At 57.5% G+C, this 58,401-nt stretch overlaps 3 protein-coding genes across 6 annotated transcripts; 2 read left to right on the forward strand and 1 right to left on the reverse strand.

The window, feature by feature from the left end:
• The first annotated feature begins 17,259 nt into the window (after window positions 1–17,259).
• On the forward strand, window positions 17,260–22,683 carry LOC118256556 (basic salivary proline-rich protein 1-like). 2 transcript variants are annotated; one of them, XM_050709448.1, is made up of 5 exons: window positions 17,260–17,358; window positions 17,571–17,637; window positions 18,584–18,635; window positions 20,085–20,557; window positions 22,539–22,683. In XM_050709448.1, exons 1-4 carry the CDS (start codon window positions 17,273–17,275, stop codon window positions 20,543–20,545), a joined length of 666 nt encoding a protein of 221 aa, XP_050565405.1. In that variant the 5' UTR covers window positions 17,260–17,272; the 3' UTR covers window positions 20,546–20,557; window positions 22,539–22,683. The 2 variants fall into 2 exon arrangements, with proteins under 2 accessions (XP_050565405.1, XP_035419529.1); XM_035563636.2 differs by lacking the exon at window positions 22,539–22,683 and having other exon boundaries at window positions 20,085–20,878.
• A 12,254-nt stretch (window positions 22,684–34,937) lies between these two features.
• On the forward strand, window positions 34,938–49,301 carry ZNF395 (zinc finger protein 395). Of its 3 annotated transcripts, none has more exons than XM_035563700.2 (10): window positions 34,938–35,040; window positions 39,855–40,095; window positions 41,904–42,091; window positions 42,422–42,534; window positions 43,145–43,380; window positions 43,470–43,570; window positions 44,368–44,632; window positions 45,398–45,490; window positions 45,580–45,683; window positions 45,965–49,301. In XM_035563700.2, the coding sequence occupies exons 2-10, from the start codon at window positions 39,865–39,867 to the stop codon at window positions 46,074–46,076; spliced, it is 1,443 nt and encodes a 480-aa protein (XP_035419593.1). In that variant the 5' UTR covers window positions 34,938–35,040; window positions 39,855–39,864; the 3' UTR covers window positions 46,077–49,301. The 3 variants fall into 3 exon arrangements, with proteins under 3 accessions (XP_035419593.1, XP_050565890.1, XP_035419594.1); XM_050709933.1 differs by lacking the exon at window positions 34,938–35,040 and adding an exon at window positions 36,022–36,084 and having other exon boundaries at window positions 45,965–49,294; XM_035563701.2 differs by lacking the exons at window positions 34,938–35,040; window positions 39,855–40,095 and adding an exon at window positions 40,957–41,512 and having other exon boundaries at window positions 45,965–49,294.
• A 2,619-nt stretch (window positions 49,302–51,920) lies between these two features.
• Window positions 51,921–57,000, reverse strand: PNOC (prepronociceptin). The gene is made up of 3 exons (XM_035563714.2): window positions 56,881–57,000; window positions 53,007–53,424; window positions 51,921–51,970 (listed from the first exon to the last, which is right to left on the reverse strand). Exons 1-3 carry the CDS (start codon window positions 56,998–57,000, stop codon window positions 51,921–51,923), a joined length of 588 nt encoding a protein of 195 aa, XP_035419607.2.
• Between the last annotated feature and the right edge of the window lie 1,401 nt (window positions 57,001–58,401).

A 58,401-nucleotide genomic window follows, 5' to 3' on the forward strand; every position in this document is an offset into this window, starting at 1 on the left:
CTTCCACGCCGGCTCGTCTTTGGGCACGTGGGGACGGACCGCTCCTGAGCCATTAAGATTTCCTTCTTGAGGAGCGCCCAGCCTTCCTGGACTCCTCTGCCCTTCAGAACCGCCTCCCAAGGGACTCGGCCAACCAGCGTCCTGAGCAGCTCAAAGTCAGCCCTCCGGAAGTCCAATACAGCAGTTTTACTGGTCCCCTTCCTGGCCTCACCAAGAATAGAGAACTCTACCATTTCGTGGTCACTCTGTCCGAGACAGTTTCCGACCACCACATCTCCCACCAGTCCTTCTCTGTTTGTGAAGAGAAGGTCTAGCGGGGCACCACCCCTGGTAGGTTCACTGACCAGCTGCGTCAGGAAGCTATCTCCCACGCTCTCCAGAAACCTCCTAGACTGCTTTCTCTGTGCCGTGTTGTGTTTCCAGGATATATCCGGGAAGTTGAAGTCCCCCACGAGGACAAGCGCCGACGATTTTGCAACTTCTGTCAGTTGCCTATAAAACTTCTCATCCGTCTCCTCATCCTGGTTCAGCGGTCTATAACAGACCCTGACCAGGATGCTAGCCTTGCTGGCCTTCCCGCGGATCCTAACCCACAGGGATTCAACCTTATCATTCCCAGCCTGGAGTTCCACAACATCAAAAAATTCTCTAATGTAGAGAGCCACGCCACCACCCCCTCTGTGCTGCCTGTCCCTCCTGAAGAGCTGATAGCCAGGCATAAAGACAGGCAGGTTTAGGAATCAAAGGAAACTTTAACAGCGTCACATTGGGATCATAGAATAAGGAAAAAGCATGAGAAATGTGTATTTTCTTTTACAAGAAAAAGGATTAACTGGAGAACAATGTTAGCATCACTGATGCTGGTACCCAACTGCAGCTGTTTGCTGTTGAGGCTGCTAAGGGCACAGGAGGCTCTCCCAGTAATGATCTCATACCACAAAAATACCTCTCGCCATAAACATACACTGTCTAAAAACTGGTGTCCAGGTTGATTTAAGTTCCAATCCTGGAAATGAAATGGGACCATGATATTAGGAGCCATGTGAGCTAAGATTATGAATACAGAAAGGGTGGCTGCCAAATCACGCCTGTATGGGCAGACTGCATTCGCATTACCCCAAAAGATTCCCCAGTCGCTATGGTTACTCAATATTACAGCTCAATAGATTGGTAACATGAACTGATAGCTCTAGCAATGCACGGCGAAAAAATGGGATTAAATAGGTCCCACTGAAATGCAAGCCTGTAAAATCTGGTTCTCCTAATGAGACAATAATAACGGGGCACCCCCAGGCAGTTTGGGATTGTTGGGTATGGGACACGTGGGATGGGAGCTCAGTGCATCCACTGTGGTGGGGGTCACCTCAACCAGCTGCCCCCCCATGCATAATGCCTCTTGTGCACGTGTTGAAGGGGTAAAATACACACCAAACTGTCTCATGTGGGACCCCTGGAGTAGAGTCACAGCTGAGTCCCAGCAAGAAATCTTTTTTATGAAGCTAGAAATTCAGCAGGCTTTTCAAAAGCTGGTCACCTAAAGCCACAGCCGTGCTGCAGGTGGCTCAGCACCCTGGCGTTGCCCTCTTCAGGCCTCAACGTCAGCCTCTGTTCTAACAAAATGACATGGGATTGTCTTCACATGTTGTCTAATATTCTGAATAGTTTTATGTGGTCGCCTCCTGTCTGCCTGTTCCCCAACGTAGATAACAGCACCTTGCCTGAGCATCCTATCCTTACTGCCCTTTCCCAATCTGGTTTTTAATCAATGCGTTAAAAACTAGACCCACTGCAGAATTACACATTGCTGTAATGTTGGATGAAAGGTGAAGACCCGAGGTTTATTTGTACTTTTTGTCTCCTAGCCACATTTTGGGGCAGGACTGCAGCTACTCCCCTGCTGCCAGCTCCAGCTGTGCCCTGACCCAAGCTCCGACGGACCAGCCACTGTTGGGACATCAAGAGAAAGGGGAAAACCACGACACGACGATGCAGAAAGAGGGAAGGAGAGACCTTAGCGGTGCAGAAATGCATGCGATGTCTGGGGCCTCGCACCTCTGTCTGCAAAGAGGGAAAACAGAATTTCTCTTCCACAGGGGTACTGTACGGGTGGATTTGGAAATGACCAGGAGGTGTTTGGGTGCTGTGCTGGTGGAGACGTGGTGGATACAGGGAGAAATACGAAGGCTTAAAGGTCAGGCAGAGAAGATGTGCGTCTCACTGAGAGCATTTTAAAGAAGCAGAGGGAAGGAAACTGTTCCGAAGAAAACACATTAAATGAGAAAAACTGCAACAACAACAGAAGTGGAGAATAGGAAGAGAAAAAGAAGGAAAGCCCGGAGGGGCCATAAAGCAATTCTTTGTTTTTATGGAGAGTTTCCACTTCTTCATTCAATTTTTTGAATGCAAGTTTTATTAGCGGTTTTGGCCGTGCCCTTACAAACAAATCAGGCAGCACTTACCACCACCAGCCTGGGAGGAGGTGAGATGCTTTCGGAAGTCACGCATCATCCTCTTTCTCCTCAGGAAAAGCTGGCTGGGGTAACCTCACTGATGGAAAAATCGATTGGCTGTCGATTGGCTTCTTAGAAAGCTCACTCTTGTCCTGGATGGGCCTCATTTGCAGGGCTTGCCCTGCTGAAAAGACAAAGAAAATGCTGTAAAAAAAGCCTGAGGCACTCCCACTACTGACATAGCACCTCCACACAGGAACGTGCACATTGACATTGCCTAAAAAGTAAAAATTAAGTAGACCACAACACAGCAGATAAAATTTGGATTATAAACCCAACACCATACATTTGGAAATGTCCCTACATTGGTTACTTATTTGCCCCAAAGTCTTGTGCAACCATTAAACCATCTTAATGAAGACACTTTGGGATAATCCGGGACATTCTGGTGCTGGAGAATTATGCCAGAGGAAGTCACCAAAATTGCAATTAGAGGGCTTGGGTCATCAGGGCTTTGCCATGCCCACCCGTGTGCATGTCCTTGTGCCCTGCTGGGAGGCTCTTTGAGTTGTGCTCAGCGAGGGAAGAGATTTTCCTCGTGGTGTTGTCCTGTTGTAAAGGGCTGGGGGATGCACTCACGGAATTTGGGCAGGTTTTGTGTTGGAAGGACGGGGCTGGGGTCCAGTGATGTGGACAATGGATGCTGTGGACAGGACTCGACAGCCTGAGGATGTTGCTGAACTGAAGTCTGCTGTGTCTGCGAACAATACTTCCCAAAATACCGGACTGCAAACTGTAGTTTGTTTTTGCACGGCGCTTTAAGATCCTGGCAGAAAAGTGAAAGGTGATGAGAAAACACATGGTTCTGCAGTGTTGCTTCTTAGCTCTGGGAAAAAAACTTTTCTGTGTGTCAGGGCTTCTCCCTGACACCTCTCAACTTCTTTCTTGTTGGTTTCCTTTTTTTTTAAAAATAAAACTCAACCTCCCTGTTCCCGCAGAGGCTTCATTTCTCATCGTTGTACTTGATCTTCTACATCAGAGAAGTGCTGCTGCTGCAGCTGTGCAGCCCTTGCTCTGCCCATGCAGATGACAAATTAATCTAACATTTCACGTCTCAGAAATACTTATTATTTCTTCCCTCTCTTTTGTTCTCGCCATTGCTGTGCTTCTCGAATTGTGAGGCTGGCCTCCCCGGGGAAGCTCTGCTTTCTTCCCAGAGAGACCGCAGCAAGTCCAAGGGCAGTGAAAAATGGAATATTATTTTCTTGCTGGCTTAGTGATTTTCATTTAGGATTCAGCAAATGCAGAGCCATCTGCTATGTATGAGATATCCAATAATAGTTCTCCAGTTGCTGAATTCGAAGTGGAAACAAGCCAGTGAGGGAGGCAGAGTGCCTGGCTTGCCTCAAAGCTCCTCTGTAAGCACATGCAGCCAAGCTGCACCCATGTCTTTGCCACCTGATTGTAGCAGCATTGCCAAAAGTACGGGCAACTTGGAGATGGGACTGGAGGTCAGAGGAACAGGACTTTCAGTTTTCCCCCTCTGAGTGATCCTGTTTACTGCTCTTCTTTGTTTAGCAGGTGTATGGTGACATGATGCCTTACAAACCCTAAAATCCCGGTGTTTACTCACAGAAGTGCTGGTTCCCTCTCCCTGAAGCCAACCAGATGATCTTTAAGGTCCCCTTGAACCCAAACCATTCCAGGACTCTATGATTATCTGCATTATCAAACATGCTGGCACTGGGAACAGGTTCAGGTGTTAAAACCTCATCCCTAAGATCCAAGTCAATGCAAGACAAGAGATACGGAAATCCCGCAGCAGGAAGCCCAGTGTACAAAAGCTACTTTCAGCTTTTCATGCCCAAATCCTCTTCGTTTCCCTGCAGCTAACAGCAAAGCAACACACATGGCATTTCCAGGTCCAACGCGTGGATCTGCTCTTTGCCTAGCGCCAGTTTCACTGAGTTTTGGTGCTTTTCTTCAAGTTCCTTGATTTCCCCCCCTTCCATGAAGTGAACACTGCATTACCTGCAGAATTACCTGGTAGTGCTGATATTTAAGTTGTTGGTTTAGTGCTGCCAGGCTGCATGAATGGGAATGAATAAAAGCTTTGCCCAAGCTGCTCTTTGGGACCATCTACATTTAGCACCGTCAGTCTGGGACCATCTATGCTGCTTGGCAGACCTCACCCAGACAGAGGATTTTAGCATTTGTTAGTGCAAAGCTCAAGAGTAGGGGTGCTGTGCTAATATAAAAGGCTCTGTACTGATGTGATTTCAGCTCATAAGCCAACCTGTGTTGGCTCCAGGGAGTTCATAGTTCACAGGTCAGTGCTCTGTCCGCTCTCAGCATCACGCAGGTCACACACCTTGCCGTTTATGCTAAGACAAGGGGCTGGGTGTCTTTGGGTTTTACAGCCCAGGCATGTTAGCTGCTGGTGGGCATTTGCAAAATGCCAAAACAGGCCCAAATCCCTCAGGCCAGGGCTGCTTCCACAGGGCCGGTCTGGGGCGATGCTCCGCTGGCAAGCGGACAGCATAATCTCACAGCAACCCTAACAGGGCATTTCCACTGGTTATTGGAGGGGTTGTCCCTTTTTTGGGGTAAAAAACAGGCTGGGGGCTGCATGCTAGCAGGCGGGAGCCAAGGAGAGAGTGCCAGCCCTTTCACATCACCTAATGGATATCATGGTTAAAGGAGGCCAGTGGGGTCAGCATAACTCCATCCGCTTTATCCCAGGCTTTCAGGATGATCCTTGGGGCCCTAAGGAGAAAGGCAGCTGAGAAATGTCCTGATTTATGTTGGGACATGGTTTGTGTCACCCTCAGCAATCCGACATGAACCACAGCATCGCCGAGTCCACAGGTGATGGGGCTGGGTCATCAGCAGCTGATGAGCCAGCAGGCTTGGGTATTTAAAATCATTAGTGCCATGGAAAAGGAACATCCTGCAGATTAGAAACAACAGAGTGTCTGAGTCCTGGTTTTAGATTTTCCCTTTGGATTTTTCTTTTGGCATCCTTAGACACCGTCGTGCTGCGTACAGTCAGGAGACAAGCAGATGCCACTAAACAACACATGCAAAGGGCAGCCTCCATCACCACTGAAGGCATCAGGCCTGCGGCGTCTGGGCTGCGTGACCCACAGGAGAACGACAAGGAAATCCTGGAATTTTAGGCCGAAAGAGAAAGCGCCTTGCTATGAAGGAATCTTTGGGCTGCTCATTGATGCTGCTGCCAGAGCTCGGCTGGTATTTAGGGCTCCGGCACCCGCCCGGCCCAGCAGTGCTGCCTGAGGGGCAGGGGGAGCCGCCGGGGCTCCAGGCTGGGCCCGGGGCCTCTGGGCCTGGCCCTGGGCACCGCTGAGCAGAGCCCGGCTCCGGCCTCTCCGCACCTCCCTGCGGGTACTGACGGCCATGGGGGAGCTCCCCCAGAGCCTCCTCTGCTCCAGGCCCAGCAGCCCCAGCTCTCGCAGCCTCTCCTCACAGCACGGGGGCTCCGGGCCCGGCAGCACCCTGGGGGCCCCAGCCTGGGCTCTCCCCGCTGGGTCCAGGTCCACAAAGGGGTGACAGCAATGGGGAAAACAAACCTGCCACCTCCCCACCCAGGCCCCTCTGAAGCACTGGGACCAGTTCACAGAGGATGCTGGACTGGGCTCTGCGGGAGCAGGGTGGTGACGGGTACACGGGATCCCCATTTCCACTGAAATCAGTGGGAGTTTTGCCCACAGCACGAAGCAGGAGTTCGGATTTCCTTAGCTCCTCTCCTGGCTCCTCCTCAGACACAGACACAGACACAGATTTCTAGGTTGGAAGAGACCTCAAGATCATCGAGTCCAACCTCCGACCTAACACTAAGTACTCCACTAAACCATATCGCTAAGCTCTACATCTAAACGTCTTTTAAAGACCTCCAGGGATGGCGACTCCACCACCTCCCTGGGCAGCCCGTTCCAATGCTTAATAACCCTTTCGGTAAAGAAGTACTTCCTAACATCCAACCTAAAACTCCCCTGTCGCAACTTTCGCCCATTCCCCCTCGTCCTGTCACCAGGCACGTGGGAGAACAGACCAACCCCCACCTCACTACAGCCTCCTTTAAGGTAACTGTAGAGAGCGATAAGGCCGCCCCTGAGCCTCCTCTTCTCCAGGCTGAACAAGCCCAGCTCCCTCAGCCGCTCCTCGTAAGACTTGTTCTCCAGACCCCTCACCAGCTTGGTCGCCCTTCTCTGGACTCGCTCGAGCACGTCCATGTCCTTCCTGTAGCGAGGGGCCCAAAACTGAACACAGTACTCGAGGTGTGGCCTCACCAGAGCCGAGTACAGGGGCACAATCACTTCCCTAGACCTGCTGGCCACGCTGCTTCTTATACAGGCCAGGATGCTGTTGGCCTTCTTGGCCACCTGAGCACACTGCTGGCTCATATTCAGCCGACTATCAACCAATACTCCCAGGTCCTTCTCGGCCAGGCAGCTTTCCAGCCACTCATCTCCCAGCCTGTAGCTCTGCTTGGGGTTGTTGCGCCCCAGGTGCAGGACCCGGCACTTGGCCTTGTTGAACTTCATACAGTTGACCTCAGCCCATCGCTCCAGCCTATCCAGATCCTCCTGCAGAGCCTTCCTGCCCTCGAGCAGATCGACACACGCACTTAGCTTGGTGTCATCTGCAAACTTACTGAGGGTGCACTGGACGCCCTCATCCAGATCATCGATAAAGATATTAAAGAGGACCGGCCCCAGTACCGAGCCCTGGGGGACACCACTTGTGACCAGCCTCCAACCAGATTTGACTCCATTCACCACAACTCTCTGGGCCCGGCTATCCAGCCAGTTTCTAACCCAGCGAAGCGTACGCCAGTCCAAGCCCCGAGCAGCCAGTTTCTTGAGGAGAATGTTGTGGGGAACGGTGTCAAAAGCCTTACTGAGGTCAAGGTAAACCACATCCACAGCCCTTCCCTCATCCACCAAGCGCGTCACTTTGTCATAGAAGGAGATCAGGTTCGTCAAGCAGGACCTGCCTTTCATAAACCCATGCTGACTGGGCCTGATCGCCTGCTCGCCCTGCAATGCCTGTCCTCCTCCTCATGCCTGTCGATGAGCCCTGGGGACAGCAGTTCAGCCATCAGAGGGTGCAAACTGCTGCGAATCCCCGCACACCCCGACCTCCTTGGCCCACCAAGCCAACCCAGGCTTTGCCCTCACAACCTGGTGTTGAAAGGGGGATAATTTTATTTACCTTTTCCATAAGGATGTGGCAAGGGCGAGCGGTTTCGATCCTCTCGTCGCAGAAAAAAGTGTGAAGTGTCACTATCAATGAATTCCCCTCGAAATACAGCCGCTTCTAACAGCAAATTTTAAATGAGAATTAAATGTGAAAGGGCTCCACTCCCACTATTAATTTATTCTCTGCGCTGTTCCCTTTCCTCTTTTATTCTGCCTCATTTTCAGTCCCTTGCCAACGGATCCTTGGCAGCTCTCATAAAAGCAATTATCATTTTTAGCGAAGTTTTTGCAGGACTTTTTCTTGATTCTGGAGCCTCTTTCACCCCATGCTGCCCTCTCGCCTGCCCCAGCTCTGCCGGCTGCATCGCGTGCACCATGGTGCTGCTGGGGCTTGGAAAAACCTGGAAACTTGGAAAATCTGGGAAGCCCAGGGATGTTTGTGATTGTTGGGGGCTTGGAAGCAACCTGAGGCATCGCTTGGAGTGAAATTAAAACCATCACCCTGCTCGTATGCACCTGAAGGGCAGGCACTGCCCCACCAGGAGATGCTGCTGGTGACATTTTGCCTCTCCTTGCATTTTGGGGAAGGTCTGTAGTTAATGCTGCACCTGGAAAAGGCAGGTATGGGTAATCTCTCTTTAGAAATTTCTCCTGACGAATCCCAGAACCACAGCACGGATGGGGCTGGGGGTACACCTGGCCCCTCTGCTCCCCCCCCGCCCCAGAAGAGCCACCTCAAGCAGGGTGGCTTTGGGAGATCAGAGCTGCAGACGTGAATTTCTGCAGCCGGGGAAAACTCAGCACCGGGGCCAAACGGGCACTTTCCATCTACATCCTCTCTTTTTGCTTTAATTACATTTCCTGTTGGCCCGCTGCAGGCGGTGCGCAGGGTGACTCCGGGATAAGCCGGCTCTGGCACGGCTCTGGCTCGCTGCCCGGGAGGACGCTGCGTGCCCCGGCTGCATGGACAGCAGCATCCAGCCCAGATGTTGGCTCCTGATGGATGGAAAAAATGGAATCATGGAATGACCTAGGTTGGAGAAGACCTTCAAGGTCACCAAGTCCAACCATCAAGCTGACCTACCGAGTCCCATCACTAAACCATGTCCCTTAGTGCCATGTCCACACACCTCTTAAACATCTCCAGGGATGGGGATGCTACCAGTGCCCTGGGCAGCCCTTTCCAGTCCCTCACTGCCCTCTCCATGAAGATATTCTGCCCAATATCCAATGTGAACCTCCCCTGGGGCAACTTGAGACTGTCACCTCCCATTGAACACACTCATTTCCATCACACGCTGTGTTCAAGGGTCCCAGCGGGCAAAGGGTCCTTTGTAGCCCAGCTGCTAAGCAAAAATCTCCTTCTGTTCCCATTTTTTGGTTGCAAAAAGGCCTGGAAATAGGGATGTAAGAGGGAAAAGTCAAGACCCTTTGGGATTCCCTTCCCCAGGAGGCTCCAGAGCCGGGTGGGATGCTGGGCTCCGGCGCCACCGAAGGGGATGCTCTCGCTGCGTGTCTCGGCGATGCAGCAGATGTTCCTAATTGGGCCACATGTGCCTCATCCCTCCCCAAAACCGGCCTGCTGTGTGGCTCTGCCTCCCTCCTCCTCTTCCTCCTCCTCCTCCTGTGATCTCGGAGCAGACGGAGCGGAGCCGAGCTCGCGTGTGACATCGAGGAGCGGGAGCAGCCGCTGCGACCCGCTGCTGCGCTCGCTGTTCCTTTTGTGAGAACGGTTCCCTTCATCCCGCCGGCAGGCCAGGCGCTGCTGGTGCTATACATCACTGCATATTTTCCACTTGAGATCAATACCGCAGCCCCCAGTCGCTTTTAATGGCCTTGCTGGCATGGGGGCTTCCCCAGGCAGCGTTTGGAGAATGACACGAAGCGGTTTGGTGGCCCCAGCGCCGTGTCCCCAGCCCTGGCGCTCCTTGCCCCCTTCCCCATGCCATCATCTCATCCTCCGTGCCATCATCTCATCCTCCGTGCCATCCTCTTCGGGCAGAAGTTCTGCCAACAGTTTATTTTATTACATTCCGCCGCGTGAAAAAAAAAGCTCTTGGCAAGAAATCTGACCACTCGGAACTTATTTGTTGCCTTTTTTTTTTCTTTTTTGCTTTAACAATTCTGCATTGTTTGGGGCTGTTGCACTCCCTAGGAGTCTCAGGTTTCGTGCATTCATTTGCTCTTGTCTTGTCAGATCTGTCTGCCTGGCTCCTCGCACGCACGCTCTCCAGTCTCCAAGCCATTCTTTTTCACTTTACGCCCCTCTCCTGCCAGCTCCAGCTCGCTTTAACCATGCTGCATATTCGGTTTCTGCACTTTTTCCCAAAAAGGGAGGAAAATGCCTAAATATGCCATGTGGAGGGCAAGACTCCCGGCCAGTTTTGCGATGGCTCCCAAACGCTGAACGAACCTTAAGGAGCCGTGGTTGTGGCTGACTTTGCATCTATCGCTGCAGCACTGTGAGTCACAAACCCGTCCGGCAGCAGAGCTGGGCTCTGCTCTCGGCTACGCACGCGAGAGTCCGGATTGCATCCCCAGCAGCACGAAGAAGCACCGATTCCTGCTGATTCCTGCTGATTTCTGACGATTTCTGCTGCTCAGAATGAGAGCAGAGCTCGGATCTTTTGCCCTTTGGTTTCGCACGGCAGTGAATTACATGCTCGAACATCTTCCTGTCCAAAGAAACACTCAGCATCTTCATTCCCACAAATGCATGAAACGATCGCAGCTTCTCCGTGTTCTGTGGGATGAGGACTGCTGGTCTTTTCCCTAAGCCCTTTGATACGACAGGCCTGGGGTTTTGCATCAGGCTCAGGTGGAATCGGACTGCCCAACATAAACCAAGGCTTTGGTTTTGCCCTCTCCGCACCTCCCAGTGACTCCAGCAAAGGCTGAGGGCTCCCACGACCAGCCGATGATGCCCAAAACCAAGGGAGAGTTTCCCTTGCTGGCAGCGATGTGGCCATCAGGTTTTGCTCCAGTTCCCCCAATGCAGTGAGACTGGACATAAAACACGTTGGAAATTTCTCTGTCATGGTCCAATCGATCCTGCTACTAGGTGATGGGCAACCCCATTCTCTGCTCTTCTTGGCTAGAAAACACCTCATATAAAATCATCAGGCTGTTGCACAGGATCTTTACTGCTTGGTCTCAGTCTTTTTGGAATACTTCTTTTTTTTTCTTACTAAAAATCATCAGTCCATCCATTATTGATCAGCATCCATCCCCTCTTTCAGAGCAGAGCGCTGCTGCGTAAGGGGCTCAGCAGCTTGCTTCTCCTCCTGGTTCTGCCATGAACGGCTCTGCCGTGAGCTTCCTGCAGACCATGGGTTAAAAAAAAAACAAATTTTCAGCATCTTTGTGCCCCTTTGCATTTGAACTGCGTCTTGGAGATGCAGTTAAGGACGTTATGGTGAAGACTAGCAGCTGGTGGTGGGGCCAGGCTCCCCGCTCTTCCCAGCCCTTCATCGGGGCACAAATACACCTCCTGTCCGTAACTGGGAGTATTCGGTGGCCCGAAACGTTTATCTCCAAGTCCTCTGATGCTTGGGGCATCTGCAGAGGGAAAAGGAAGATCCTGTAGGAAAAGATGTGATCTGATGGCCTGGCGTTCACCTGTCTGCCTTTTCTGCATTTCTGAAGTTTTCTGAGAGCAGCCTTGCTTCGTTTTAAATTCTTAACTTAACCCTGCTTGATTCGAACATTCATTTGCTGTGTTGTTCATTCAACTTCAAATTATTCATACATTTAATCACTGCATTTTAGTGCCCAGCGTGGTGAGGACCTGAAAGTCGGAAAGTAACGGGCTGTGTTAGAATTATTTAAATTTTGGCATTTAAAAGCAGAAGCAAACCCACCGGTTCCTTCTGAATTTGCAACACGAAAAGGGGGGACTTGCACGCAGCTCATGTCGACCCAAAGCAAAGAAAGGAGCTTTAAAATGGCTCATTCACCCGTATATACCAGGACCCATGTATGTGTGTGTTTAAAGAACTTGTGTTTAAAGAAAAAGGAAACATAGAAATATCTATGTTATATGTATATATTGTTGGTCAGAAATGGGCAAAAAAAAGGTGCAGAAATCAAAATATCCTTGTTGATATATGGTGTCTAGTAAAATTCTATTAAAGTCTATTAAATAAATAAAGTTCTGTTAAATAAATTAATGTTCTATTAAACAAATGCTTAAGGAAGAAACCCCTAAAAACACAATCAAAAACTGGCCCGTGGAATTAATGAGCGAAGGACTGCAAGGATGCAGCGGGCTCTTGTCCCCGTGCTGCAGGGGCTGGGCTCCAGGGTGCTCACAGCAAAACCTCCCTTGGGGGGGAAAAGAGAGAAAAAATGGGAGCTTTTCACCCCAATCTGGGCTTGCCCATCGCTGATGCCACACGCCGGAGAGGCTGCAGGCTGCAAGGTGCTAAAAACTTTGGTTTTGCTCCAGCAGATCGCTGAAGGGTGTTGGGAAGGGCTCACAGGCTTGAAGCTGAGCGTGCGCTTGAGTGCTTTGCTGGCCGCTGGCCAGGCTGCTCCGAGTCACGCTGGCCGGGTGGGATTTTTTTGGAGGGCTCACCCCTTGGCCAGCTCCATGGGCCGCCTGCTCGGTGCCCCTCTCGTGTATCCTGAAGGTACCGAGCCGAGGGGGCCATGCTCTCAAAGCAAAGCTGAGCACGGAGCTGGCCGAGGGCACCACGGTGCCAGGGCGCGATGCAGCACGCTCGGGTGGAGGAGGTGCTCAGAAACTGCCTAAAGGGCCAAAAATTGAAAATTTGAGTTCCCTCTGCTTTCTGTGGCAGGCCAGAGAGCTGGTAGGGTTGGATCTCCCTATCCATCAAGCAGGAGGGGAGGGTGGGGAAGGACTTTTCATTCCTTTGGCTTTCAGGTGGGTTTTGCTCCCAGCGTTGTGTCTGGCAGCAGCTGTCAAGAGACTCCCAGAGCAGCCCAGTGGGAAGGGGCCTTGAGAGGTCTTGGGTGGAAAAGAAAGCCCAGGCGAGATCACCCAGTGCCCTGTCCAGTTCACAGAGTCCTGGAACGGTTGGGTTTGGGGCAACCCCTGGGTGCCCCTGTCCCCCCCTGCCCCAGCAGGGTGCCCAGCCCCACGTCCCTGGGCTCGGGGAGCTCTCCAAGGAGCAGCCCCCGGCCCCTCTTGGGGCAGCCCGTGCCAGGGCTCCGGCACCCGCAGTGATGGAAAACCTCCAGTGATGGGGACTCCACCACATTTCTGGGGAGGTTGTGCCAGCGACCGATCGTTCTCCCTGAAAAAAATAACATTCTTCCTTATACCAAGATGATGTTTCCATATGAAGATGGTGTTTCCTTATCAAACGATGCACCGGTACCAGTTGGAAGTGTCAGCACCCCAGAGAGCATCCACCACCATCCCCCATCTGAGCTGCTCCTTTCAGGCCGCCCAGTTAAGCACAGAAAGGTACAAACCCAACCTTGCACATGGCATTGCACCGAGGATGGCTACGCCGACGGCACCACCGCCGTGCCGAAAGCTCCCCTCTGGGCTGCCCGCGTGCTTTCTCCAATCACCCTGAAGATGCCATTTTCTGCATTTTTGATGGTTTTAAATACAGGTGACCAGCTCTTGGTCACGCTGCTTTTAAGGTAATTCCATACAAAAGCTGTAGGAATGGAAAGGGGGAGGAGGAGACCCAGCCACGCGCCCCGGCAGCACCGCAGGGCTGCGATACAGAACGCCGCATCCATTTCTCGGCCTCATGGAAAATTTTAAAAGTCATTAAATTTTTAAGTGAGAACGTCAGAATGGCACATCAGCTCCCGCGGGCTTAAAATAGGGCGACAAATGACTGCTGGAGACACATGGCTTAATTACCAACGGCAGCAGGCCGGGATCGTCAAGTGTCACCACCGCTCCCAGGTCTGGAGGGCGCGGGACAGGGCCCGGCGTGCTGAAATCTCCAGGCTGCTTTTCCACCCTGGGTGCTCGGGGTTGGTGGGACCTGGTGAGGAGGCAGCGCCGGTGCCTGCAGGCGGGATGGCTCCGTGTCTTGTCCGGGTGCTCTTCCTGCATGGAGCACTTCGTCTTTCCCTGCTACCCCGTCTTCTGCAGCCTGGTTTTCGTAAGCGCAATATTTCGGTGGGGGTTTTTGCACCCGTGAGCTCTCTCAGCCCATTGCTTGTGCAATTATTGGCTTCGTGTCGTGGCACTTGGGCTGGAGAAGGAGCCGGGTCGTGTTGGCACCCCCAGCGAGCGAGGCACCCTACAGCCACCCACATCCACCCCAGGGTGCCCCGACCCTGGCAGCACCCAAAGGATGGGTGCTGGATGGGTCTGGGGACAGCCTGGGCTGGGGGCAGGGGTCATGCCCATGGCAGGGGCTGGAACCAGGCGGGCTTTGAGGTCCCCAACCCAAACCAGGAAGAAAAATTCAAGTAGTTTTAAGTTCTACCCATTTCCATAACCAGGCAGAGAAGCTGTGGTTTCATAAAGAGCTTTTGTAAAGCAATTTGGCAGCGAGGAGGCTTCATCCACATGGGAATTGCCCGTCAAGAGCTTGGCTGAAAATCGCGGATTTGCAACCAGAAAAGGCACCAGGAACAAGTCGGGACTGAACTCCTGGGTCGTGCTGCCCTCTGCAGAACACGTGGGCGCCGTCCAGGCGGGCTCGCAAGGAGCGAAATGTTCCTGGTGCTGCTGGGTGCGATGCAAAAGGGCTTTGGGGGCTGCCCCAGCCCAACGGGGCAGGTGGCTGGATCCGAGCCCTTGGCCAAAAAGTTATTTGTCTTTTTGGAGTCGGTCTGCGATGACGTGTCCAGCAATTTGGGTTGCGTTCTGGGGCTCTCCCATGGGAGGATGCTGGTGAGAGAGAACCACAGAGGGTGAAAACGTCCGTTTTTCTCCCAAATTCGGTGCCATTAAATGGTATGGGGTTGAATAGGTTGAGGCTTGGGGGAAGGGAAGGGAAGGGAAGGGAAGGGAAGGGAAGGGAAGGGAAGGGAAGGGAAGGGAAGGGAAGGGAAGGGAAGGGAAGGGAAGGGAAGGGAAGGGAAGGGAAGGGAAGGGAAGGGAAGGGAAGGGAAGGGAAGGGAAGGGAAGGGAAGGGAAGGGAAGGGAAGGGAAGGGAAGGGAAGGGAAGGGAAGGGAAGGGAAGGGAAGGGAAGGGAAGGGAAGGGAAGGGAAGGGAAGGGAAGGTCGATTTCTGCCTTGGCCCATGTTGCATTTCAGCAAATCATGCCAAGTTCAGCAAATCATCCCAAGTTTCCAAACCTCTCCAACATGCCCTGGTCAGGGGACGTGTGGCCATGCGAGGCCAGGAGGAGTTCGCAGGCTTTCCGCCTCGCTTTTTAATTAAATGACTTGCTGTAATTTGCTGCTTGAAGCAACAGCTTCACGTTACTGAGCTCGGCCTTTTTTCCCTTCCCTGTTTGGCTTCTAACAGCATTTTACAGCTTTTTATGTGCCTCGGTGTCTGGATGCTGGTGGGGTGACAGTGCAGAGGTCGGCTCCTTTCGGGGAGGCGTTGTGCCTGAACCATGTGGAGCCGTAACACTGCAGTGATGCTCCCAAAAAAGAGAGGGGATTTGGGATGGAGGGGATCTGGGATGGAGGGGGATTGGGGATGGAGAGGATCTGGGATGGAGGGGATCCGGGATGGAGGGGATCCATGACAGATGGGATCTGAGATGGAGGAATATCAGGGATGGAGGGGGTCGGGACGGAAGGCATCCAGGATGGAGGGGGTCTAGGATGGAGGGGGATTGGGAATGGAGGGGGATCCGGGATGGAGGGGGATGGAGAACTGGGGGGATATGGGATGGAGGAGATCGGGGATGGAGGGGATCTGAGATGGAGGGGATCCAGGATGGAGGGGATCTGGGATGGAGGGGGGTCCACAGTGACCAGATCCAGGACATTTTGGGATCCAGGAAGGACAGGGCCCCAGGATAGCCGGGAATCCAGGACAGAAGGGGATCCAGCCCGGCTGGACATCGATGACAGCCAGGTCCCCAGGACGTGGTTGGCACTGGGGCCAGAGGAGCTGGCTAAGAGCCGGGTGCCCGCGCACAGCACAGGGGGGAGCAGGCAGGGGTCCTCACAGCAGCACCGAGGGGGGTCTCACGGCACTTGGGGGGGGCTCAGGACCCTCCCGGGGGTGCCGGTTTAGGGGCTGGGGGCTCCCGGTGCACACCCACAGCAGCTGGCAGCGTGCGGCGGGGCCGGGCGAGGTGCAGGAGGCCGCCGGGGCGCGGCGGGTGCCACCCACGGCTCCCGGCCAAAGTTGAGCCGAGCGAGCAGCCGGCGGCACCCGCAGCGCCCCGGGGGTCCCACGGCACCCAGGTGAGCGGCTTTGCACCCTTGGGGGGGGGGGGGGGGGGCACAGGGGGGATCCAAAGCCTTGGGGTGCCCCAGGTTGGGTTGGGGGGGGGTGCAGGCGCTTTGGGGTCGGTCTCAGCACACAGCTGGGGAAACTGAGGCAGGGTGGGAGGTGGCGGACACCCCGCCGTGTGCCCCAGGGTTAGGCTGGAGTGACAATTAGGGTGCCCCCCCCACACACCCCAATTCACCTTGTGCTGGAGGCAAAAGCACCTCTGGGCTGTGACCCATTGTGGTGCCAAGCCCTGGGGGTGGTGGCACTGCTGTAGGACGCTCACAGCAGCGAAGCAGGGGACAATTCCCCCCCCCCCCCCAGTAAGAGCCTGGCACCGTGGACAGGGTACTCCGGGCATCCGGGCACGGGGGGGGGCCCAGCGCGGCGCTGCCAGCACCCAGGAAGGGCTGGGTCTGGGCTGGCAGAGCGGGCTCAGCCTGTTCGGCAGCTCCCGGCCCCATTTGCTGGGCTCCCATCCCAAAAACCTCCCCGCTGGGGGGGGGGGGGGGGCCCCGTTGGCCCCACGTCAGTGCGAGGCAGAGCTTCGGTGGGACATGGGGCTGGGCTTTAGGGGAGGATGGAAATGGGTTTGATGGGGGGGGGGGGGGGGGCAGCCTTGTGGGATGCCTGTGGGGGGTCGGAGGAGTCTGGCAGGGATGCAGTGGGGTGCAGGGGGGATGCAGGAAGGCTGTGGGGATGCAGTGGGGTGCAGTGGGGTGCAGTGGGGATGCGGGGAAATGCAATGGGGATCCGGCAGGGGTGCAGCAGGAATGCAGGAGGGATGCAGGAGGATGAAGTGGGATGCAGAGGGGGATGGCAGCGGGGATGCAGCCCCTTGCCCCAACCAGTTTTGTCCCCCCCGTATATTTACCACCGCAGAGGGGAGAGCAGCCCCAAAACGCGGCGTTTTTCACCAAGACCGAAAGCCGTGGGGCGAGCCGGGGTGTGCCGCCGCCGTGTCACGGCGCAGCTATGCCAGCAATCCGGGACGGGGCACGGCTTCCTGGAGCCCGCGGGCAGCCGGCACCCTGGGTGCCGGCGCTGGGTGTCCCCAGCCCACCCCAAATCCTCCGCAGGCCGAGCTGGGGAGGGACGGAGCATCCCGGTGGGGATAAAGGACGGGAATCCTGCAAAAAAAAAAAATGTGTGGGAAATGCTTGGTGGGGTGAACACCCCCACACCGTGAGCACCCCCAGACCCCAAAGCCCAGCCTGACCCGTGCTCGTTGTCGTTCCCCCCCCCCCCAAGCTCCTCCTCGATGGCCCCGGTGCCACCGTGGGGCTTGGCCATCGCCGTCCCCGGTGGGCTCCTGCTGCTGCTGCTCCTCTGTGCCTTCTTCCCCAGGTATGTGCCCTGGGGGCTGAGGGGGGGGGGGGGGGCATGTTTTGGCCAGGCTGTTATTAACACATCCATTTAACCCCACACACACACGCACTTCCCATGCCTAAATCCTTCCTGAAGCAGGAGGCGGGGAATCATTTGACGCCCGGCTTTTTGCCCGGCGTGTCGCCGGCGGTGGCCGCGGGGACGCTGACGGTGGCCGCATCCTTCCGCAGGGCGAGCGGGCGCTGGTCCAGCCGGGCTGCCGGGAGAGAGGAGCCGAGCCCCGGGGTGCTGAGCGTGGTGAGGCCCCGGGGGGGGGCTTCGCCGTGGCCCCCTCGTTCCCCTCCGCGTCCCCTCGTCCCCTCCGTGTCCCCTCGTCCCCAGCGCCACGCTCCGGTGACAACCCCTCCTGTCCACCCCTGGAGGAGGGCAGGCTGGCCGAGGGGACAGCGCCTTGTCCCCAGCCTCCTCCCGGCCCGATGGACCAAATCTTCTCTTTTTTCCCCCCAAAAAACGAAGGGCTGTTTGCAGGCGTCGCGGCCCGCTGTCGCTGTCCCCAAGGCTGTCACACGGGCTTGGACAGCCCCCCAGCGACAGCCCGGGGAACGGCCCCGAGATCCATCCCACCTCCCCCCCCCCCCAAAAAAAAAAAAAAAAAAAACAAAAAAGCATCAGGGTGACCCGGGTGGGGACAGCGGCAGCCCCCGGGGGGGGTCCCGGCTTCGCGGGGGGGGGGGTCGGGGAGGAAAGGAGAAGGGGGGGGGGACCCTGGGGGCTGGGGGCACACCGAGCCCAGGGCGCCCCAAAAATGGGGAGCAGGGGTGTGCGGGGAGGGGGGGGGCTGCGGGATGGGGGCACAAGGAGGGGGGGGGCGGATGGACCCGGTGGGTGCCGGCAGAGAGCAGCTGTCCCCCCCCCCCGTGTTCCCACGGTGACCCCTCCGCGGTCCCGAGACCCGCAGAGACCCCAAAAAGAGCTGGCACGAGTGGCGTGGGCATGCACGGGTTTTTTTTTTTGGGGGTGGGGAGGGGGGAGCACAAATGTTGGGGGGGATGCAGGAGTGTGCAGGGGGATGCACAAGTGCTGGGGGGGCACACGTGCGGGGGGGGGGGGGTGTATGAGTGTCTGGGGAGGTGCACAAGAGTCCGGGGGAGTGCACCGGTGTCTGGGGGGATGCACGAGTGTCCGGGGGGGGTGCACGAGTGTCCGGGGGGGGTGCACCAGTGCCCGTTTGTTTCTGCTGCAGGTGAAGCTCTCAGAGCCAGGCCCCAGCGAGGGGGGAGCAGCACTGCCAGCAGGTAGGGCACGGCGTGGGGACAATGGCAGGGCAGGGGGCAGGTGGCCGCGGCTTTCTGCCACCCCCGCGTGCCCCTTGCACACCCAGCGCTGCAGGTGCTGGGTGCCGGCTGCCACCTCCCTGCTCCTTGGGGGGGGGGGGGGGGTGCTCCTGGGGGTGCAGCAGAGACCTTTGGCAGCCCCTCACGTTTGGGGCAGGATTTGGGACCGAGCCGGCGCGGGTGCACAGCCGAGCGTGCAACGTGCAGGCGTGTGCATGCGAGGGGGGGGGGGGGAGGGGGGGGGGCACGCCGCCATGCGTGTGCCCCAACATGGGGCTTGCACGTGCGCGTGCAAGCGCACAGAGGTGCTTGTGCCCTCCCGTGCACGCCCCGCAGCCCCGCCGCGGTCCGAAGGTCCCCGGGCGCAGCCGCGGCGAGGCGGGCGCTGGGCCGCGAGCGTTAATGATTTGCTCGGTTGATGAACTTGGAGGAGCCCCGGGGCTCCGCGGGACTTTGAGCCGGCCGCTGCCCCGTGCAGCTCCGGCCCCAAAATTCCCCGTGGCAGCAAAACCGCCCGGGGGGTGCCAGTTCCTCCCCGTGGGTTGTTTTCCAGCGTCCTCCTGCACGGGAGAAAAGGAGAAAGCATTAAAAACAAACAAACAAAAAAAAAAAACAACAACTGTGTGGAGCTCCGGGGAGAGAAACCAGACCACCAGGGCGCTTATTTTGGGATGCTGTTGGGAGTGCTCACACTGGGATTGCTGACGCTGGGGGTGCTCACCTTGAGGGTGCCCCATCGGGATGCTCCCACGGGGGTGCCCCCACTGCGATGCTCCCATTGGGGTGCTCGTGGGGCACCAGGACACCGCTGGGGGGGGGGGGGGGCACGCAGCAAGGAGGCCAAGGCGCTGGCCTGGACCAAGCAACACAACCCAGCCCGTGCACGGCCGCATCCTGCCCGCTGCCCTGCACCTCCCCACCCACACACCCACCGCCGGCCGGGGTCCCGCTCCCCGAACCCCACGTCCCTACAGCTTTAGAGCGGGAAGAGGAACGCCGGCTCACGTGCACCAAAACATCTTCCAGAGCCTCCTTCGCCTTTCGAGCGAACCAACCGGCTCGGCGCCGCGCTCTGCCAGCTCCGGCTGTTGCCAGGCCGTGAGCGCGGAGCGGAGCCTCCTGCTTAAATAAATATTTGAGCGGCGCGGGAAGGCGGCTCCGGCCCCGTGCCGGGGACCCTGCGGCCCCCGTCGGCAGCCCCGGGATGCTCGCCTGGGTTTGCCTTTGCTTTTTATTTTAGCTCTTGCAAAAAGCAAAGAGCCGGGGGGGGGGGGGGGGGGGCAGAAATATCGACGCTGGCAGGCGGGGGGGAACCGCCCCAGAGCTCTCATTTCATCGCGTTTAATTATTGATATTTTATCCCAAAGTTAGCGGGGTGCCCCCCTTTGCTCAGCCTCTCCCTCCCTGCAGGCACCTCCTCTTGCAGCGGGACAGATGGCACCGGTTCGGGGGACCCGGGTGTCCTCGGGCCACCTCCCCTCCACGCACCCCCCGGACCGACCCCGAGGACCCCCGACTTTCTGCGGCATCGGCAGCTCCCGCTTGTGCCCGGGGATCCCCAAACGCCCGCAGCGGAGGCACGGCAGGACGCCGAGGGGCCCATCTACGAAAGCATCCGCTACAAATCCAGGAAGCTCAGCGGCGGGCTGAGGAAGCCCTGCGGTGCCACGGGGGACATTGGGGACGGCGGGGACCCCGGGCAGGGCTTGGTGGTCCAGGAGGAGCCGTGCGGCGACGGCAGCCCCTGCCCCGTGTACGCCCGCGTGCGCAAAGCGCCCCGCGCCCCGCAGCACTCGGCGCCCAGCCACGGCCCCGAGCCCGAGGAAGAGGCACCTCCAGCGCTGCCGGAGAAACACTTCGATGACCTGTAGGATGGGACGGAGGTATTTCGGAAGGAGTTTGGAGCCTGGGTGGCTCGTGCAAGGTTTGTGGTGGGGTTTGTTTGCTCCGGGCAGGTGCGGAGCATCCCCCGGGACTGGCGGGGCGCTGGATGCCCCATGGGATGGAACTGGTGGCCTCGGTTTGGGCGCAAGAGTGACGATGAGTGCCACGGGGAAGGGCATCGCCCAAAGAAACCGGTGGCATCGGCTCAATGCTGCCTGCAACGCCGGGGGATGCAGGAGGGAAACGCGTGGCTGCTTTTTGGAGAAGCTCGGGACACGGCGATGCCGGCTGGCGGGTGAGGGGGATGCATTAATTCATCTTCTGCTCTCCGTGCACCTTTTCCTCTCTATAAACATCGAGGAAAACACCCGGAGTGTGGTTTTTTTTTTTTTCCCCAGCAGCAAGGGGTTGTGGACGGGGAGCTGGGTGAACGCTCCCTCATTGCCGTTTTAATCCCTTTGCCCAATGCATGTCCTGCACCCTGCTCCCTCCCCGGGCCCTTTAGCGGGGCTCTGAAGGGGAAGCAGCACCGGGTTTTGCTCGACCCCAGGCCTGAGCTGCCCCGATAGAGACAGGACCCGGCTTATCTCCCCCTGAAGGACTGGCAGCAGCCCCGGGAGGCCGGGAGCAGCGCGCACAGAGAGCAGCGGTTACGTGGAGCGGCCGAGATAACTCCTGTGTGCATTGCCGGGACATCCCCGCACGGCTGCAACCCCCTGCTCAGGGTCCTCCAAAGCCCGAGGCATCCCCGTGCCTTGCTCCAGCGATTTTTCCCCCCCAAAAAATGCCAAACTGCATCCCACGGGGACGCAGCATCGCTTCCCCCTGCCCCTAGTCTGGGTTTTACTTTGCTTCTGCACAGCGGTTGTGCTGGGGCTGAGTCAGACGGGACAGAAAGGGATTTCACTTTAAAGGGGAAAAAAAATAGAAAAGAAAAAGCCTTCAACGTTATTCCTGGCGCGGGAGCCGGGGACGTTTCTATTTTCACGTGTTGATAGTTGGCGGCGTGCTGCGGCGAGCGGCGGCGTGAGTCATTCCGGCACGGCCCCAGCAGCGAGACGAGGTCTGGGGAGCTCAGAGCCGGGGGAAATTGGGGATTTTTGCTCACCTCTTTGTTTGGGTGTCATTGGAGCTGCCCCACGGAGCGCTGTGGTGCCCCCTGGTCACCACGGGGCCGTGGCAGGCTCGGCGTCTGCTCGCTGGGGGCAAATCCCAGCACTGCTGGGCCTGGAGGCGTCCGTGTGCTGAGTGCTCCCCAATAATGCACAGGCACAGCACGATTTGCAGCCCTGAGACAACCACCTCTGGCACGTGCTGGTGTCGCTCACCTGCCTTCCTATGTGCTCGTCTGCCTCCATACACTCACCTGCCTTCCTATACGTCCATCTGCCTTGCTATATGCTCACCTGCCTTCCTACACTCTTCTGCCTTCCTATATCCACCTGCCTTTTGCTATGCTGATCGGCCTCCCTATATACTCATCCACCTTCCTATACAGTCATCTGCCACCTCATATGCTCACCCGCCTTCCTACATGCGTCTCCAGCCTCCTATATGTCCAGCTGACTCCCTACATACTCATCTGCCTTCCTATGTGCTCACCTGCCTTACTATATGTTCGTCTGGCTCCCTATAGATGCACCCACCTCTCTATACACTCATCCGTCTCCCTACACACTCACCCGCCTCCCTATATAATTATCTGCCTTTCTATATGTTCACCTACCTTGCTATATGCTCACTTACCTTCCTATAGGCTCCCCCACCTCCCTATAGGCTCACCTGCCCACGGGTGCTGCCGGCAGCACCCAGCTCCCCTCGGGGCCACCCTGCTGCCGGGCAGGTGGGGGCTGTGGGGGCCGCATCCTGCCCATCCCGGCTGTCTGGGACGGGGTGAGGCAGCCGGGCTGCCTGTGCGGAGGAAAACCACGGGTGATTTTGCATTTGCAAGCAAATGAAGTTTTAAATTCCCCTTCCCAGAGGTGGCCAACTTCTGCCCTGCATCTGAGCATCCGAGAGCTGAGATCCGAGCATCTGAGATCCGAGATCTGAGCTTCCCAGCGTCCGAGCATCTGAGATCTGAGCTTCCAAGAACCCGAATATCTGAGATCTGAGCATCTGAGATCCAAGATCTGAGCTTCCCAGCATCTGAGATCCAAGCATCTGAGCTTCCCAGCGTCCGAGCATCTGAGATTTCAGCATCCGAGCTTTCAAGAATCCGAATATCCAAGATCTGAGCATCCGAGATCCAAGCATCTGAGCTTCCCAGCATCCAAGCATCCATGATCTGAGCATCTGAGATCCGAGATCTGAGCTTCCCAGCATCCAAGCATCCAAGATCTGAGCATCTGAGCTTCCAAGAATCCAAACAGCCGAGATCTGAGCATCCGAAATCCAAGCATCCAAGCTTCCCAGCACCCGAGATCTGAGCATCCAAGATCCAAGTATCTGAGCTTCCCAGCATTCGAGATCTGAGCACCCAAACACCCGAGCACCCAAGATCGGAGCATGCAGCCTGGGCACTGACCCTTAGCCCACGTCTCTCCGTCGCTGGCCGCAGCGCTGAGCTCTGCCCTGTCCCCAGCAGCGCTGCTGCAGCCAAACCCACGCTCGTGAGGCCACCAAAACCCAAGGTGTGAGGCTGAGCCCCCATTTTTGGGCTGCGCCATCAAAAATCTCCAGCATCCGGTGCTGGCGCCTTGCTTTCTGAGCACCGATGGCTCTGCTAAAGCAGAAGCTTTCCCTTCTCAGCCCATGAGCCTAAAAGGGAACGGTAAAAATGGAGAAGAAAGGCAAAAATAGTGCCCTAGTCCTCTTCTCTCGGGGTTGCTTTGGTGATGACGCCTGCAGCGTCCGAGTCCCGCTGCCCACCCAGCACGTGAAGGGGTGGTGAAGCCGCTTACAGCTGCGTGAAGAGGGCATGTGAGCCAAAATTGGGTGAAATACCCTTAAAAAGAGATGAGGAAAGAGGAAACGCCGCTCGAACGAGCAGCTAAAGCGCGGCGGGGTCAGCGCTGTGCAGAAAGGCGCCTGAGAGCCGCTCCAGCGCCGGGACCGGGGCAGGCGGCGAGCGCCGAGGGATTGCTCAATTTTAGCAGAGTCTGGCAAAGAAAAAATCTCCCGAAGGCTCAGAGCAAGCTGCTGGGGCTGGCTCGGGTCCGTCCCAACCTGGGCCAGGTCCCCCGTGATCACTGGGTGATAACGGGAAGAAATGAGGGGGCAGAAGGATCTGTGGTGCCCCCACAATCATTGGGGCCGCGTGTGTTGGCACGCTCCCTGGCCCCTAATAAATATTAACCCATGGGTTCGTTAGTGCTGCGGTGGAGAGGTGAAGCCAGCGGCATCTCCCCGAGAGTCATGGAGAGGCAGGACCAGTCAGAGCACTTCACCCACCAACAGAAAGGGCAAACCTTCAGGGAAGACGGTTTTTTCCGTCGGGTTCTGCTGGAACTATTCGGTTTTGGCTTCTCCAGACTTGGTTGGTGTTCTTAAAGCAGCAAAAATGGGGATTTTCCTGGTCTGTAGCTGAATTGGGAAGGGAAAACACTGAGGGTTCCCCTTCTCTGCTGTCCCTCTGGTCAACCAAAGCATCTGTCGTAAAAGAGAAAAAAAGAAGTTTCACAAAACTTCAATTGTTTCTTTGAAAAATGAGCAGAAGGAGAAAACCCAACCAAGCCACACATCTTCTGCAGCATCTCACCCCGTTTCCGTGGCACACAACCCGAGGAAGAGAGCCCCAGCAGCGGGCGGGGATGCTGCAGGGGGCTGGTGGCCCACTGGCGCGCCTGGGGAGACCCTACCAAAGCCAAAGACAGGCGGTTTGGGGGAATATTCTCCGTATTTCGCTTCCCAAGAGATGCAACCCAGGCAGGAGGAGGGCAGCATGAGCTTCTGAAGTTCCCCAGGGAAGGAGCGAGGCCATTTGGGGTGGAGGGAGGCGTGCGGAAGGGGAAGGCCAGGACGAGAGGACCTTGCAAACACCGGTGCCACCAAGGGGATGGGGGCAGAGGAAGAGATCCCACCCCAAAAACACTGTGGGTGGGAAAAGCAAACAGGCGCCAGGCTACATCTGGGCCGGCGTCACCAGCGGGCAGCAGGTGTTATGTCAAAGGACAAGGCGGTTAATTATTAATTTTCCCTTTCCAATGGAGCAGAGGGGAAGAGCCAGGGCTGGCTGGGGAACGAGCCCTGGGCTGCAGGGACGGGCAGGTCGGGGTTTACACAAACAGGCCTGAGAATAAATACCTGAGATCCCAAAAAGCTGCTCGGGGAGCAGCACCAAGTCCTCATCCGCTTTACCGAGCCCCAGCAGATCTTCATCACGCTCCCCAAAGAAGAAGATTTCCCCCAAAACGGCCACGCTGGGCTGCCCACCCTGGCCGTAGAGGAGCTCCAGCTCGTTTCCATCAGTCTGATCTATGACACAGCCCCCGGTGCCTTGGCTTTTTCCTAGGAGCGACACATTTCAGCAGCTTGGATCCGCTCAGCTTCCAAAACTAGCCAAGATGAGATGCAAGAAAAAAGAAAAAAAAAAAACAAAAACAAGGTACCCTTGGCAGAGGACCTGGGTATTAAAGGGTACTCGAGAATTTGCCGAAGCCGGGTTGGTGCCGCGAAGGGAAGAGCAGTGCTGGGAGTGAAAGCAAAGAGTTAAAGGCAAAGGAGGGAAAAAAAAAAAAAAAAAAAAAGGAAACAAAGCAAACAGGACAGAGTTTAAAAAAAAAAAAAGCATAAGGAGGCAAAGAGCAGAAAAGGAAACCTCGTGAGTGTCTCTTCCCCTCTTGGCTTCTCCCGGCTGCAGGGAGGGGAGGCTCTGCTGTGCCAGCGCACCCAGAACAGCCGGGAATTTCCAGCGGCAGCACCGCTGAGCCGAGCAGAGGAGCCCGCCACGAGCCGGAAATCTGCGGTGCCAAAAAAAAAGAAGATTAAAAAAAGGGGTGGCAACGGGGCACCGAGCAGCAGCTCGGGTCCACCACGCACCCAGCTTTCATTTTAGGAGCCAGGATGGTGGGAAAAGGGGGGTGGAGGGATAACCATCTGCTGCTGTGTCAGCCCCGAGCGTGCAACACCCCAGCGTCGGGCAAGCCAGAACCGGGAACTGTGCGAGCTCTGTGTGCGAGGCTGTTTGTGCAACCACAGACACGTTCGGTGGCTTCTGCTTGACCCCGGTGGTTTTTTTTTTTTTTAATCAGGCTCTCAAAGCACGCTCGCATCACGTTTCCAAACATTTTCCTGCTTCCAGCAGGATAAGACACCGAATTTTTTCAATTCGCGAGCTGCATCCGCCGGGGGAGATGTGCCCGGCTGCGCTGTGTGGGACAAAACCTGGACAAAAACTGTCCCTTTTGGTGAAAACCCAGCTCTAAAAAAAACTGGTGACAGCCCCAGCACTGCGAAGGGCGAGCAGCCGGGAAGCCCATTGCTGCGCTCCGCGTGGCCAACAAGCCGGGCTCCCTTCTTCGTTTTGAAACAACCCCCGCATCCCAAAAAAAAAAAAAAAGATTTGTTTTAAGCTGTGCTTGCAGCAGCAATCGCTTCGTTTTGAGGTTTTTCTTCTCAAGCACCTCCAAACGTCCCGCTCAGCACCCAGCGCGCTCCCACGTGGAGGAGCTGTCAAAAGTGCTTTAAACCGCACGAGGCTCGGAGCGCCAGCTCTCGCGTCAGCACTGTGACGGGCACGGTGAAGTAACTGCCTTGCTCGAGCTGAAAAAAAAAAATAATAAAAAAGAAAACTCCGCAAGGCAGAGCAAAAAGAACAGCAGCCATAAAAGAAACCCTCATCAAAGCAGCGGCATGCAAGAACTTCATCGCCTGATGGCCCAATTAAAGCTTTTCTATACGTCAGAAGAAATTAAGACTCTGCAAAACCGAGACAAGAGAGGCAGGTGCCCCAAATCTGGGCGCTTACGGGAGACAGGGCTCGGGCACGGCTTCCCCTCGCCGCTCTCGGCTCGCCAGAAGCCACAGCAGGGAGGTAAACCCCTCCGCGTGGTGGTGACGAAAGCCGTCCCAGCCGGCACGAAGGGGTTTTGGAAGCCTCGCTTCGAGGAGGCGATTAACTGCTCTCATCACGTGGAGCAAGCAGAAGGTCCCGTTGAGACACGATGGATTTAATCGTGGGATCGCTCTCGTTTTTAAAGGCAGGAACGCGCCCGGGTTCCTCCTCAGCGGGAGGCACACGTGGAAAATATTCAGGACAGTCGCAGCCATCACCCCTTGCTCCTAGCAGGCTTTGGGGATTTTAAAGAGCTGGTTACAGAAATGTACAACCCTGTTCCAGAGCAAGAGAACGGAGCAGGGGATAAAGAAACTCTTTTCGAGAGGCTAAAAATCCACGTTCAGTAGCGTGGATGCGGCCAGACCGGGTCTGGTTCTCACGACCTTAGCGCTGTTAAACTCACTCACATCGTTCCTGCCATTGAGGGCAATACACAAAAAAATAAGAGAAACCCTCCCAGATCCCGCTGGCTTTCATAAGGTGAGGATTTTAGGCAAATAATCTCTAAATATGAGCCAATACAGGAGGCATTTGGGCACCGTATGATATCATTAGACCCAACTCCCCGTCCAGATCGCCCTGGCGAGATGTGTCTTTAGGGGAACATGCACCTCGAGTCTGGGAGGCCACACAGAGGCGTCGAGCTCTTCTGCAGACCCCTGAGTTGGGAACGAGGGTGAGAGCAAGGACAGGCAGCAAACCTGCACGAGGCAGCACAACGTCCTCCTTCAGAAAGACGTGTTTCTGCCTCAGGAAACCCAGCTGGGAGCATCCGAAGCCATGGAGGGTGCCTCTCAGGATAACATCATGGTTTTCTCCAAGTGTGGCGGCTAGAAATTTACTTAATTTCCTCCTCCTCACATTTCTTCCCCCAATTACTTGATCCCACAAGCTGAGGAGGTTAAAAAAAATAAATCACTTTAAGACTGAGACCCTGATTTTCCCACTGTGGAGTTGCCCAGGTCACAGCACACGTTGGTTCCTTTAAAACATCAATGACATAGCAAGATCTGGTTAAAAATAAAAAATAAAAAAAAATAAAACAACTCCTGTTTGTTTGGTTCATTTGGTTCTGGTGGCTTGGCCCCGTTTCATCTCGTACCAAAACGAAATGAATGATATTAATAGACTCAAAATGTCAGTTAAGCAGTTTATCCTGAGCTTGTGTACTCAGAAATGAATAATCTCTTGAGGTTGAGGGACAGAGGCCAAAGCGAAACGCCAGGCAGAGCAGTGGGTAGGTAAAACCCAGCCAAGCTTATTCAACTGCTCGACACTGTTAGACTCAAACTAAACGTTTAATATTAACTGAAATTAAAGATGTGACTAATGGTCATCCTGTGGACACGGTTTTATGTACAGGATTTTTCTTTCCATTGTGTTTTTTCTTAGTTTAAAGTGTCGCGCAGTAATTTAAAAAATTGGGTAAGTTGCTCACACTGCATACATAGTGACATGGGAACTCCGTGTTAGGGGACACTATGAAGTCAGGAAAACAGAAGTCAGCTTATTTTAGTTCTACCCACATAAACCAGACTCAACTATCACGTAATACTTTCAGCTGGAACTTGTCACTTAGGTGTTCATGGAGATTCACCAAGATTCCCTGACTGATTCTAAGAGACCAAGATTTTGGGGACAGGAAAGGAAGCCTCTCTTGTAGGTAACTGGTTAATTTTTTAAAAAATCGTAGCGCAGGAATAAACAGTTTCACGGGCACTCCCTAAGGAAAGGGGTTAACAGATGGGATCCCTCACACATCTGGACCAGGCTATCTGTTGGTCAGCACGGTTACAAACAGGGCACAGGGAGCGGCGAGGTGACAACATTCAGAGGGAGGACAAAATTATCCCAAATACTTGTGCCCAGAACCAGGGAAAAGATCACACAGCCGGCGTGATGAGGGGATACAACAGCAGACGGGATTTAATGTCAATAAGTAACACATCTTGGAAAAATTAATCATACATACAGAGTTACAGACTAACTAACTCAGCTATTACCTCTCAGGGTTATTGTCGATAGCTTCAGCTATTACCTCTCAGGAAAAGAGATCTGGGGGTTATTGTCGATAGCTCCAAGAAGAGAGCACTGGTTAAAACTCAGGAGTAGCCAAATCCAGCATTGGCAGCTATTCTGAAAGGAACAGAAACCAAAATAGCAAACGTTATTACGTTGCTGCTTAAATCTGAGCTGTGCCACGTTCTGATGACACAGGGAAGGTCTCCTCCTGCATGAGGAGACCAAAAAGCCGAGGACGCTCGCAAACTACGTGACAGGTGGGGCAGGCAGGGAGAATCTGATAAAGAGCTCCTGAGTCACGGATACTGCAAGGAAGACTAAAGAATAGTTACGCAGCATACGGTTAAGACAAGAGCTGGGGACACCGAAGAAATCCCAAGGCAAACAAGATGAAGCAAGTTTTTCACGTAGCGCTTCGGCCACAGGTGAACCTGCTGGGGCAGGATGTCGTGGAGAGCAAGCAAATTAAAAGAGTTCAAAAGGGACTAAACAAATTAATGGATTGGGGGTGCATTAGTGCTATTAAACACCATAGGCTGATGTTCTTCATATTAAAAGTGGGCCATTAACTGCGGGGAAGCTCTCTGCCCTGCATGAGATGATCTCGGCGCGCAATTTCAAAGGCTGCTCTCGTGCCACGCTCTCACCACCGGTGCTCCTACACTTGCTCACGGCCTCAGCCGCGGTCAGGCAGGAGCAGCAGCTCCAAAGGCAGAGGTGGACCTTGTCTGGGGGCCAGGCACAGCGACACGCTGATGAGCTTTATGTGCCTGCACTGATCACGTTTCATTTTATTGGTATAAAAAGGAATTAAGTGCTCAGGACTACACATTTGGGCTGTTTAACTGCTAGATCCCACACATATACCGCCTCCATCTTATTATTAAACAGTATATAATACTACATCTATACCAAACCCTTAGACCAGGGTTTTAAACGAGTACTATTAATTCTCATTTTCTTCAGACCAAACTCCAGCTCAGCTTCTTCAGTTTAATTTCGGCTAAGATTTCATCTGACCTCAACCCCAAACTCTTTCAATAAAGGTAGAATTAGTAAAATGAGAATTACTGAACCTGGAAAGATCATTCTGTGTACTTTATATGAATGTATTTTGAAAGTTGAGAGTTTTCCAAGGTCTTTGAAGAACTGTGCTCAATTTAGGACAGATATTTCATCAGCTCAACTAATTATTCACTCAAATTTATGCATTTTTTAATGGCTTGTAAGCCAGCCTTTAGAAGGGCGCTGTCTGACGCTGCCAGGACACAGCTCCTGCCACAGCCACTGAGCCTCCTGAAAAGAGCCAACTGGAGAAATTTAAAGTAAACAAATAAATGAACAGTAATCTTTCCCTCAACCTGGATTTTTCCCTTTTTTAACGAAACAAACTCAAACGCCGCCCCCACGGGGCGCTGAGAGCGAGCCGCCGGCCTCCCGCTCCCTCAGCAGGGCCCTGACAGGGGCTCGCCTCAGGAGCCCCTTCCCCGGCCCGGGAGCCGCTGTCCCCGGTCCATCCCCCACAGGACACCGCCGACCCAGGCCAGGAGCCCGCAGGGGCCGCCCCGGGAGCCCTCAGCTCCACCGCTCCCCTTAAGGGAGGTCACCGAGCCGAGGCCCGCGGGCGGCTGAGTAGAGCGTAAGCCCACCACCTCCTCCGCCCGCCCGCCACGCACTGGCGCCTCGCTCGGCCGCAGCCCCGCTTGAGGCGCCGGAAGGCGGGGCTTCCCCCGCGGGGCGAGCTGCCATTGGCCGCCTCTCCGCGCCGTCCCCTCCCATTGGTCCCTCCCTGCTCGCAGCCCGCCCTTCGGCCGCCCGCCGATTGGCCGCGCTCCCCCGGAGCTCCCCCCTCCCCTCGCCTCCTGGCTGGCGGGGGCGCGAACGTGCGGCGCGGGCTGTTCCCTGGCCGGGGGGCGCGCGCGGCCTCCACGTGGGGAACAGCACGTAGTCAGCGCGCGCGGGGGGGGGCGCGCGGCGTGCCCGCGGGGGCGGGGCGGGGGGCACGCGCCAGCAACCGCCGGGGGGGGGGGCGGAGGAGTAAGGGGAGGGGAGGGGAGGGGAGGGGGCAGCCATGGGGTCTGAGGAGGACTCATGGAGGATGTAGGGCGGTTATGGGGTGTGAGGGGTGGTCGTGAGGTGTGAGGGCAGTTAGGGGGAGAGGGGGGCGGTTATGGGGTCTGAGGAGGGGTCACGAAGGACATGGGGTAGTTAAGGGGTTTGAGGAGGGGTCATGAAGGATATGGGGCAGTTACGGGGTGTGAGGGTGGTTATGGGGTCTGAGGAGGGGTCATAAAGAATATGGGGTAGTTACAGAGTGTGAGGGTGGTTATGGGGTCTGAGGAGGGGCCATGAAGGATATGGGGCAGTTATGGGGTGTGAGGGGTGGTCGTGAGGAGAGGAAGGTGGCTGTGGGGTCTGAAGGGCAGCCATGAAGGATTAGGGGTGGCAATAGGGTGTGAGGGGTGGTCATGAGGAAATAAGGACAGCTGGGGGCTGCTGTGAGGGGCATCCATGAAGGATTAAGGGTGGCTATGGGGTGTGAGGGGCAGCTGTGAGGTAAAGAGGGCAGCTGTGGGGTGAGGTGGTTGTGAGGAAATAAGGGCGGCTGTAGGGTCTAAGGGGTGGACATTGGTGTGAGGGGTTGTCGTGAGGAGAGGGGGCAGCTGTAGGGTGTGAGGGATGGACATGAAGGATATGGGGCAGCCATGGGGTGTGAGGGGTAGTCATGGGGAGAGGGGGGGCAGCTGTGAGGTCTGAGGGGTGGCCATGAAGGACATGGGGCAATTAGGGGGTGTGAGGGATGGTCATGAGGAGAGGAAGGTGACTGTGGGGTCTGAGGGGTGACCATGAAGGATATGGGGTGGCAGCAGGGTATGAGGGGTGGTTATGAGCAGAGGAGGGCAGCTGTGGGGTGTGAGGGGCGGCCATGAAGGATATGGGGCAGCCATGGGGTGTGAGGGGTGGTCGTGAGGAAATAAGGGTGGCTGTGGGGTCTGAGGGGCAGCCATGAAGGATTAGGGGTGGCCATGGGGTGTAAGGGGTAGTCATGATGAAATAAGGGTGGCTGTGGGGTCTAAGGGGTGGACATTGGTGTGAGGAGAGGGGGCAGCTGTAGGGTGTGAGGGACAGCCGTGAAGGATTTGGGGCAGCCATGGGGTGTGAGGGGTGGTCATGAGGAAAGGAAGGTGGCTGTGGGGTGTGAGGGGTGGCCACGAAGGATTTGGGGTGGCTGTAGGGTGTGAGGGGCAGCTGTGAGGAGAGGAAAACAGTCATGGGGTGTGAGGGGTGGTCATGAGGAGATAAGGGCAGCTGGGGGCTGTGAGGGGCGTCCATGAAGGATTAGGGGCATCCATGGGGTGTGAGGGGTGGTCGTGAGGAAATAAGGGTGGCTGTAGGGTGTGAGGGGTGGTCTTGAGGAGAGGGGGGCAGCTGTAGGGTGTGAGGGGTGTCCATGAAGGATTAGGGGCAGCCATGGGCTGTGAGGGGCAGCTGTGAGGAAAAGAGGTCAGCTGTGGGGTCTGAGGGGCAGCCATGAAGGATTAGGGGCTGCCATGGGGTGTGAGAAGCGGTCATGAGGAGAGGAGGATAGCTGTGGGGTGTGAGGGGCATCCACGAAGGATTAGGGGCAGCTGTGGGTATGAGAGATGGTCATGAGGAAATAAGGGCAGTAGTGGGGCCTGAGGGGCAGTCACGAAGGACTAGGGGTGGTCATGAGGAGAGGGGGGCAGCTGTGTTGTGTCAGGGGCAGTCATTGGTGTGAGGGGTGGTCATGAGGAGATAAAGATGGCTGTGGGGTCTGAGGGGCAGCCACGGAGGACATGGGGTGTGAGGGGTGGTCATGAGGAGATAAGGACTGCCGTGGGGTGTGAGGGGCAGCCATGGGGCATGAGGGATGGTCGTGAGGAGGGGAGGGTGGCTGTGGGGTCTGAGGGGTGGCCATGAAAATAAGGGGCTGCCATGAGGTGTGAGGGGTGGTCATGAGGAAATCTGAGGTGGCCAGGGGTCGGAGGGGCAGCCATGGGGTGTATGGGGCAGTCATGAGGAGACAAGGGGCAGCCATGGGTGTGAGGGGCCATCAGGAGGAGGTAAGGGCTGGCTGTGGGGTGTGAGGGGTGGTCTGAAGGATGCAGACTGGCCGTGACAGGTAGCTGTGAGGGGTGAAGGGCAACCATGGCAGCTTCTGAGACAGAGAAGGTGCCTGGAATCTCCTCCAAGGACAGCACTGAGGTTGGCCCTGATGCTCTCCTTCCCCCCAGAGCAGGAGGCTCGTGCCCAGCCCCACTCACCCAGGACGGCGTCCCCAGCCCCCTCCTGCCACCCAGGGGACACCAGCACGCGTCCCCATGTCACGGCAGCGCGGGGATGTCCCCGCCGTGCTGCGGCAGCACGTCTGTCCTGAGCGAGCCGCCTCCAGACGTGCCTCCTGAGCCGGGCACGGGCTCCCTCAGGCACCTGTCCTCATCCCCCCGTGCGTTAACGTCCGTAATGACTTCCAGCAAGTGCCCAGGCGACTCGGAAACCTAAGCCTGCGGAGCTCGGGAGTAAATTGCGGAGTGTAATTGTCACAGGGAGCTTTTGGCTCCTGCTCGGGCGCTGTGGAGAAGGTACTTCACTGCATAAATGCATACACGTGTCGATAAGAACTACTGGAGTCCTAAAGTAGGCAATTTTAAATTTTTATACAACTAGTGGGCGATGACCCCTTCCTGTCCCAAGAATTTCGTATTAAAATTCCGTATTAAAATCCCAGCTGACTTCTCTCCGGTAGTTCTTTCCTGGCTTGCAGAAATACACATTTCTGGGTTAAAGTGAGTCGTCCTGCCTGCACCGAGGCTGTAACGGTACGAGTGGCCCTGGGAGCAGAGGGCAGGAAGATGGTGCTTTCTGAAAATTATTTTTCCTCCCTCAAATTGGAAATTAAAATGCCTGGTGTGGCCCAGCTCGGAGGGCACCCCGTGATATCCAAAGACGTTTCCCTCACGTGTCTGGGACACATCCCCGAGATAAACACCTTGCACCGACAGTTGTACGTTTGCCACCAGCCCCTGCCCAAGCAGCAGCCGCTGCCGTGTGAGTTATTCTTTATTTTTAGCATGAAAAGAAGAGCCAGGGGCTTGGCTTGCGCCCAGAGATGCCTTTTTTTTTTTTTCCCCCCCTCACTGATTGATTTAGGTCCATTTTATCTTTGATACTAAATAATCCTCATTGGCCAAATTACCTCACTCGACAAATTAGGCTGGGGGTCCCGAGTGGAGTCCGATTGTGTCGTGTCGGTCTGTGATCCCTGCCCTAAAGCACTTGCACTATAAGGGGACAAAGCGGGGCCGCATTCACCATATAGCGAAGTAAACCCAAGCGGAGCATCACTGGTGTTCATTTAATTCTCGTTACTGCTGACCTTACGTGGTGAAGCTGCCCTGGCAGACGAAAAACCTTTCATTTTGAAAAAAGCTTGCAAAAAGTCATCCAAAAGCATGCGGGAGAGCTGGAAAAGGGACTGGAAGTGTTGAGTTTGGGTATGGAGGTGAAAGTGGGGATGTCACCGGGAGGGCAACGCTAACGCCGGGGACCCTGCGAGGGTCTGCATGGGCTGGAGGTTGAGTTGTGGTGTCCTGATGGGATCCTATGAGGGTCTGCATGGGTTGGGGGCTGGAGGATGATGAGTTGCGGTGTCCTGGTGGGATCCTACGAGGGTCTGCATGGGCTGGGGGCTGGTGGATGACTTGTGGTGCCCTGGTGGGATCCTACAAGGGTCTGCATGGCTGGGGGCTAGGGGATGAGGAGTTGTGGTGTCCTGGTGGGATCCTATGAGGGTCTGCATGGGCTGGGGGCTGCTGGTGGGGAGCGGAGGCCGGAGGAGCCCAGGCACGGAGGCCGGGCACGCCGCGCTCAGCCCTCACCACACTCTCCCTTAACATTACAATTCCTTTTTATTATTTTTTTATTTTTTTATTTTTTTCTTCCAGAAAGCGGCTCTTACGGGCCAACACAGCTCGGAGACAGGAGAGAGAGAGCGAGAGCGAGCGAGCCCCAGCGAGAGCCCCGCCAGCCGCCACGCCTCGCCGCTCTTCCCCCCCCCCCCCCCCCCCTTTCCACGCCCGGCTGAACAGCTCCGGTGCCCCCGGAGGAGGAGCGGGACCTCCCTGCCTCCCCCCCCCCACCCCCCCGCCTCCCCCCGGGGGCTGCCGGCCGGCTCCGAGGGAAAAGCCGGCCCGGGGAGGACCGGGGAGGGTTGGTTGGGTGGGTGGGGGGGTGCCCCCTATCCCATCCCCTCCCCTCCCCTCCTTTCCCTTCCCTTCCCTCCCAGCCGGGGCCGGCCGGCGGGGGCGTGCATGGAGAAGGCGGCGGCGGAGCCAATGCGCAGGAAGGGGCCGAGCATGTGGGGAGGTTGTTTACACCAGCCCGGCCCCGGGAGCTTTAACCCGGCCGGCGGCGAGGAGGGCGGCACGGCCCCGGGACGCTGTGAGTAGCCCGGGGGGGGGCAGCCGGGACACCCTCCCCCCCCCCACCCGCCTTGCTCCTGGGGGTCCCCCGTTGGAGACCCAGCTTTGCTCCTAGGGGTCCCGTCCCCCCTCCCCCTTGCTCCTAGGGTTCCCCCCTTCGCTCTTGGGGGTCCCCCCCGTTTGCTCCTGGGGTCCCCCCCCGGAGACCTCCCGTTGCTCCTGGGGGTCCCCCCCCTTGCTCTTAGGGTCCCCCCTTGCTCTTGGGGGTCCACCCCGTTGCTTCTGGGGGTCCCCCCTTGCTTCTGGGGGTCCCCCCTTGCTCCTAGGGTCCGCCATTGCTTCTGGGGGTACCCCCCCCTTTGCTCCTGAGGGTCCACCCCCTTTCTCTTAGGACCCCCCCCCCTTGCTCTTAGGGTCCCCCCTTGCTCTTGGGGATCCACTCCCTTGCTCCTAGGGTTCCCCCCTTCGCTCTTGGGGGTTCCCCCCTTGCTCCTAGGGTTCCCCCCTTCGCTCTTGGGGGTTCCCCCCTTGCTCCTAGGGTCCCCCTTCGCTCCTGGGGGTCCCCCCCCTTGCTCCTAGGATCCCCCCCTTGCTTCTGGGGGTCCCCCCCCTTGCTCCTAGGACCCACCCTTGCTCTTGGGGGTCCCCCCCCTTGGTCCTGGGGGTCCCCCCTCCTGCTGCCGTTGTCCCCCCCCCCTTTGCTCCTGGGACCCCCCCCCCTTGCTCTCGGGGTCCCCTCTTGGGGTTCCCCCCCCCCACACACACACTTTCTGCTCCCGGGGATCCCCGCTCCCCCTGAGCGGCCTCCAGGAGAGGGGAACCGGGAAGGGCGGGAGGGGGGTAAGAAAAAAATAAATAATAAAAAAAAAATAACTAAAAAGAAAAAAAAAAAGAAAATTAAATAAATAATAATTTAAAAAAAAAAAAAAAAGGCAAAAAAGCAGGAGAGGGGCGGGAGCGGCGGTTCCCGCCCGGCCGGGCCGCGCCTCCCTCCAGGCCGGCGGCCGCGTACGTGCGGCGGCCTCCGCCGGGGACACCGGGGGAGGGGGGCGGCCCCGCCGAGGTAAAGGGGTCGGGGGTGGGGGGGGGGGGCCGGGGGGGGGCTGGAGGGACCGGGGGGACCCGAGGGGGGGAAGGGGGGAGCCGGCAGCCGCCTCCCGCCCGCGCTGCGCCACGGGGGAACCCCCCCCCCCCCCCCCCCCGTATTCCCTCCCCCCTGTTCCAAAGTCCTTCGGGTCTGTGCTGTCCCCGGTGCACGCCCCCCCCCCTTTGCCTTGCACGCCCCCCCCCCTTTGCCTTGCACGCCCCCCCCTTTGCCTTGCACGCCCCCCCTTTGCCTTGCACCCCCCCCTTTGCCTTGCACGCCCCCCCCTTTGCCTTGCACCCCCCCCTTTGCCTTGCACGCCCCCCCCTTTGCCTTGCACACACCCCCTTTGCCTTGCACGCCCCCCCCTTTGCATTGCACGCCCCCCCTTGCATGCCCCCCCGCATGCCCCGCCCCCCGGGAATGCCCGTTGCACGCCCCCCCCCCCCCGTTGCACGCCCCCCCCCGTTGCACGCCCCCCCCCCCGTTGCATGCTCCGCCCTCCCCAGGCTGCCCGGTGCGTGCCCCCCCCCCCTCTGTCCCCCCCCGCCTTTTCCCCCGGTCCCCGTGCGTGTCCCCCCGCCCCACGCACACGTGTCCCGCCCGGGGCCGCCCTCCGGCCCTGCCATCTTCCCCACGTGCCCTGCACGGCCCTTGCACACCCTTGCACACGCACACAGATGTCCGTGCACGCTTGCACGCACAGCCACACGTGCGCGCGCTTGCACAACCACGCGTGTACATACTCGCAGAGCCCTCCGGCCCTGCCATCTTCCCCGCGTGCCCTGGCCGGCCTTTGCACGCCCTTGCACGCGCACGCAGGCGTCCGTGCACGCTTGCACACGCAGCCACACGTGCGCGCGCTTGCACAGCCCCGCGTGTGCGTACTTGCAGATCCGTGTGCGTGCTCGCACAGCCGCGCACACGCTTTCTAGAGCCGTGCGCAGCCTCCCAGAGCCTCGCAGCACGCTCGCGCGGCCTCGCGCGCTTGCACACCCACGCGTGCACACCCCACGCCTGCCGCACGACGCCTCCCAGTCGCGCTCGGGCGGCGCGGGACCCGGCGAGCTGCCGCCCTTTCCTTCCTGGCCGCCTTCCCGCGGGGCCGGGCTCCCCCGCAGCGCCAGCCTGGGGGCCCTTTCCCCGGGGGGGGGGGGGTGTGTGGAAAAGCCTCGCCGCCAGCGCCCGCGCTGGGAAGTGCGTTTTTTTTTTTTTTTTTTAATTTATTTTTTTTTTAGGCCTTCTTCCGAAAGCGTTTTCCTCGGGAATCACCCAGCAACGGCTCCCCGCCGCCGCTCGCTTTTGCTTTTCGAGCAAATGGCAGCTTGGTGCGGAGAGGGAGGAGGAATTCGTACGGGTTTGTGCTCCCTGCTCCGGATCCTGGCGCCGCACCAAGCTGTTGCGTTCCTGCTCCCGGCCGCTTGCCACCTCTCTCAGTAGCTTTTTTTTTTTTTTTTTTTTTTTTTTTTCAATAAAAGCCCAAACTTTGCAATTCGCTCCGTGCGGATATCTGTTTCCCGGTCGTCCGCGCGCGGCCGTGCTGTGGTTTGGCAGGAGCTTTGGGGGTGTTTTGGGGGTGAGAAGGGCCTTTTTGAAACTGGAAAGCGAGGGTTTTATTGTCAGTTATTGCAGCACTTAGAGGCTCTTAAAAGACGGATTTTATGGGCTGCTTTGCTCATCTGCGGTGCTTTGTGGCAGGAGTTCGGCTCCGTTTGAAGGAACCTACTGGCATCTGTATTTTTTTTTCCTTTTTTTTTTTTTTTTTTTTTTTCAAGAAAAGGGGGGAAAACCGGGCTTTGCTGGACTTGCCGCGCATGCACGCACACGCACGCCGCGCACGCCTGTAGCAGCAGCGTTTCCCGCTGCGGACCCGAAGCTCGGCACCCGGCTACTGAGCTCCGGGCCCCTCTCCTGGCTTTGCCATCCCCGACCTTCCCCGCCGGCCAAACGAAGCTCTCCTCGTTTGCCGAGCGGCCGCTTGCCCCCGGGCTCTGCTCCGGTGCCGGCTGCTGACGTGCCGCGCGCGGCCGGAGCTGGAAACGCGCAGTCCCAAAAATGCACGCCCGGCGTTGAAGCAAGAAAATAATTTGGGAGCGGTGCCGGCGCTGACCCCTGCGGCGCGTGATTGCAAACAGCTGGGAGGGCTCGAGGCGGCTCCGGCGGCAGCGGCAAGCCCAGCGCCCGCTCGCTCCTCGCCTCGCTTTTGTGTTTCTGGGCTCCGGGCAGAGCGCCGAAACGGGATCCGGCCTTCAAAGGACTGGGTCTACTGGAAGCAGATGTGGCTCCAAGGCCGAAAAGGGATTTTGGGGGGGGAGGGTTTTGCTTCTCCTGGTCGCAACCGCGCCTCTTTCCCCCCCCCCCCCCCCCCCCTTCCCGTACCGGGAAGGGCATCGCGTGTAAATCAACGTGTGCCACAAGCCAAAATTCAGGGCTAAAACATCTGGGAGCAGCAGCGATGCTGCATCAACTCCCATCCTCCAGCCTTCCGAGGAGTAGTCAGCCAAACCGCCGTGTTATCTCCCCAAATCCCTGCCACACGGTGGTGACGCCGGGGATGCTGGAAGGAAGCGAGGTCGAGGGCTTTTGCCGCGGCCCGGCGCTGGCATTTTGGGGCCGGCACCGCGGTGGTGCTCGCGTCCTCTTCCATCGCGGGACGGCGGCGACGTCCCCGCTGCGCGCCGCCTCCTTCTCTTCCTGCTGCCTGCTTTATGGCTCCGAAGGCGCTGTTAATTTTCTGCTCGGGGACAGGCAGATTTCGGGGGAGGACGGAGCGAGCTGAGCGCGCGGGGTTGTTCATAAAGCAGCTCGGAAATCCCGGGCGTCCTTTGAAGCGGGACGGGGTTTGGAGTAACCCTGCCCGGGACGACTCGGGAAGCTTTTCCGGGACGGCGTGCGGGATAGCGCTGCCTGGCCCAGATGTAACAAAATCCTTGCATCTTGCAGTAAAACGCCGCCGCTCTGTGACCCCAAACCAAGCATCTCTTGCCTCAACCCTGTGCCGGGCACCAGCAAACCCCCACGGCCGGGTCTGGCACCCTGAGGGATGGTTGTTTTTGGGGTGCATCCCGAGGCATGGGGGAGATGGTGGCAAGAGGAAGGGATGAGTTTTTGCAGTCCCAGTGGGTGCTGCAGCCCTCGGCTGCACCAGGGTGCGTTGCCTGTCCCTGTGCCTGGACTTCTCTTGGTTTTAAGGAACCCTAAACCCACTTTTTTTCTTGTAAAACAGCAGTAAAACTGTAAGCCCAAAGAAACAAGCCAGGGAAGGCAGCTGTCGGCATGTGCTTGCTAGAGTCACACCAACCTGAGCAAAAATAGGCTAGGAATAGTTACAAGAGGATTATTTAGACCAAAATGCTCCAAAAGCTTCGTTTTTAAACAAAACTGGGCAGGAGGACGCGGCCGTTTTTTGACCCTGGGAGTGCAGGGCACGAGGTGCGAGCTTGCAGGAAGCTTCCCCAAAAGCCCCGAGAAGGGGAGCGTGGAGGAAAGGAGAGCGTCGGGGGGGGGGGGGTGCTTTTGGTGTGGAATCGGCAAAAACGGGGCTTATATGGGCACTGTCCCCACGTGCCTGAGCCCCCGGGTGTGTGGAGATGTCAGAGCATCGCAGAGCCGTGGCTTTGGCTCCCGGGGTGATGATGGTGGGGGGAGGCACCCCCTCGGGTTTTTGGGGTGGGGATGCTGGTTGCGCATTGCGGTCCTGTGCCGGAGATAACCTTCCTGTGTCTTTTTCCCCCCCCCCCACCCCGTAGCGTGGCCGAGATGGCGAGCGTGCTGTCCAGGCGCCTGGGGAAGCGCTCCCTGCTCGGCACCCGCGTCTCGGCGCCCGACGGGGTGCTGGTGGCCCCCCAGATCCACGCCTTGCCCGCCGACCTCAGCCGGCCGCCATCCCACGTGGCAGAGGACGGATCCTGCCCGCAGCCGGTGGAGGAGAGCAGCCGGGCACCCAGGTTCCCCAGCCCCGGGCATCATCAGCTCTGCGCCGGGCAGCAAGTACGTAAGGAGGCTTTTGGCTCGGGGCAGGGGGAGAAAACCCAGGGGGGTTTCCCCTAATTAAAGGTCCGAGGGGGGGATCTGTAATTGGGGGAGCTGTTAATGGGTGTTGGCGTTCGTGCACCTGGCCCTGGCTGTGCCTGATGGATTTGGGTCACGTTGCCTCGCGCAGAGCCCCGTCTGCTGCCTCCAATCCTAAAAGTGGGTGTCTGGAGAAGACCGGACGCTTCCCTCCGGTATTCTCCAAACATTTGAGGCTAAAGGAGACGGGTTTCATACCTCGTTTCCCCCCAGTGGACTGCTCCTCCGTGAGCTTGTCCCATCTCCCCATAATCCATCCTAACCCCCGAAGGCACCCCATGTGGTGGAGGGGAGCCCCCCCCAGCTCCTGCTCGGGCTTCGAGCTGCATCCGCGGCAGCTTTTTGCCGCAGGATTTAGGGTCTGCAGGTAAGGACCTACCTGGGGAAGCAGCCCCTGGGGAAGAAAGTGTGTGTGGGGGGGGTGACAGCTCCTCCAAAACGTCACCCAGACCTGGTGACACCCCCGTGTTTTGTCCCCTGGGCTCCCGAGGGCCGTGCCTTGGCCTGCGGCAGGGAGCAGCGCGTGTTCTTGGCTCCTACCTGCAGAGCTGTAAAAGCTTCTCCGGGCAGAGCTTGTGAAACGCTGTGTAAATAAAGCCCCTGGTGGATTTTCTGGCTCCTCCTGCGCCCGGCACCGCGCTGTGGGGAGGGCAGGTTCCTCCTGCCCCGTGTTTCTGAGCCGCGGGACGCTGGGAGCTGTTTTCTCCTACGTGCTCCAGCGCGGGGGGGGTTTTGCCCGCTTGCTTTGCTGCTGGAAATGACTTTAAAACGGCAACTGGGGGGGGTGGGATTTCAGCAGCACGGCTGGATTCTGTCTCGGTGGCTTTGCAAACCAAAGGAGACGCCACCTCCCTGCGGGGTGCCCAGCTCAGGGGGCAGATGGTGTTCGTGGGGAAGCCTTGCTCCTTATTTTGGGGGGCATCAGAAAGGGGTATGGGCTGCGAGGGAGGTCAGGCTGCTCCTGGTGCTCATCCTTCTAGCCCTGCTGCAGCTGTGGCTTTTTCCACCCCGTTGGTTCTGCTGGGTGTCCCACCCGAGATGGTCTCAGGCGCTTTCCCTGGTTGGTGTCCGGGTGCGTGTGTCCGTCCCGTAGCGGTTCCTTGGTGTGACACCCGCAGCGTTTCTCTAAAGAGGGCTCCTGGGCCTATAAATAGCTGCAGGCACACGTAGTGTCTCCGGACACAGATACATTTCCATTAACAGAAATAGGCTCGGGGCTGGTAGTGGCGCGGAACAGCCCGTCAGAAGAAAGTGAGCCACTATGAAAGAGGAGGAGGTGAGGTCTGAACATCTCCTCCCGCCCGAGAGCAGTGACGGGAGGAATCGAGGTGCAACGGTAAGATCGCTGCACCCAGGAGACCTCTGTTCCCTGGCTTTTCATCCTCTCATCTGCGTGTTTTTCCAGGGGTTGTAATAATTGGGGGTGTCTGTGCCGCAGGATGGCATGCGAGCAAAGCCAAACCAGACAAATTAACTGGGGAAAAGTCCATCCAAAGCGGTGATACTCTGTGAAGCAGCTGATGTTGAGATTGCCAGAGCCGGGGAGCACACACCGGGGAGGGGCAGAGCTTTCAGCAGTGGGGTTGGGGTGAAGCTCAGCACCCCCCCGCTTTGCTGGGACAGCTCTGAGACAGCCTTCATCCCAAATCCCCCTGCTCTGGGGACATCACACGCACGGGTCAGGACCTTTGACGGCACCAACAAACCTCCCCTTGTCCCTTTTTCAGGTTCTCGTCACCTACAGCGGGCAGGAGTACGCGGGGCTGGCGGAGCAGCACAACCCCCCCAGCGACAAGGTGAAGGTGCTGCAGCCCGAGCAGGGCTTGCACGCGTGCTGGAGGGTGCAGGACGTGCGGCCGGCCGCGGCCGAGGCGCTGCAGAGATCTGTGTCCAGCAGTATCGACGTCCCCAAGAGGTACGTGCCTCGGGCTGGCGGCATCAGCCCGGTGGGAAGGGGTAACGCTCGGTTCTCTGCCAGCAGAGAGAGGTGACGGGGATATCCCTGCCTTATTGGAGGGTGGGTTATCCTCAGAATGGTGCAGTTTAGGATTAAGGGGATTTATTTCCTGCAAATGCTGCTTTAAGGGAGAAAACGTCCTTCCTGCTGGCTTAAAAATGACCCCAAGTCTGCGAGGCGCTGGTGGGAGCCGCGATGCCGCTGCAGGTTGTGGCTCCCCTGCTCGTGGCGGGATGTTCCTCTGCTTTTTCTTCCATGCATTTTACATCTCTTCCCCCCGCGGTGCAGGAAAGACGATGCCGCCGTGGAGATGGACGAGATGGTGGCGGCCATGGTGCTGACCAGCCTCTCCTGCAGCCCCGTGGTGCAGAGCCCTCCTGCCAGCGACAGCGGCATCCCCCGTGAGTGTGCATTAAAAAAAAAAAACAACACACTTATATAAGAATAACAACATCTCCCCTCAAAAATGGAGAAATACGGGTCGTGGTGCTTTTGCCAGCCGCAGCGGCGCCTCGTGCCCAGCACCCAACAGCTGCTGGGCTGGGCTGGACGTGCCCCAGAGGAGCCCGTGGTGCTGGTGCCGCTCGGGACCGTGCAGACGGGGTGACCCTGCCCTCCGTGACCGTCCTGGGGGGCCGGGGAGCCCCGGGCCGGGGAGCACCGCCCGGCTGCTCCTTTTTTTAGAGGCGGTTTCATTCCCAAGGAGTCAAATGGAGCCGAGGGGATAAAAATAGCAGCTGGGAGCCGTGGGAAATGTGCGTGCCCCAGCGCTGGCCGCCTGCTGGCTGTGCCCCCCGCCGGGTTGCGCCTCGGACGAGGATGGGGAAGTGGGATAAAAGTGGGAGCTGGCACCGAGCAAAGGTGCGAAGGCTTCGTTTAAAAACGTGAAAAAAAAATAGAAGGGAAATGTTGTCGCGGTTATATCCAGCCTCGGGGCTGCTCTCAGCCCCCCGGGGGGGGGTGCTTTTGTCCTCCCCACGGTGACGGTGGCTGCGTGTCCCTTCCATGCAGCCTCGCGGGCAGCGTGCGATCCCTGGAAGGAGAGCGGCGACGTGTCGGACAGCGGCAGCAGCACCACCAGCGGGCACTGGAGCGGGGGCAGTGACATCTCCACCCCCTCGCCCCCCCACCCCGAGGGCAGCCCCAAGCACTCCAGCGAGGCCCTGAGCTCCCCGCCGGCTGACGACGGCTTCGAGACCGACTCCGACCCCTTTCTCCTCGACGAGCCAGCTCCGCGGAAGAGAAAGGTACCGGAAACCCCGGCACCCCGGGGACAGCCCCCCCAGGGGCCGTTGTCACCGGGCTGGGGGTGACACGGGCGCTCTCTGTCCCCCAGAACTCGGTGAAGGTGATGTACAAGTGCCTGTGGCCGAGCTGCGGCAAGGTCTTGCGCTCCATCGTCGGCATCAAGCGGCACGTCAGGACTCAGCACCTGGGGTAAGGCCGAAGTTTCGCCTCCTCAGCCCCTGCCCAGCCTCCAAACCCCCGTGCCCTGGTGCCGAGCGTGCCGGGAGCCACCAATTCCTGCACTAAATAACCCCAGAACCAGAGATGCCCCACGTCTCTGTGCACAGAGCTTGGCAGTTCTCAGGCAGCAACCAGCGCTGCTGTCGCTTGTCCCCTCCTTGCAGCAGGAACCGGGCTTCAGGACTGGAAATTTTCAGGGGCGAAAGCGCTCCGGGTTAGTTTGTGCAGCTCGGGTCTGCCTTAGGCACCGGATTAGGGTGTGGGGAGCACCTTTGCTGTTGCGATTCTCACCACAACCTCCGATTTTTTGTCCTTCTACGCGTTTTTCTCCTCCTCTCTTGCAAATGTGAATGCTCCTGGAAGAGTGCTGGCAGTAGGGCTGTGGCAGCGCTGGACTGCCATCCAGTGCCGGAGAAACGCAGCGGGAAAATAACCAAAAAGGCTCTGGGCATTTTTTTTTTTTTTTTTTATTTTTCCTCTTGGGTGAACTTCAGGGCTTCACCTGCAGCCACGCTAAATGAGATTGATGAGAAAGCAGGGTTTTTTCAGCAGTGCCCGGTCACCGTGCCGGTGTTTCTGCAGGTGCTGGAAGATGCGCTGACCTTCCTTCAGCGTGCCAGGTGCTGTTACAGGGGCAGCAGCCGTGCCGATCGCAGCCAACGGGGGATGCTTTGGTGCCTGCAGGCAGAGCCGTCCTGTCTTGCAGCACCCCCTTCCCCGCCCCGGGAGCTGCCTTTTCACCCCTTTCCCCCTTTTCTCCCTGGCAGAGACAGCGCCGACTCCGACCAGCGGAAGCGGGAGGAGGATTTCTACTACACCGAAGTGCAGGTGAAGGAAGAGCCCGCGCCGGAGGCGGCCGCCAGCCCCACGTCTGTATCCGCGTCCGCTCCCATCATCATCCAGCAAGCCCTGGCCAAGCCGGAGGCTCTGCTGCTGGAACCGCCGGCGCTGGAGCCGGCCCTGGCCAGCAGCGCGCTCAGCCAGTCTGCGCCCAGCTCCTTCTGGCACATCCAGGCCGATCACGCCTACCAGGTGAGCTGCTGCCACCTCCTGCCCTGTCAACAGCCGGGCAGGGGGGGGCTCGGGGGCTGCTGCTGAGGCTGGGGGGCTCGGGGGGCTGCTGCTGAGGCTGTTCCCGGGCCAGCGGAGCTGTCGGCCTCCGCTGCTCCCCTGCAATTACCGGGCGGTGGTATGCAACACGCCCTGCTCCCGGCAGATAGCGCCCGGCTGGAATGCGGCCGCGCCGGATCCTGCACGTCCCCGCTGCTCGGGGAACCTGGAGACACCACCACGGGGCGGTGGCCTCGTCGCCGATCCCTGTCCCATGTCCCCTGCCACAGCGGCTCTCGGAGCTGCAGGGGCTGCCGGAGAGCTGAGCGTGGGGGTACAGATCCGTAAGCTGCGTGCGTGTCCGTTCCCACCCCGGGGAGTGGATACGTAACTAAAGGCAGAAAGCTCCTTGGAGCCTACGTAAACGGGTGCAAAAGAAAAAAAAAAAAAGCACGCCCGTGTAGGCTGCTGCCCGGGGTTGGGCCCGAGCCCTGCAAGCACACGCAGTCACAGGAGTGAAGCAGCTGTGCCCTAGCAGAGGGTTCCGTTGCATGTGCCCTGTCCTGTGTTAGCAGGAGCCGAAGCAGGGCTTGCACCAGGGGTTTCCTTCCCACCCCCAGTGCTCCCAGTCTGGGGGTGCCCCATGCTGGTCTGTGCAGGGAGGTGAACGCCCGTGGGGCAGCATGTGAGAACGGGACCCCCCCAGGGCTAATGCTGACCCCCTTTTTTCCCCCTCTCTCCCCGCAGGCCTTGCCCTCCATCCAAATCCCAGTGTCCCCCCACATCTTCACCAGCATCAGCTGGGCCACTGCCACCTCGACTCTCCCGTCCCTGTCACCGGTGAGTCCTCGTCCTTTCCCCTTGGTCCTTGGGGAGCTCCTAGGGCTCGCCCCTGGGTTTAAATGTCCCTTCGCTGGCTGTCCCCGCAGGTGCGGAGCCGGTCGCTCAGCTTCAGCGAACCCCAGCCGCCCACGCCGATGCTCAAGTCCCACCTGATCGTCGCCTCGCCGCCCCGCGTGCCCCTCAGCACCAGGTGAGGGTCCTGCTGGAGCAGGAGGGATGTGTTCCTAGGTCACCGTCCCTGGGGGTGTTCAAGGAAAGGTTGGACGTGGTGCCTGGGGACATGGTTTAGTGGTGACATCGGTGGTGGGATGGTTGGACCAGATGACCTCGGAGGTCTCTTCAACCTTCATGATTCTAGGATTGTATGAAAATGCTGCTCCGCGGCAGTTATGGGGCTTGCCCTTAGGTATAACAGAGACGTTACCTGAAATTTTTGCAGTTCGGGGTAAATTTTGGTTCTTCCCTTCGCAGGAAAGTCCGCGGTGAAGCCAAGAAGTGCCGTAAGGTGTACGGCATCGAGCACCGGGACCAGTGGTGCACGGCTTGCCGGTGGAAAAAAGCCTGCCAGCGCTTCCTGGACTGAGCCTTCCCTCCCTGCTCCCACCCGGGGAGCACCGGAGTCCCTCACTGCTGCAACCAGGGACCTTGGAGGCACCTCCTGGGACTCCAGAAGAGACCTCCAGAGCTGCGTGTAAATTCCTCCTTCTGTATATTGTACATCAGCTGGGTTTGCTCTTTTTTTTTTTTTAAAAAAAAAACGTTTTCCAACTTTTTTTTTTTTTTTTTTAACATGAAGAATATCTCCCTTTGTACAGTAAAAGCTGGGGCTGGGAGGAGGAAGCCGGCGGCTCGGCTGTCGGGGGGAGCTTCTATAGGTGATCTGGGGACCAAAGAGCTTCCTGCATTTCCCAGGTCAGCACTAAAGCCTCCTGAACCGCCGCACCGTGGCCGGGGTGAGGCGTTGAGGCAGCTTTTCCCTGTCCCTTCGCTACCTAGAAAGTGCAAATCCCTCGTGTCCTTTAAGGGATGGTGTCAATAACAACGAGAGCTTTAAAAAATGCTGTTGGGCTGTTGCTAGCAGGGCAGGGATGATTCTCGGGGCAGGAGTCACGGGTTTCCCTCCCCAGTGCCCGTGCGGATGTGGGCTTTATTCGCGTTGCATCGCACGGTAGCTCGAGTCTGTGCGTGTCTGGTTCCAGTTTGTTGGTTTGGAGGGAAGAAAACCTTGTAATCAGGAAAACTGTCGGGGTTTTTAAAGCAAAAGCAGCTATTCCTTCTCATTTTAGGCTTTGTACCTCTGCTTCGTTCCGTGAAAATCTACATCGTGGCCCTCACCGCGTCTTTTGAAGCCAGGCTGAACAAACTTTTTTGTTTTTTAAAAGAACTTCTGGCTTCATCAGTAAAGGCAGCTGGGAGGACTGGGAAGGGCTTTCCCTTAGCATCACAGCACGGCTCTAGTTCTGGCAAGCCACGTCAAAATTTGCTTCGCACCCCATCTGCAGCGGGGCAGGAATCTGGACTTTTTTTTTTCTTGCTGCGTTTTTGATATTATTTGGTATTTGCGGGTTACTCACAGCCCGTAACCCGCAGCCGCCAAGCCGAGAGCGATCCCAGCGCGAGGCTTGAGCCTGGGGTGATTTTAAGGGCCACTCAGTACAACTAAAATCCCCTGTAAAACCAAATCGTGTGGCTCTGACAAATTATTTTGCTGCTGGATGGACGCGAGCCCTGTCGTTGAAGGGGACAGGGGAGGCGAAACGTGTTTATATATACACATATTACTGGTGCTTGCCAACCTTTTTTTTTTTCCTGTTTTATAATTTTGTATATATAAACAGAATATCATTCCAGAACCTCTCTTCTCTCCTCCTGGAGCCTGCATTATGCTGGGGTGTTGGAAAAGCCCTTTCCTCTCCTGCTGGCATCGGCCGTCCCCAGAGCAGGGGCTAGCGCTTCACTGCAACAGCGGGTTTTCAGGTTCGTGCCCTGCGTCCTGGTAGCAATTAACTGCGCGGTGGGCTTCTTGCACTACTCAAAAACTTGTGTTTAGTTTGTTTTCTTTGTAAAAATGCCCCCAGGCCTTTGCTGCCAGCTGACCTTTGGGTTGCAGAGCCAGCAGGCCCCCAGTTTGCCGCTGGCCGTCCCGCTTTGCCCCACGCAGCCCAGCGCGGTTGTCCCTTGGGAAGGGCCCTGCCGCGGGCACGGGTGGGTTTTTGGTGATGCTGAAGGTGCAGGTCGCTCTCTGTGGGGTGTCCAGAAGTGACAAAGTGCTGCTTTGGGAAGTCCCCCTGCTGCACCTCGTTGTGTTTTCCCTTCCCAAATTTTAAGAGCCTTGAAGCAGCACCCGGAGCATGGACATAAAATCACAAAAAGGGTGAATTTGTGGTTCCCTCAGCCCCTGTGCCTTTGCTCCCGCGACTCAGAGAGACCCAGAGATTCTCCCTTCTTGCTTTCCATGCCCTTCCTGCCCCAAAACGGAGGTGGGGCCCTGTTTGGGTCCCCATCACTCAGGAAACGTCACACAAGCCATGCGGGGCCGTCGCCGCCCCGGGGCTTCGCCCCCCAAAGCAGGGTGCAGCGTCCGACAATCCGCACCAACCCCTCACCCTTCTTCTGCTTCAGGTCAGGGTTTTTCTCGCTGCCGGGAGCCTGGGTTTGTGAAAAAGGAAATAACTTTCTGTTAAAGGTGATTTTTGTAGGATAAAAGGTGTCAATGACTCTGGAATAAGCAGGCACGCGTGGTGTGCTGGGTCCCCAGGTGAGACGGGGGCGCGGTGGGACCCCCCAAAATTTGGGGGATTTTGCCCCCGCCACCCCCAGCCCGTGCAATGCCTCCTCCCCCAGGGAATAGCACTTACTGCCAGGATTTTCCTGCACAGGAATGTTTTGTATCAGTGTTTTATCCAGGGGGCGGGAGGCGCCCACAGCTGATTTTCTGAGGGCTTTCGCGGTACAGACTTAACTGGACAAAATCGTCCTTTTGCTTGTGGCTCTTTCCTTTTTTGTTCTTGTTTTTAATGGAGAAACTGGTGCAGGGTTGCTTTTTTTTCTTTCAGTTTGGGACTATTTCGTTTTTTTTTGTTTTTTTTTTTTTAACACTTCAAAACAGAAAAGCCTTCTCGTCTTTCCGCAGCGATGACAGCAGGCTTCCACAACGCCTGTCGGGGTGGCTGGCGTCTCATTATTTCGCTTTTCTCCCCTTTCCCATCCCTTTCCTTCATTATTTTTTAACTCGCTTCCAGCCAGCTCCCGACCATCTTTTCTGCTCTCAACCAACTCCTCTTCAGCCCCAGCCTGTAAACTCAGCTTGGAGAGTTTTCCCTGGTCCGGCTGCCTCCCACGTGTATGTATGTATATAGGAACCTCTTAATTGGGCACTAATTGGAGGCTGCTCTCCCTCTCCAGCCCGGCCATGGTGACGCCCTGCTGCTGCTGAGGGTGCTTGCACCCCGAGAGGAAAACCGAGCACACGTAGCACAGGGTGGCCCCGCGCTGGCACCCAGCGCCCCATCACCATCAGTGGGTGACATCGGGGTGGGTGACAGGCGGTGGTGGCACGGGGAAAAGGGGTTGGGGACGCTTGTCCCCATGCTCCTGCGGGCCCCCGCTGCCCGGCCGGGCTGGGATGATGCCGTATCGGTGGATTTTCTGTCTTCTTCGGAGCTTTTCTCGGCTGTCTTCCAAGTATTATTTTTATTGGGAAAAAAAAAAAAAAGAAATAAAAAAAAATAAAAATGTGAAATGTAATTTTTACAGCAGCAATATGAAATATATTTTATAAGAAATAAAAAGAAAAGTTGCCTGATGCCTTGCTGGCTCTGCCTCGTCCTTGCGGGCCGTGTCTCCGTGTCGTGTCCCTCTCCCCTTGCACTTTCTGCCCGGCTCGCGCTCAGCCCCGAATATTTCTTCCCCGTTGGCACAACCACTTCTGGCACCACTAGATAGCAGTGTCTGCCTGCCGATGGCACTGCCTCTCCCTCCTGCAGCACATGCTCCGCTTCCTTTTCCCTCGGTGGTGGTTTTCCTCCCCCAAACCCCAAATCCATCGAGTTTCAGCCTGGAAGCTGCAAGGAGAGGCCGGCGCGTGCCAACCCCAGCGGGTTTTTAGGCGGTGTCCCGCTGCGGGGGGCTCTGCAAGGTCTCGCAGCCCCTTGCAAGTCACTCTGTTGACCTCAGAAGCTGCCTTGTGATGCAAAAAGCCTGGATAACGGTTTTTATTTTTATTTTTTTTACTCATGGAGGCGAAAGAGGACGTGGAAAAGGGTGAGAGGAGAGGTTGAAATTTGGAGAGAAGGGCTGAATGGGGATGCAACAGGTGGCGATGCCTGCCCTGCGTGGGAAAGGAGAGGAAAAAAATCCGAATGATAAAAACTGCATCTGGGAGCACCAAGTGGATGCAATTCCAAGCAGTTCCGCAGGGTTTTGTGGCCCTGTAGTGGAGGGACGCGGGGACCACCGCTCCTAGCTGGACATGGACAAAGCAATGGATGCCCACCGGCCAAAAACGCGGCACCAGTCCCCTCTCTTCACCACCGCCGTGGCTTTGCAAACTGGGACCGAACTGGGGGCACTGGAGGCACCCCGTAGATTAACCCCGAGCCTCCCAGTGAGACCCGGCCACGGCGTTTCGTTGACAATACTAAAACCCACCCAGCACCAGCCGCGATGCCACCACCTCCCCAAATCTGATGGGGATTGGCACCGTGCCACCCACCAAGCAGTGGCCGGGCCGGCGGTGCCCTGCGAGGCAGGGAGCCCAGACCCCAAATTTTCCCCTGGGGATGCAGCGCGGCAGAGGCTGGAGCATCCCAGTGTGGGATCCCTCGTCGCCCTGACCGAAAAGGGAGGCTGGCACGTGGCGTTGGGGACAGGAGCTGCTCGGCACCCCGGGGACAAAGTTTGGCATCGAGCACTGGGGTCACCGCTGTGGGGGACATCGCCGAAGTGAGCTGGCACGGTCTCAGCCTAACCCGCATCTCCTGGTGTCTCCTTCTTGTTTTTTTTTTTTCCATCTGCTTTGTGCATATTCCCCCTCCCTCTCTTAAGCTACAAAATCCCCTTTTTTTCCCCCAAATAACCCCCCCGATCCACCCCTTTTTGTCCCATAGGACACGTGTACAATGGCGTGATGCCCCCTAAAGCACTGTCGCAGCCCATACCGGGGGGGATCTCTGCTGGGAATCATGCACATTTACAAAAATCTCATTTTTTCCCCTAAAACCACGCCATTTCCCAGCTGAGCGGGGTGGATTGAGCCCCCGGGGTGGGGGGCGGCAGGGACCTTGCGCTGCAAGCGTTGACCCAAGTGACGGTCGCCAGTCGCACTGAGATCGTAGAAACAGTAAACTAATTTATTAATCCTTTTGCTATGTACAAGTTTAATGGAGAAATCTTTGTATGAAACAATTAAAAAGAACAGGGGGGAGAGGGGGGGGGCGAGATTTTTTTTTTTGCTGTTTTTGTTTGTTTGTTTGTTCGTTTCCACGGGGTGTGTCGGGTTTTTTATTATCATTTTCTTTGTACAAACGGCGAAGGGGCGGTGCTGCGGGTGAGACCCGGGCGCGGGGCACGCGGGACATGCTTCGGGCAGCAAATTAGGCAGAAGGGTTGGGGGGGACACACACGGCTCCGGGGTCACGCTGGGAGCCCCGGGAAGGCGCCCCGGCGGGGATGGCAGCTGGGACGCGATACATGCCGGGGGGACGCGACAAGAGACGCACGCGCGGCTGTGTTGCTGAGCAAAGAAGTCAACCCCGGAGTCCTTATCAAACCTCAAGGAAAGCGCAAAAAACAACAATAATAATAAATTATATTGGAAAAAAAAAATAAAACCACAATTCCAGGTGTTTTCTACCCAGCTCTGGGTGCTGCACCGTGCTCCGGTCCCCTTCTGCAGGCGCACGGGGACTGAGCCACGGCGGGATGCGACCTCTCGGTGTCTCAGCATCCCCCAGCCAAAAAGGTGGGGATAAATCCAGGGGGTGTGGATAAATCCCCCGGCCAGGGTCCTGGTGGGGGGCTGGGGCTGGGAGGGGATGCCCAAAAGCATGAAATAATAATCGGGGGGGGGAGGGGGGGGGAGGAACAAAACCAAAAAAAAAAAAATCACTATTTTCCACTGCGTCCAATGTGTGGGGTGTTTCCAATGGCCGAGCGAGGTGCGAATTTTGCAAAAAATCCCGTTTTCCTCTTTTTTTTTTTTTTTTTGGTGGTCCCCCTCCCCGCCGTCCTCGCTCCCGTGTCCGGCGGTGGCCGAATCCTTCCCGTCCTGGCTTAAATTGCTACCGAGTGAAGAGCGGTCATGGGCGGGCACCCAGGTGGCTGCTCCCCAGAAGGGAGAAAAGTGATTTCTGAACGCGTGCGAGTCTGAAGCGCTTTGGGGTCCGTCAGAGAGAGGTGGAGGCTGCTTGGGTGGACAGGAGCAGGGCTAATTTTGCCTGTGCCTGGTGGCGGGTGCCGGGACGCGGTGCCGGAACGCTACAAAAAAAAACAGAAAGAAAACAGAAAAAAAAAAAAAAGAAAGAAAAAGAAATGCAGCTGAGAGCGGAGCGGGAGAGGGGCCGGGATGCTCGGTCCCGGGGGCTGCAGGGCCGGGGAGAAATCCCCTAAGTTAGGGAGATGCCTCGCAGCACAAAAAGAAAAAAAAAAAAAGATAAAAAAGGGGAGGGGAATTAAAAATTCCCCCAATACTCAGTTTTGGGTGTTTTGGGAGGTGGGTGGCCTCGCTGGGTGCAGGGCAGGCGCTGGGGGCTCTGAGCATCCCGACCATCCCGGCTTCTCCTCCCGCCGGCACCGCTTTTCGGGGGCTGCCCCCCAGTCACTGCTAGATTTTGCCAACACAAAGCTTTTGGGAGGCTTCATCTCATTTCTAAAAGCAACGAGTTTGGCTTTTTTTGAGTTTTTTTCCTGCTTTTTGGGGGCTAAAACATTCTGTGTACCTATTTGGTGTTGGGGACAAAACCCTTTCGCCAATCATCCCGGTGTGACCGATGGCAAAGGGACTTTCCTGGGGCTGTCACCGAGCCAGGGACATGCAGCCTTGCCTCGTGGCTTGGTCTTTTCAAGCCATTTTTATTTTTTTCTCCCCATTTTTAATTTGCACCCGTGGGAATGGGGAATGCAGCGCTGGAGCATCCCCACCCAGATCCAGCATCGCCATTCAGCGGGGCGAAAACGGCATTTATTGGGCAAAACCCAACTACAAGGAAAAAAAAAAAAACACAAAAAACAACAAAGAAATAAAAGGGGCCAGGGATGGGTGGGGTCTTATGGGGCAAAACTATGGCACTTTGGGGGGGTGCAATGAAAAATAAAATTAAAAATAAAGCAGCCATCGCTTCCTGGAGAAAACCGGGCACACATGGGACCGGCTCGCGATTCCTAACGGAGGTTTCGGGGCAGGGGAGCAATGGGTTGACTTTTTTGGCCATGGCAGATCCACCTCCAAATGGGTGCCGCGGGGCCGGCTAGATCTCGTTGTGCTCGCTGAGGTCGCCGGCAATGTCGTACTCACTGGAGCGGGGCGACATGCCCAGGTACTGCTTCAGGAACTCGCTAAACCTCTTCTGGTTGTTCCACTTCCTCGCCGACTTGCGCACCCCGATGAAGCCCCCGTACCGCTTCTGCACCCCTCGGGCCACCGGCCACGAGCCGCGCGTCCCCCGCGGGAAGCCACCGCCGAGCCGCCGGGAAATGTCCTCGTCCCGCGACGGGAAAGCGCCCGGCGCCGTCCCCGCGCCTCCGTCTTCGGCGTCCCGCCGCCGCAGCAGCTCGCTTACCTGCAGCGGGCTCGCCGCCGCCTCCGCCGGCCCCGCGGCACCAAAGACGCCGGCACCGGTGGCCCCCCGCCGCGGGGCGGCTCGGTTGGAGGCGGCGCACATCTCCCAGGTGGCCCGCGGCACAGCTTCGCCTTCGCACTCCAGGATGCAGACCTGCGCGGGGAGACACGGGGACGGGTTTCGGATCAGAAATCCCAGAATGTTTTGGGTTGGAAGGGCCCTTAAAGAGCATCAAATTCCAGCCCCCGGCCATGGGCACTGCCAGGGATGGGGCACCCACAGCTCCTCGGGGCAGCCCGTCCAGGGCCTCGCTGCCCTCATCATAAAGGATTTCCTCCTAACATCTAACCTAAACCCACCCTCTTTCAGTTTAAAACCATTACCCTTTGGGTCCTTGGGCATCCCCCCACTTGTAGCCCATCCAACCTCCTGGAAGACACCCCAGAAAGTCACCAGCAGCTCATCAACACTTGCCAGCCATCATTTGGTCCCAAATCCAGGGTTTTAGCCATGCTCAGGCTCCCAGAGGTGACGGAGATGCTGCCACAGCAGCTCTGCATCCCAAACCTCATCACCCACCACCTTTCCCCACTTCCCCACTAGACCCCAAGCTCCCGTCCCGTCCCAGGTTTCAGCCAAACTCACTGCCGAGTATCTACACCACGCTTTGTCCATGGCCATGTCAAGGGAGGCAGTCCCGAAAGCCTTATAAAAGCCAAGAGAAGCCAGACGTCTCCCTGCAGAGAGCTCTTGGGGTGGCTAAGCATGACTTCCCCTCTATAAATCCACACTGGCTGCTCCTGATGACCTTCTTGTCCTTCACGTGTCAGGAAATGCTTTCCAGGATGACGTTCAGGACCGAGGTGAGGCGGACCAGCCTCCTTCATGCCTTCTTTCCCGAGAAGAGACAAGTGCCTTCCCCATGTCCCCAGGAGCCTGCCCTGCTCACCACATCCCTCCAAAGACCATCAAGATATGGCCTTTGAGCCATCAAGAGCGACTTCACCAAGCCATCAGGCTTCCTCAGCATCCAAGGGCGGGTCCCACCGTGGCCGTGTCCCATCCCTTTCCAAGGGTCCACCAAGACAGGGCACAGAGCCAGCTGGGGAAAGCATCCAGGAGAAACCACCCAGGAGAAGATCCCAGCAGAGCCAAACTAATCAATATCCAGAGCTGGGACTGGAGGGCACGGAAGGCAGGGCTCGTCTTTCCTTGCCTCGTCTTTCCAGCCCAAGTTGGCTTCATGGTGGGCTCTTCCAAATGCTTAACACCAACCCGAGGAGCCCTCTGGCTGAAACATGTTGGTGTACGTCTCGTAGCTTTCAGAAATGGTCATCTGCAAGGCCAAAACTCTTGCAGAACCTCTCTTTGCCATGGGTTTGTTGACTTTGCTGGGTGAGAGGTGCCACAGGTCCCCACATGGTGTCCCACATGGAGCTCAAGCACATGACGCAGCAGCAACTCACAATTTCCATGTCTGAGACCAACCACGCTCTTCAGACGAAGAGAAAAAAAGAAAAATAGTTGTCCCAAAGTGACTTTGGGTCTCGTTCACCCGCAGCAGTCCTTGTGTGGGTGTCCTGGGCCAAGCCGAGGTCCTGCCCCCAGGATCTCCAGACCTTTGTCATTGCCTCCTGCAGATGCTCGGTGTCCTGACAATGTCCCAAATGGGGATGAAGGATGAAGGACATTGCATGCAGATAGCATCTCTAGCTGATAGGCTTGGAGAGAAATCATCCAGGGCGTCCAGCTGAAGGCCATCGGTGTCCTGCCATCCACCCACAACACAGCCCCACGGTCACCTTGGGGTCCTCAGCCCTTGTGCTGTTGCCTTAGTTCACATGGAAATGGCTTCTGCCTCCTCGTGGTGCTTTGGGAGTCCTCCAAGCAAGCACAGACCAACGCTCCTCCATGTCCAGAGGCAAAAGTAGCTGGGAAGGCTACCTCCCACCTTGGGCTGGCATTAACGGTGCCACCATGGGTTTGCATGTCCCTAGGCGGCATCTTGAAGACCAGCTCACCAGCTGTCCTGCCCCAAAGTGGCCCCGATGTCCCCAAAGTGGCCCCAAGACATCTTCAAGGAATCTCTGAGGTGGCCTTGAGGTGTATCCGAGGTGGCCATGGTGGCCCTGAGATGGCCCTCGTGTCCCCAAGGTGTCCCCTTATGTCCCCAAGGTGGTCTCCAGGTGGCTCCTGTGGCTCCCAGGTGGCCCTCGTGGCCCCAAAGCAGCCTTGGTGGCCCCAAAGTGGCCCTGGTGGCCCCAAGGTGGCCCCCAGACATCTTCAAAGAGTCCCTGTTGGCCTCAAGATGTCTCCGAGGTGGCCTTGAGGTGTCTCTGAGGTGACCCTTAGATAGTCCTTGTGTCCCCTTATTGTCCCGTGTCCCCTCAATGTTCCCAAGATGTCCCTGTCCTGCCCTGGCAGCTCCGATGGTGCAGGCATGGCAGTAACTTCAGGGCGTCTCTGGTCCCTGCCGCTGAAGTCTCGGCTCTGCAGCCCTTGGAAAGCTACTTGGACATTTCCAGAGTCCTGGGTGAGGACAGATCAGCCCCTCGCTGATGGGATTTCCTTGGCCATTGCTTTGGAAATGGGGGGCTTTGTACCAAATCCCAACAAGCCACTTCCCCCGGCTGAACCCAAGCCTCCAAGGCCCCCAGGCTCCTCTTCCTCAGAGGCACGACCCCATGAGCCACCAACCACCCCATTTCCTCCCCATCTCACTGGCCACCAGTGCCGGGGGAAGACAGAGCAGGAGGGGAGAGCCCCTTTCCAACTGCAAAACAACATTCTGGACCCAAATCAGCGCGATCATGCCCCAGATCTTGCATCCACTGGGACTTAGCAATGAGGTGGCTGCAGCATCTCCGCTGAGCCGCTGGTCCCCGCTGTTTTGGGGCCCATTTCCCACCCCCGGGGGCTTTCCCCATCACAGCCGGCCGTGATTTATTGCTGATGGAGAGGAGAGCGGCAGCGAGGAGGCGGCCGATGCTTCCCCGTGGGCGGCGGGGGAACGGGGTGGAGAGCAAAGCTCCTGGCCAGAGCCTGGCCACGGCTCAGCGGAGGGGAAAGGAAAGCATCATGGGCAGGGACGGGCTGATTCATCCCTTCGCAGCGTGACATTTTCGCCGTCACCGCATCTCCCCTGGGCTCGGCAGCCCTTCGGCTGGCTGCCCCCCCTGGAATATCACATCCCAGCTTGTATCTGCAGCCCCGCTGGGGCACAATGCTGGTCCTGCTGGGGCTCAGAGGCAGTTTTGGTGGCTTTTTGGGTGCTGGTGCCTCTGGCAGGGTGCGTGGTGGTGATGCCGTGAGCCACGAGGGCAGGAAATCTGGGGATGGGGGGCGGGTCTTGGACCCTCCCCGGCACAGTGTGCTCCATTCCGTGGCCATCAGAGCCTTGCGGCCAGCACTCTCGGAGCTGCCCCGTTCCTTGGGACCATCTCGTAGGCTTTGATAATGTCCCTGGGCATAGCCACGGCACTTTTGGGTGCCCACGGAGAAGGGACAATGACACCAGCACCCTCAGTGCTCATAATTCCCAACCACCCCACAAACCCGGTGCCCTTCCCAAGAACCCCAAACCCCCAACCCGGCGCGGGGGGCACTTACGAGGACGTCGAAGCTGTCCCTGTAGAGTTGGCGGTCGCAGCGCAGGCAGTCCCCCCGGCAGTCGCCCCGTGCCCGGGCGAAGAGGCAGAGCAGCAGCAGGTCCCAGAGCACGGCCCTCATGGTGCCAACGGCAGCGGCTGCGGCCGGAGACAAAACCCGTCAGCCCCGGCACGCGCTCGCTGCCACCTCCTAAACGGGCAGGAGCAGCGCTCAGCCCTCCCCAAAATGATTTTTTTTGGGGGGGAAACGATCCCCTCCTTCCCCCCGCCCAGATTCGTTTTCCCAGGCTATCCCATGACACGAGTGCCGGCAGGGCTTATTTTAGCGCCGGGACGTGGCGGGGAGGCACGTCGGGGCTGTCCCCGAGCAGGACACCGCCGGGGCTGAGTGAGGAGGAGATCCCCACCTGCCTTTCCCTGTTCCATTTCCCCTTCCCCATCCGTTTTCAAGGGGCATTTTGGGTGCTGCCACCGCTGTCCCTATCTCGGGAGGTCCCAATGTGCACCGATGTGGGTATCGGTGGCACGTGGTGGTGAAGTGACGTGGCCGTGACAGAGCAGCGAGCGCTTTCCTCCCGTATCAGGATTATTTAGCCCGATGCGTCCCCACGGACCTCTGGTCCTCCTCAAACCCCCCCCTGTGGCTCTCAGCCCCCTGGGAAGAGGGACACGAAGTCTCCATGGTGCCTGGCAGTGGGTCTGGGGGCACTGTGCCCTCTGGGGGGGTGCTGAGGAGACGGGAGCAGAGCCAAATGGTGATGTGGAGATCGGGGCTGCCCTTGGTGGCACCTTCGTGTGAGCCGTGTCCTGGGCAAGGAGGTGGCTGAGATCTCCAAAATCCGTCTTCAAGCTCAGCCACGAGCAGGTGAGGAATCATTCCCCTCCAAAAAAAATGATTTCCCGGCTTTTCAAAAATTTCTGATGGGGTCCAAAACCCACGTGCCCGGCAGCTTCGCCCCAGCGTGGGATGCTCGCAGGCGAGGAAGACCTCGGTGGCAGCAGCGGTGGCTTCGCAACCCGTGCTCCATTGTCATTTTGGGACACTTTGGGGGATTTTGAGGGTGGGCTTGCTTTGCCTTTGCAGGCTGGGCAGGGCTCAGGGCTCATTCCCGTTTGTTTTCCACCGAGATGGGAACATCTTGCAACAGGAGCAGGGCACGCGCTGCCCGGTGTCACGGTCACCTTCCAGCTCGGTGACACAGAGCCTCGCCGAGCCGCTTGTCATTTGCTGGAGGGAAAGCTGATAAGGAGCAGGAATTAAGGCTTAATCTTCGCTGAGTCTCATTAAAACTGGCTGCCGGCGTGAGTCAGAGGATTGGCAGGATGCTCCCGGGAGAGGGCAAGCCCCCCCTCCTCCCCCCCCCCCCGAAAATCTCTCGGCCCCGCAGTGGGGCTGCAAACCCTATCGCATGTCCCCAAAGGGGGTGTCCGGGTGTCCCCAGGAGGGCTCATCTGGCTGTGGCACCACGGCCGGGGCAGGCTCAGGGATTACAGCCCGGCTGCTTAATGGAAAGATGTTATC

This window comes from Cygnus atratus, chromosome 3, assembly GCF_013377495.2.
Source record: "Cygnus atratus isolate AKBS03 ecotype Queensland, Australia chromosome 3, CAtr_DNAZoo_HiC_assembly, whole genome shotgun sequence".
Lineage (NCBI taxonomy): Eukaryota > Metazoa > Chordata > Aves > Anseriformes > Anatidae > Cygnus > Cygnus atratus.

Bases quoted from the DNA above. Each gene is read 5' to 3' on its own strand.
- LOC118256556 (XM_050709448.1), top strand. From the start codon at position 17,273: ATGGCCCCGGTGCCACCGTGGGGCTTGGCCATCGCCGTCCCCGGTGGG. The intron at 17,359-17,570 runs GTATGTGCCCTG...ATCCTTCCGCAG, and splicing joins CTCTGTGCCTTCTTCCCCAG to GGCGAGCGGGCGCTGGTCCA. The intron at 17,638-18,583 runs GTGAGGCCCCGG...TTTCTGCTGCAG, and splicing joins GCCCCGGGGTGCTGAGCGTG to GTGAAGCTCTCAGAGCCAGG.
- ZNF395 (XM_035563700.2), top strand. From the start codon at position 39,865: ATGGCGAGCGTGCTGTCCAGGCGCCTGGGGAAGCGCTCCCTGCTCGGC. The intron at 43,571-44,367 runs GTAAGGCCGAAG...TCTCCCTGGCAG, and splicing joins GTCAGGACTCAGCACCTGGG to AGACAGCGCCGACTCCGACC. The intron at 44,633-45,397 runs GTGAGCTGCTGC...CTCTCCCCGCAG, and splicing joins AGGCCGATCACGCCTACCAG to GCCTTGCCCTCCATCCAAAT.
- PNOC (XM_035563714.2), bottom strand. From the start codon at position 57,000: ATGAGGGCCGTGCTCTGGGACCTGCTGCTGCTCTGCCTCTTCGCCCGG. The intron at 53,425-56,880 runs GTAAGTGCCCCC...CTCCCCGCGCAG, and splicing joins GGGACAGCTTCGACGTCCTC to GTCTGCATCCTGGAGTGCGA. The intron at 51,971-53,006 runs GTGAGTACGACA...TTTTTTTTGTAG, and splicing joins GGGCATGTCGCCCCGCTCCA to CGTTCCGGCACCGCGTCCCG.